Source organism: Hibiscus syriacus, unplaced genomic scaffold, assembly GCF_006381635.1.
Source record: "Hibiscus syriacus cultivar Baekdansim isolate YM2019G1 unplaced genomic scaffold, ASM638163v2 tig00004355_pilon, whole genome shotgun sequence".
In the NCBI taxonomy this organism is placed as follows: Eukaryota; Viridiplantae; Streptophyta; class Magnoliopsida; order Malvales; family Malvaceae; genus Hibiscus; species Hibiscus syriacus.
The window spans coordinates 1,305,849-1,377,937 of NW_024062011.1; the positions used below are offsets into that span (position 1 = coordinate 1,305,849).

The window sequence follows — 72,089 nt, forward strand, 5'->3', positions numbered from 1 at the left end:
CACAAGTTAGAAATGAAAGGATTTTTAAATTAGCTGCACTGTTAATGAGCTCTCCACAATGTAAAATTACTATCCCAATCTAATATGGTGTATTTCTCGAAAAATTACTGGTGATCGGTATATTTATCGATTTAATATCGGTCAGATTATATTTTTCGATCTAACCCCTGTAGCAGTAAAGCGCGCCCCTTAAATCGCGCTATATGCTGATTTGGCGCCACATGGGGTATAACGCGCCCCCTGCACCGCGCTATGCGCTGACATGGATTACACGTGTGTATAGCGCGCCCCCTGATCCGCGCTATACGTCACGTAGGGGTATAGCGCGCATCAGGGGCCGCGCTATACCTGGTTATCTGACATGTGGGGTATAGCACGGTACAGTGGGCGCGCTATACCCTTAATTACCCACCCGTTCACACCCCAATCCTCTCTATAAATACCCTCATCCTCAATCACTTTCATCACACCAAATTCTCTCAATTTCTCTCAAATACTCTCTATGTTTAAGGTATATTTTATAATATTTTTAATATTATGTATTTAATTTATTTAAGTATTTTACTTTATTTAATATTTTACTAATATAATTATTTTGCAGATATATAATGGAAGGCAGTCTACTTCGTTTGGATGGAAATTATATATCTCGACACTTTGCTGATACGGTAATATTTTAACGTTTTAATTTAATTTAAATTATTAGTAATAATTAGTTGATTTATTTAATGCATGATTATTAAATTAAGAATTAATTTTTATAATTATTTATTTTTAGGAGAAGGATCGTGTATTAGATCATTTTATTAGGAATTTTAAGTTAGTGATACCTAGTCGTGTCTTGCCGTATTTAGTAGAGGTTGGATTTGGTTACATAGGTAGATATCAGGGTCACTGTAAGATAGAACCAGACCTTATTTCTGCCTTAGTAGAGCAGTGGAGGCCGGAGACCCACACATTCCATCTTCCGTGCGGAGAGTGCACGATCACGCTTGAGGATGTTGCTATGCACCTGGGGCTTCCGGTGGATGGAGATGTGATCTCAGGGATAGCTTCCGGTTCTTGGACTACTTTGTGTCGGGATAATCTAGGACGTGTCCCGGAAAGTTTTATCGGAGGTAGGATACCGTTAAATTTGTCAGATGCCAATTTTCGGGAGTTGAGCGCATATGCCTCTGAGGATGAGGTTAAGATGTATGCACAGGCATGCATATTGCAGTTGATAGGAGGGTTGCTAATGTCGAACAAATCGCGCAACCTAGTTCACTGCATGTGGTTGCGACATCTTAGATACTTTCGTCTCCCCGAATCATTCAGTTGGGGCACGGCAGTTTTGGCTTTGTTGTACAGAGAGATATGTGGAGCCACTGACTACAGGCGTAATGCTATCGGCGGATATCTCCTACTGCTGTAGTCTCTTGGGCATGGTATCGATTGCCCTTTTTATGTCCCGTTGTGAAGAACACATTGGTATTTCCACTACTTCTGAGGTAATTATAAAACTGATTTTGTATATTAATAATTTTATACAGCGTATAATAATATTTTTTCCTTGAATAGGTGGTCTACTGATAGGAAAAATCATCAGGAGCTACCTGATGATTTAGAAAAAAATAAGGTGTTAATTGATCAGAAGGCTGGCACACAGGTATGAATTTTAATGTTTAAAAATCGATTTTAGATTATAGTTATATAATTAGATTATTATTTTGATAAAAATTATATATTATTTGTTTTAGTTTGAATGGGTGCCATATTCTACTGATGATGTGAGGGCGGTGATCCCACCTGAGTTGAGGGGTTCATCAGATGTTTGGATGGCGATGGTCCCTCTGATCTGTTATGCGACCGTCGAGTGGCATTCCACTGATCGCGTGCTCCGGCAGTTTGGTTGTTTTCAACCAATTCCGGAAGAACCTCGCAATATGGACGAGTTACATAGCTTAGATAGACGCGGCAAGACAGATACAGATTGGCTGGTGAGGCATCATGAGTGGGTCGTGTTGTAGGATGATCGACATCGGCGCCTTCCACGTAGAGAGCCCATTTTTACTGACTTCTTGATGTATGATGAGGATTATTATGAGTGGTTCAACAGTAACGGGAAACCGTTTCTACTTCCCGAAGATGCACGAGGGCAGACCTTTCCACGACGTCGACAGAGACGTTTACCGACACAGCACCATCGTCCCCCGACTGGTGGACGGAGAGCAGGTGCTTCCGGTTCATCCTCAGCTGCACCAGCAGGACATTCACAGCAGCCACCGCAACCATTTATGATGTCGCAGCCACATATGATGCCGCCATTTCCTTTCCATTACCAGATGCCCGCTGTCACTGCCTTCACCTGGTTTTATGACCCCGCCGCCGCCACCGTCACAGATGACTCCTCCTGGAGGCTATTATGGGTCTATGTTTGTAGATCTAACTTAGGGTTCATATACTGGATATTTGGCAGGTTCAGCCTCATCACCCATGGTCGCACCACATACACCTCCTGTATAGTTTTCACACTCAACGATGTCTGGATTTTTCCAGTTTTCCCAGTTTTCACAGGCCGGTGGGATAGTCAGTCATACACCTCCAGGGTCCTTATTCTATGGAGGTGCTTCATCGTCATCAGCTCCTCATCAACCTAATGTACCTGCTCAGGATGACGACGACGAAGACGATGACAGCGAGGAGTCAGAACCAGTGATACGAAGAAATCCTCCTCGAGACCAACAGTCACCGCCCTGCGGAACACATTCGCGACGCAGGCATCGATAGATTTTTTTATTATATTTGTATTTACTTTATTTTGTTTTAATTGTAATTTTTTATTATTTCTCATTTAATACTTACTTTATTTTGTTAAATTTGTTGGACTTTTTTTAATATATTTCAGTTAATTTTGTTTATTACCATTTAATATCAGTAATTGTAATTTGGTTATCATTTACCATTTAATTCTTATTGTAAGTTTGTTGTATTTAAATACCAAATTGTTATTAGTTTGATAAAATTTAATGATTGTGTTCATTTTTTTAATCTTCATCAGCGATTATTGAATGATATTAACTTGAATTAAATGCAAATTAAAAATACAAGAATTATTATTTGATAAACAAATATATCATTCCCTCATCAATTGTTACTTGATGACAACAAAAGTGGACATGTTTTTCTAGTGTGTCCTAGGTTTCTACAATGCCCACATCTTCTGTCTTCTCTAGATTTTTCTCGAATATCCATATCGCAATGAATTCGATTGGATTTTGGACGACCAAGCTCCCTCAATAAACTCATATTTGGTACAATCGAAAGCCAATCTTGAACCTCATCAGGGTCTTTGTCATTACCTATGAGGGGAAACTCAAATTCGTATACCTTAAAAACTTCAGATAATAGGTATACGGGATCCACAAAATGGTTATAGTCTTGACGTGTATGCGAGCAAGCTGCTATCACATGAGAGCATGGATACTTCAGAGCTTGAAAAAACCCGCAATCGCACGTTCTGTCCCTTAGATTTACTCTTAACGACACAGTTTCAATCCCTTGAAGAGGTCGCGACAACTCTGTGACACGAAACATTTCATGCCTTCTAGAGAAGCTTGTTACAGACATTCCATTTGATGCAGCAATTTTTTTCTGTAGATCTGCAACTAATCTAGGGTGATAGACATGACCGCCTTGCATCCAGGTTTGAGCTTGTCCCCCGAGCTTCGCAAAAAGTGCCCCCAAACGAAAATATATAGTTTTTACCAAAGCTACTACAGGTAAGTGACGTGCACCCTTTAAGGTTGAATTGATTGCCTCAGCCAAGTTGGTCATCATGTGTCCATATCGATATCCATCATCATATGCGTTCGTCCACATTTCTTTATCGATGAGGCTGATATAATCGTATCCTTCCTCGCCCGCAAATCTTGAAGCATTGATTCAAACGTTCGAGAAAGTAGTTCGTAACCTGATCAAAAAATGTATAACTTACTAACTTGCTTTCTTTGCAAAATTAAAATGATCAAAAAATGTATAACTTACTAACTTGCGTTCACTTACCCATGCGCACAATTAATTGACGCTCATCATTCTTCTTGTACCTTCCATGATAGTTCGCAACAATGTGTCGAAGACAATACCTATGTTGGACAAAGGGTGATTGCCACATTGGACCCAAAGACTCTATTGCTGCTTTGATCCCAGCTCCGCGATCTGAAATGACACAAATGTTTTCCCTCGTGATAATATGTGCACGTAAATTTCGGAGGAAAAAAGCCCAAGAATCTGTATCTTCTCCTTCGACAAGAGCAAAAGCAATTGGAAGAATGTTGCGATTGCCATCTTGGACAACTGCCAATAATAAAACTTGCTTGTATTTTTCATACAAAAAAGTCTCGTCGATCTGGACCACAGGCTTGCAGTATTTGGCAGCATTAACGCACTGTGGGTAACTCCAAAAAACCCGGTAGAATTGGCTTCGATCGCGAAGAAATCGATCATTATGGTATGCATAGGAGGTTTCGAAGTCCACAATTGTCCCAGGATTCAACGTCCGCACCAACCTAAACCAACCTGGAAGTTCGTTGTAAGATGCATCACATTCGCCATGAAGTTTGACAATGGCATTTTGTTTTGCCAACCAAGCTTTTTTATAGGAGACAGTGCACCCATACTGCGATTGTATAGCTTAAATCAACACTGCAACAGCTATATGAGAGCTTACTTTTACCATGGGCATGATGGTTTGGCATATCATTTCAGAGTCCAAGTTGAGATGATCTTGGTTGACCCCTCCAACACAACATGTGTGAGGACTGTTGTATACTGTTAGTTCCCATATGTTGTTTTTCCTCTTCATTTTCGATACGCGAACCATCCAATTGCATCCGTTTTTGCGTTGGGCACAGTAGCATACATATTTTTCGGTCGTTGATTGATTGATTCTGGACTGAACAGAATTACGAATATTGTAATTTTTGATAGCCATCATCGCTTCTTCTTTGCTTGAAAACTCCATGCCTAAAAATAACTCACCATTATTTATTGATAAGTAATATCCATAGTCACCGAGATGAGGCATATCCGCAAATTCTGGCCCGTACATTGCACCATAATCAGCTTCATACATGTGTGCAGGAGGGTCAATTTGTGTCACATTTCCTGGAACTTCATCTACATCATCATCATCGGAGTCGAATTACGGTGATTCTGGGTGAATGAATAGTCCGGTCTCAGCACCATCCGCACCAGGCTCACGAAGCGGTTCTTCTGGTGGAGATGATGGTTCCTCCATGCGCTCCATATTTAGGTCGAAGAACCTACTACTTGCATGTCTTCCCCTTGAACTAGAAGGTATATCGACATTGAGATCGAAAAAGCTCGCAATCGAATGCCTCCCCCTGGAGCTTGAAGCCATCGTGTCAAATGGAAACTGCACAGATTGTTGCGTCGATGACATCTCCATATTAAGGTCAAAGAAATTTACAGATGAATGTATTCCCCTTGAACTGGACGAGGTGTTACCATACGGATTGTTCGTGGACCCACCTCGGTACATATCGTAAGGAGTTGCGGATGAATGTCTCCCCATTATGGCATTAAAATCATTACACATTACTGTAGTCAGGCTGTCAACTTGATCAACTTGTTCAGCCAGCCCATAGTGGGAGCTTAATGATTGACCCCGAACAGTACGCACTTGAACAAAATATGCATACATCTCAAAAACGACGTCTGAATAATTACTTTGAGCTCCAACCGTCATTTGAACATCATCATTGTTCAAAAGTTCGAATGCTGTATAAGTTAATGACAACAATGATGTTGGAAATCTGTACTGCAATGACGACATTCTTCTACTACTTCCAACATGAATCTTTCTCGAAATCGACGTATGCTCCCGCTTTTTAATTTTACAAACATAAAAATTAATTGAAAATAATTAGTATAATATTTTTCAAATAATGATAATAAACAATAAGTATAATTAAAAAATTATAACAAAATTACCTTATAACGAAAAATCGCACGAACTTCTAAATCAAATATGAGAAGATTGCCAGAATTATTATTCGTTGACGAAATTGTTGTATTAATTTATAAGTTGAGAGGAGAGATGCGAGGAGATGTGAGAAATTTAACCGGCGGAGGAGTGTATTTATAACCATATAAGGCGCGGTACCTGCACCGCGCTATATATAATTATTCAGATAAAAGATATAGCACGGACCAGAGACCGCGTTAAATATAATTCACCCTTACGTGGAGTATAGCGCGGCCCCTGATCCGCACTATACGCGTAGGGGTATAGTGCGGATCAGGGGCGCGCTATACACACGTGTAATCCATGTCAGCGTATAGCACGGTACAGGGCGCGCTATACCCCCACGTGGCGCCAAATTAGCATATAGCGCTGTTCAGGGGCGCATTTTACTGTTACGAGTGTTAGATCGGAAAATATAATCTGACCGGTGTTAAATCAGTAAACATACCGATCACCGGTGATTTTTCGGGAAAAACACCCCATCTAATATTTATGCATCAAATGATGGATTATTAAATATTTTCCTAAATTAAAATTTTAAATGTATATTTATCTAAGCCCATTGATTCAGCCCGCTATTCCTTACAAAGACGACACCTTTGGGCATTCGTTATCTTATGCAGGTAATGAGGTTGCTAAAGCGTAATTTCCTTTTTCCAATCCTTTGTTTTGTCAATTCCGTGTTCGAGTTAAAGCTTTGAATTGCTATTCAGGTAAGGCTCTTTTTCTTTTTGTGGGTTGTTGAAAATCTTTCTTTTCTTTTTCATTCTTTCGTTGATTGGGATGTTATGAAGGTGTAAATGGTGAATGGGTTGAATTACCGGAAATGGGTTATTGAATTTGAAGCTTTTGGATTATTTTCTCTTCTGTGAATATATCTGATGTAAGTTGTTTATGGTTTTCGAATTATGTGAATTGGGTTCTTTGCTTTGCTTTTTTTTTATTTTATTCTTTACTTTTAACAATGTAAACCTTCTGGTTTCTTATGTTCCTTAGCATGTATGCCTTAAATGAAGAATTATAACGCTTTTGGGGAATTTAAAACTTGGAACCTTGAGACTTTTCTTCTTCTTTTTTCATTGCCCTTTCCCCCCAGCAGACTTTGGCTGTTTTAACTTTAGGATAGGGTAGCTTTGGGTTTAGGGTTTTGCATTATCTAATCACGTTTTGCTCATTCTTATTCTTCATAAACGTATCTATGCAAATTCATGGGGTTTTCTTTTTTGGTATAGGAGTCCATGGTTTTGATGTTGCTTGCTTCTACTGTTGCAGCTTTGATGCTTGTTCTAGATTTGACCAGCAGACAAAGTGGGAGGATTTGTTTTGTTTGTGCCGGGAATTGCCTATAGTTGACTTCTTAAGTCATAAGTGCAGGGTTTTTTTTTTGAAGATATAGTCTTTAAATAAGTGATCAGAAAATGGGATACACAATTACCCTTCATAACTCTCCAGTTGAGATTTGCTATTTTCATGGCATGCAGTGGGGTTCAAAACAACATGGATTGGGTTGTAGCTCTCTGAAGTGCTCAATAGTAAAAGTGTCTACTTCTCGTTTAACTTGTTCGAACAAATGTAGTCATAGAATTCACTCTTGCGTGCCATGGAGGGTCGATAATGGTTTGGAAAGAGAGGCAGTATCTTTAGTGTGCAGAGGACTGCAGAGAAGTCCTTGTATTGACACGGATGAATTTGATCGGGATGAATGTCTGAATTCAAAGGATTCGAATGTGAGTGCTAAGAGAAAATCCAAAGAGCAAATAAATTCAAAAAAGCTTCTGAATCCTTTGACATCTGCTTTAGATGGATCTTTTGTTAGAAATGACAAGGAAACGAACAATGATATTCTTCAAAACTTATGCAGCAACGGGAAACTAAATGATGCATCACGGCTGATAGAAATTATGGCACGTCAGAATCAAATTCCCCATTTCCCTTCTTGCATAAACTTGATAAGGGGCTTTGTAAAGGTAAATGAGCTCGATTAAGCCAACAAAGTTCTTCAGATTATGATCATGTCTGGTGGGATCCCTGATAATATTACATATAACATGATGGTTTGTGGGCTTTGTAAGAAAGGACGGATACGATCTGCTTTTGATCTTTTGGAAGACATGAGCTTGAGTGGTTGCCCTCCGGATGTGATTTCTTACAATACAGTAATACGCTGCATGTTCGATAATGGGATTTTTGACCAGGCTGTCGGGTTTTGGAAGGATCAATTGAGAAAGGGATGCCCCCCATATCTAATCACCTATACGATTCTCATTGAACTAGTCTGCAAGCATGGTGGAACTGCTCGGGCAATGGAAGTATTACATGATATGGCGATAGAAGGATGTTATCCTGATATGGTTACCTACAACTCCCTTGTTAATTTAACTTGCAAATAGGGGAAATAAGATGATGCTGCTTTAGTCATTTACAATATTATATCTTATGGCTTGGAGCCAAATGCTGTAACATACAATACCATGATCCATTCTCTCTGTAATCATGGGTGTTGGGATGAAGCCGATGAGATAGTAGCGATCATGAAGGAAACTTCACATCCTCCAACTGTGGTTACTTACAATATGCTGATAAATGGTTTGTGTAAACACGGACTTTTGGACCGTGCCATCAACATCTTTGATCAGATGGTTTCTCAAAACTGTTCCCCGGACATTGTTACTTATAATACACTGCTTGGTGTTCTTTCTAAAGAAGGAATGGCGGAAGAGGCTCTTCAACTACTTCAAATTTTAAGTGGGAGCAGGTGCTCCCCAGGTTTGATTACTTATAATACTGTGATCGATGGATGTACTAGAACCGGTTATATGGAGAAAGCAATGGGATTATACAATCGGATGTTAGAAGAAGGGATCAGTCCTGATGACATAACTCATCGTTGCTTAGTTTGGGGATTTTGCAGGTCGAATCAAGTAGAGGGAGCTAGAGGGATACTAAAGGTCATGGCGGATCGGAAACACAGGGTTGGAACTAGTGGTTATAAAATGGTAGTACTTGAATTGTGTAAAATCGATAAGGTAGATTTGGCGATACAAGTGCTGGAAATGATGGTCTCAAATTGGAGTAAACCGGAGGAGTATTCGACTATAATCAGAGGTGTAATCAATGCCGGAATGAAACAAAAAGCTAACAAATTGCATCAAAAGTTGACGGAATGGGAAGTTTTCATAGAAAGTTTCAATGGATTTTGATGGCCAATACTTTTGGCTAAAGAGTTTTTCCACTGCCCTTTGGGTTTGATCGAGTCTCTTCGTTTAGCTTGTGTTGATCTTTGTTTTCTGTAGATTGCATTTAGTTTTAATCTAGAATCAGAATGAGTTTTTATGTGTCTAACACGGCTACGTTTAATTTTATTTCTCGAATTTTTCCCACATATTTGAACATAGGAAGGGATATGATTTTTTAATTACTTTTAAATATAATATTCGAGAACTTGAAATTGTATTTTAAGAGTAGTATAAATTAAATTATAAAATAATAATATCAATAATTATTTTTAAGGTGTTTTTTTAATCTACAAACAATGTGTTATAAACATTGTTTCTAAATCGTAATTTATTCACCGAATTTTAAGATCTCGTGAACGTTGTACAAGGATTTGGCTTTTTAGTTGTGAAGAAATATTTCGATGTTCTTAGTTTAATTGTCTGTTTAAATATATTTGATACATTTTTTGGGATAATGTGTTGAAAAAGTATTTTTTTAAATAAAATATTATTATGGTATACATTAGAAGACATTTGAAATATACGATGATTTTTAAAAGTCGTATGAATTATACAGCGTCTTTCTTATACTTTATGTATGTACGATAATAAAAATAACTAGTTATGTTGCAAAGGTTATCAAATAATTTAAACGTCCTTAAAAAAATTATATTATTATGATCATACACTTTCAATAATATGATAACAAAACACCTTATTTGAAAAAAAAATTATATCTTATATGCCAATTTTTTTTCATCGTATTGTTATTTATCAAATATATTTTATTCAAAATAGTAAAATCAGTAAATTAACTTTCATAAAGTATAGTCAAATATGTAATAAATGTAAGAGAAAATAACCTCAGTGACCAAAAATCCCATATAATATACGATTTTAACCAACTTTTTCCGGATTTGCCAAAATGACCAACAAAATCGCAATGCGATCGCTAATTCGCAACGCGATCTCCATTATCGCAAATTCGCGTTGCATTTTCGCAATGCGATAGTTGAAAATCACGTTGCGATGGTCTACAGTATCGTTGCGATTTTCCCAATTCGCAATGCGAATAAGTAAATCGCAACGCGAATTGGGAAAATCGCAATGCGAATAAGTAAATCGCAACGCGAATTGGGAAAATCGCAATGCGATACTTACTATCGCAATGCGATAATAAAAAATCGCAACGAGATACTTACTTTCGCAACGCGATACTGACTTTCGCAACGCGATTTACATAGCGCCATTCGTATTAACACGTTTTTTCAAATTCCAAACACGTATTTTTTCTTAATAAATCGGAAAATGAACCGTCCACAGTAATCGCAACTTATAACCTCAAACCCAAAAACACAACACTCAGTCCCATCTCCATCTCTCACTCTCTACGGCGAAATCCGTACCCATCTCCGAAGATTTCCGTCCCCATCGCCGGCGAAATCCCTCACAACCATTCACAGTCAAAAATCCCTCACAATCATTCAGAAATGGAAAATCAACCTCCGATGGTTAGTTTTTTTTTTTATTTTTATTTTGAAATTTTTGCATTATTTTAGGTTTTTCATATTGAGATTGATGATAAGTTTACTGGTAATTTCAATAATAGATTAACCATTTCACTTAGATTTCTTATTAAATTCATTCGATTGCTGCCAATACTGCTAAACTGTTTAGCCTGTGAAGTTAGTATTTGTCTTTGCTTTGTCTTTTGGTTGAAGTAATGCAGAAGAAGAATAGTTTCGAGAATGAAAATCGCAACGCGGAAATAACTATCGCAACGCGAAATAAAAATCGCAACGCGAAACCAAAATCGCATTGCGATTTTCATTTCGCGTTGCGATTTTCATTTCGCGTTGCGATTTTTATTTCGCGGTTGCGATTTTCATTTCGCGTTGCGATTGTCTGGTCGCGATAGTCATTTCGCGTTGCGATTCTCTCGTTGCGATAGTCATTTCCGCGTTGCGATTCTCATTATCTCGTTGCGATTTTCATTTTAACCAAAAGACAAAAACAGTGTTGCAAATTTTAGTTTCAAGAATAAACTACTATTTATGTTTATTGTTTTGTTTTTGGTATATCTTGATAGTGTAATTTTTGGTATATCTAACTTGGTATGTTTATTGTTTTTTTGTAGAAAATTTTTTCGGCTTCATTGACATTAAGGAATAAAGTTAGGCTAGCCACTACAATTGCTTCGAAGCTTTCACCTGCACAAAGAAAATTGTTTGAAGAAACCTGCTTCGGGCCATGGCTGAGAGTACATCATCCGGGTGGAGATGCTAGTTTGACCCATTTGTGGCTTCAGACCATGACTAACGATCTACCCGACAGTATACAACGTGGTGAGGAAGAGATATGGTTTCATTTTCCACCGGCGTATACTTGTTTTGGGCGGAAGGAGTTCTGCTTAATCACTGGTCTACGATTCGGACACGATGATGTAGGCCGGTACACTCGTCATATCACCCGCCCATCATGGTTATCCAGGGTTTTTCCTGATGAGTCAATAGAGAAGCCGAACTTACACGTCGACGACATGAAGAAATTGTTTAATAAGAAAGATGGTTTTACTCAGATGAATGACGTTGATGTTGTCCGAGTATGCCTTCTACTACTTTTGTATGCCGGCTTTCTAGGCAGAGAGGCCAGACAACCTATTCCTCAGGAGCTAATATTATTGGTAGAGGACCTAAATGCATGGAATCTGTTTCCGTGGGGTTCGTATATATGGAAAGCTACCTGGACTAAGTTGTCGTCTGCCTTTGATGACCGCAAAAGTTTGCGGGGCGATGGGTCGAAATACACTTTGTCAGGCTTTGTTTGGGCCTTTAAGGTAAGAATTTCTATATAATGTTTTCAAAATTATAATTAATTATTTAACAATTACTAATGTTTGTTATTATATTGTTTGTAGATTTGGATATTCGAGGCTTTCCCCAGCATGCGGACATATGTATTAAAATCCTCAGATGATATTCCTAGGGCTATTTCCTGGAAGAGGAAACGTATGTTGGATTGGGAAGACTTAATACCATATGCGACAATAAATAATGTAAGTTAACACAAATACTATCATATATAAACAAGTATTAATAGTAGACGTTTAACTTTGTTTAGTTTTTATATTTTTAGGAGGCCAACACTCCATTAATGAGACTGACACCCACGGAGGCTGAGCTTGCCACTGATTGGTGGCAAGCTAGTCAGCGTTTTTTTTGATGGCACGAATGATGAGCAGCCTCCACTTCCTCCACTTCGAGAGCCATCATCTCACCCAGAGCCATCACCTGATCGACCTGACTATACACCTCTACAACGAGAGCCATCACCTATCCCGTCACATCATCGAGTCTCTTCTCCACCATCACCTCATGATAGGCGACCGACAAAGATGCCACGACTTCTATCTCCCTGTTCTCCACCTCCACGGGATGAGTCAAGGGAGTTACGTGATGAGGTCAATGCCTTGCGTGAGGAGATCGGTACTCTACGCGATAACGATGGTGCATGGCGTGTGGAGGTGTCTACTTTACGTGGTGAGGTTGCCGCTCTACGTGAGATGGTAGTATCGTTGCAGAATGAGGTTCATACTCTACGCAACGAGGTAAGTTTAAGATTTTCCATATTTAACTTGATGATAAATTTACTCGTAATTTCACTTAAATTAACCATTTCACTTAGATTACTTAGTAAATTTATTCGGTTGCTGCCAAAACTGCTAAACTTTTTACTTTAACACTGTGAAGTTAGTATTTGTCTTTGTTTTGTCTTTTGGTTGAAAGTTTGAAATATATTTATCTTTGTTTTCACTGTTTAAATATCATGTCTGTTTATTTACTGATATTTGTATTTTTATTTAGCGGACCGATAAGGTGGATGCTTTACGTCGGGTTTTTCTTGCACGACAGAGTTCACGTATCAGACGGCGTGCACGTGCTATTAAGTCTCCGTATACCCCAATAGTGCGAAGACACCGCAAGAAGAAGCCCAACTCGCCTATCATCCCTCAAGAGTCCACTCCTATCGTTGAAGAGGCCCCTATCATTCCTCGAGAGTCCCCTCCCACCGTTCAAGAGGCCACTGTCATCGTTGAAGAGGTCCCTCCCACCATTCAAGAGCCCGATTCACATGGCGTCATATATAGGATTCTTGAGAAACCCTCTGACGTGCCGGACATGATGGATTCAAGTTGGCTCTCGTATGAGTTACCGGCCAGTACCATACCGGTATCTGAAGAGGAGAGGAAACAACTACCGGACACAATTCTGGATAACACCCTTTGGGCTAAGACCGCAGTTGATTTTTATCTACATGAGCGAAGCCAGGGGTGTTTCACTGACATATGCAAGCTCAATGATGATATCTATTTGTTGCTTGATCGGTCTTGGTGGGGCGTATTATTAGGGGTCGAAGACAATGGCTATTTCGATGGAGGGGTAAGTCTTATATTTTTCTTATATTTTCATTTGATTAATTTGTTTAAAAATTAATGTAATTCACTAATATATGTATTTTTTTGTAAAACAGCATATCGATGCGTGGGTGTCACGTCTACTAATAATTAGGAAACTTAAGGAAAATAAAAGAAATACACGGTATACAATAATGCCGACGGCTTTTAACGCAGTTCACTTGAAGAATCAACGAGATGAATCATTTGCGTTGGGCAATGGACAAGCTAAACTTTATCCTGCATGGTGGGAGGTCGATAAGGTTAGTGTTTATTTTAGATTGAGTTTAAAGGTATTCATAAATAAGTGCGCAAATGAATGAATTATTACTTATGATTGCAGTGTTTATCCCTGTTTTGGAACGTAACCATTGGCTTCTCGTCGAGCTTCAGATCCCATCCCTTAAGGCAATAGTATATGACAGCATGATAAATTACATATCATTGGCTGATTTAAGAGATATTATTAAGGGATGGAGCTCTTATTTGGCTAAATACTTGGATGCGATAAATTATTGGACTCGTTCTGGAAACAAGAAGCCAAAGAAGCTCAATATTACAGTTAGCAGAGACGAGACCGCACCACAACAAACGAAAGGACCCAGAGGGGATTGTGGTCCTCTCGTATGCTTGGCGTTGGACCGTTTGATCACAGGAAGTATAAAGTATCTACCTCCCACCGATATAGATAGAGCTGCTGTAGGCTTGTGGTTTCGACATTATATGGCTAGATCGATATATACGAGACGCTGCCTACCTGCATCCGCGTTATAAAAATGTCCATAAACAATTGGTATGTTTATAGGCTTGTGGTTTGAAAATGTTTGGTTAAGTACCTAGAATTCAATAATTTGCTGTTTGTAGGTTTTAGATGTGTAGAAAGTGTTGTTTGAGCAAATGTTTGGTTTATGCAGGTTAATCTCAGAAGTGAGCTGCGTGAAAATGATGTATGGCTGCAAAAGTTGATTCAATAGTATAAGTGTTATTTTCTCTAATAATTATTGCTTATTTTTTTATTGTTTAATTGATTTGTAAAAGGTGATTTGTAAAAGTTGATTTGTTTAATTGATGTTAACATAATTCTTATTTGTGCTTGTTTAATTGATTGAAATGTAATGGTTGATTTTTGTTGATTTCAATCTGCATTATGTTTGAAGGCAAAAAGTACTATCGCAATGCGAAATGAAAATCGCAACGAGAGAATCGCAACGCGAAATTAAATTCGCATTGCGATTTTCATTTCGCGTTGCGATTCCCTCGTTGCGATTTTCATTTCGCATTGCGAAATTAGCGTTGCGATTTTCATTTCGCATTGCGATTCTCTCGTTGCGATTTTCATTTCGCATTGCGATAGTAATTTTCGCGTTGCGATGGACATTAAGATGATTGCCTATTAAGTGATAACAAGGAACATATCATAGCAATTTTCAAACTCAAGTTACTAATACATGCCTAACTGAAAATGTTAAAAGTTCACACATAAAATCTACATAATACAACGTTTACATTTAAAAATCACCTAAGTTAACAGTCTCAAAAGGTGAAGCCAGTTGTGATTGGGATTTTAAAGATGATTGTGATTTTGATTGCCTTTTTCTTGACACCATATGAGCTTTGGATTTTGATGATGATCCATATTTTGGTAGAGGAAAAGATGATTGTGATGGCACTGGTGATCTACATGTCAACCTTGTATGACCACTTTCCTTGCACCGACTACATGTCGATCTCTTCTTCTCTTCACCCTTAGACGGTATACGATCGTGACTTTTTGGTCGGCCAGGTAGCCTTCTGTCCATGGCTGGTGGCAAAACTGTTTGTAAGTCATCTGGTATGTCCCACTCAGAAGGATGTGAAATAGGGTAGACAACGGCATAAGTCTGTCGATATACTTCTGTAGTGTAGCAATCCATAGCGTATGTGCTTGAATCATCTTGGTTTAGATGAAGAGCAACTTTTATAACATGGCCACATGGATAACCAGATGTTTGCCATTTCATACAACTACACGTCCTTGCATTTAGATCGACAAGCCCATTTAAGTTATTATCCAGTACTTCAAACAAAGTGTTTGAACATGGTTCAACTCTCCATGACGTTGACTTCACAACACGTTTCGTTATCTTTTTTCAGTCCATGGTGTAACACGATGTTCCAATGTTCCTGTAAATTTAAATAAATAATACTTAGTAAAATATATGATAAGTTACGAATTCAAAGAAATAATACCTGCATGGTTTCTTTTCTTGTAGTACCACTGTTGAATAGAGGCTCGAAAAAACTCATTAACATAGTAATGGGTAATTTCCGGGAATGACGACTTAGAGCGTTAATTGATTCTGCACTATTAGACGTCATGAAACCATATCTTGCTCCAAGTTGATGTACTCTTGACCATCTTTCAAACCCGACATCTTCTAGTGTTTGAGCACACTGAGGCAAAACACGTCTTAAACAGTTTATATGCTTATTGAAATCCACTTCCCGATAAGCCTTTACAGCCTTCCAGTATGTCCATTTGTGCTTTTTTATACCAGCAGACCTTGATTTTAGATTTCTATACAAATGAACACCACAAAGTCCATGAAAAGCATCTGGGAAACACCTTCTAACAGCGTTGTCAATTGAGTTTGCCCTATCGGATATGATTGTCAGATTGCTAATAGGACCTATGCAATCCCTAAGATGCCCCATAAACCATGTCCATGAATCAGAGGTTTCAGATTTGCCAACCCCGTAAGCTATTGGCAATATCCCATTGTTAGCATCCATGGCTACTGCTAATAAGTTTACTCCAAGGTATCGACCTTTCAAATGTGCTCCGTCAACTATAATAACTGGGCGCATGCAAGTAATAAACGAACGAATCTACAAAATAATATACACAAGAAATAATCATTTAAATGTGAAATGCATGTAACTAACAGAAATGAGTCAACAGAATTATATTGATTTACTAACCGCAGCACCAATGGCGATAAACAGCAACTCAAAGCGTCCATCTCTATCTGTTTTGATATGAGTTACCGACCCAGGATTTTTCAGCTTTAAATTGTGACAATAAGCCGGCAGTTGGGCAAACGATGCTTCTGGAGACCCCCTCAACAATTCCAAGGCATAACATTTGGCTCTCCAAGCTTGAGAATATGATATACTAATCTTGAACCGAGCATTCATGTCAGTCATAATTTCATGTCCCCGATATACCCTGCCATTCAAAAACATTAACTCAGCCAGAAAACCACCCAACACCTTTTTGTTTGCCTGTCTATGGTGAGGAAAAACTTGGGTTCTTGAACATGTATGTTTATCAATAAAAGTCCTAACTTGAAACATTGCGCAATCTTTTATCCTCTTTGCAATCATACGCCACGTACAGTTTTTGTCAATCGTACACCTTGTTTCGAAACGATCTTTGCTTGATTTGTTAACTTTTAGTTGATAGCCATCTTCCACACATTTCGTATACAAAGCTATCTTCAAGTCTTCCTTTGTATCAAAACAATCATCTTTCTTGATACGAATAACTTTTGTGTAACAATCAACTGCTTTCTTGCCAACTCTTCTTCCGGTAACTGAAGTAATTCTGGCATATTCCAGTTATACTCCCGTGGCATTTTCTTTTCTTCGGGGACTTTTTCTTCTTCTTTTTCTTCTTCAGGATTATATGAATTACAGAATGGATGTTCAACATGTTCATTGACAGTCGTAACTTCCTCCTCATTATCATCAACAACATCTTCCTCGACAACGGGTGTTTCATCATCAAAATTCGGGTATTGACCAATATCAAAATCATTACACGCAGGGTCTGTTTCTTCTTCTGAAACATCATCAAAATCCGTGTATTGACCAATATCAAAGTCCGGGTATTGACCAAGATCAAATTTCGAATACTGACTAGTACTCACAATTTTTTCTCTTGGCTCATCATCGTCTAATTGGTCATAAGAAAACCGGAATTTGGTGCTGAAAGTTGATTTGGATTTGGATTAGAGAAAGGCTGTGGGTTTTTTGACCCACTTAGTTGATTACTACCCGCTACTGACCCAACAATACTACTTCTAGGTTCAACAACATACAATGTAACATCATCACTTGAAACATTAATATAAGCAATGAATCGTTCAACATCTTCATTGTCGGTTAACAAATAAACTTTACCATTTCTCTGATAAGATAGCCTAAATCCACTTAGGGGCTCTAAATTCAATTTCTTTGAAACACGTAACATTAGGGTTTCATAAGTTAACTTCTTTAATGACAGTTTTAGTTGAAGATTCATGGGTAAAGGCATATATTGTAAAACACCATGAACATTCTCCCATGACCCTCCAAAACACAAATCTATCCAAACATGATCAACATTAGATGATTTCATGGTTGTAACTAAACAAACGAGATGCGAAACTAAGACCTGTTGCCGGATGGGGAAGGATGTCGTTGGATATTTGAACGAATGTCGCCGGAGAGAGTGATAGATGGAGATGGAATGAGTTGCGATTTAGGGATTTAGGTTATGAGTTGTTGCTGCGTATATATATACACTCAAAATTTGGCTTGCGAAACTAAAACCTGTTGCGAACTTTGAAACTCGCATTGCGATTCTGTATTATCTCGTTGCGAAAGTCAGAATCGCGTAGCGAAAGGCAATCATTTGACCATCGCAATGCGAAATGAAAAAGGCAACGAGGATTAATATGCATAAACTTTTAACAATTATTATTGAATTCTAGGTACTTAACCAAACATTTTCAAACCAAAAGGAGTATATATGTTAACAAAACTTGCATTATGTGTATTTTATGTGTGCACTTTTAACATTTTCAGTTAGGCATGTATTAGTAACTTGAGTTTGAACATTGCTATGATCTGTTCAGTTGTCATCACTTATTAGACATTCATTTGACTATCGCAACGCGAAAATGGCTATCGCAACGCGAAAATGGTTATCGCAACGAGAAAATCGCAATGCGAAATGAAAATCGCATTGCGATTTTCTCGTTGCGATTTTCATTTCGCATTGCGATTTTCATTTCGCATTGCGATTTCCATATCGCGTTGCGATAGTCTGTTTTGCCTTCAACATAAAGCAGATTGAAAATCAACAAATCAACTATTACATTTCAACACAAATTATGTACACATCAATTAAACAAATCAAGATTTACAAATCATCTTTTACAAATCAATTAAACAATCAAAAAAATAATAATTATTCTTATTTCTTCATCAATTATTGAATCAATGAATCAACAACTTTGTGACCCCGTACATCCATTTCACGCAGCTCACTTAAGGATTAACCTGCAGAAACCAAACATTTGCTCAAACAAGACTTCCTACACATCTAAAACCTACAAACAGCAAATTATTGAATTCTAGGTACTTAACCAAACATTTTCAAACCAAAAGGAGTATATATGTTAACAAAACTTGCATTTGACTTACCAATTAACAATGGACACTTTCATAACGCGGATGCAGGTAGGCAGCGTCTCGAATATATTGCTCTAGCCATATAATGCCGAAACCACAAGCCTACTGCAGCTTTATCTCTATCGGTGGGAGGTAAAAACTCTGTGCTTCCCGTCGTCAAACGCGCCAAGCAAAGGCATACGAGAGGACCACAATCCCCTCTGGCTCCCGGCGATTGCTGTGGCGCGGTCTCGTCTCTGACAACTGTGACATTGAACTTCTTTGGCTTCTTGTGTCCAGAATGACTCCAATACTTAATCCCATCCAAGAATTTAGCAAAATGAGAGCTCCATCCCTTGAAAATATCTCTCAAATCAGACAGTGATATGTAATTGATCATGCTGTCATACACTATTATCTTTAGGGATGGGAGCTGAAGTTGGACGAGAAGCCAGTGACGACGTTCCAAAACAGGGATAAACACCTGCGATCATAAGTAATAATTCATTTATTTGCGCACTTATTTATTAACACCTTTAAAAAATTTAAAAAATAAACACTAACCTTATCGACCTCCCACCATGCAGGATAAAGTTTAGCTTGTCCATTGCCCAACAAAAATGATTCATCTCGTTGATTCTTCAAGTGAACTGCGTGAAAAGCCGTCGGCATTATTGTATATAGCGAATTTTTTTATTTTTCCTAAGCTTCCTTATTATTAGTAGACGTGACACCCACGCATCGATATGCTGTTTTACAAAAAAATACATATATTAGTGAATTACATTAATTTTTAAACAAATTAATCAAAATCATATATAGACAAATATAGTCTTACCTCCCCATCCAAATAGCCACTGTCTTCAACCCCTAATAGCACACCCCACCAAGACCGATCAAGCAACAAAAACATTTCATCATTGAGTTTGCTGATGTCAGTGTAACACCCTTGGCTCCGCTCATGTAGATAAAAATCAACTGCGGTCTTAGCCCAAAGGGTATTATCCACAATTGTTTCCGGTAGTTGTCTCCTCTCCACTTCAGATACCGGAAGGGTACTAGCCGGTAACTCATACGAGAGCCAACTCTCATCCATCATGTCCGGAACCGGTGGGGGTTTCTCAATACTTCGATATATTACCCCATGTGAATCGGGCTCTGGAATGGTGGGAGGGACCTCTTCAACGATGACAGTGGCCTCTTGAACGGTGGGGGGGAATCTTGAGTGAGAATAGGGGCCTCTTGAACGATTGGAGGGGACTCTTGAGGGATGACCGGTGAGTCGGGCTTCTTCTTGCGGAGTCTTCGCACCATTGGGGTGAACGGAGACGTAATAGCACATCCACGCCGTCTGATGCGTGAACTCCGTCATGCAAGGAAAACCCGACGTAAAGCATCCACCTTATCGGGCCGCTAAAAAAATTAATACATAAATCAGTAAATAAACAGACATGATATTAAACAAAGACAAATATGTTTCAAACTAGCATTGTATTCACCCAAATCATTATTCTATCACAGTTCACAAAATGCTCAGATAACATTCCAGAAGTAAGCACTTATATAAACATTTAAAAGGACAACATATATAAACATTCCAGAAGAAGAATAGTTTACTTTCGCAACACGAAACTTAAAATCGCAACGCGAAATGACTATCGCAACGCGGAAATGGCTATCGCAATGCGAAATGAAAATCGCAACGACAAAATCGCAACGCGAAATGAAATCGCAACGACAAAATCGCAACGCGAAACACAAATCGCATTGTGATTTTCATTTCGCGTTGCGATTTTGTCGTTGCGATTTTCATTTCGCATTGCGATAGCCATTTCCGCGTTGCGATAGTCATTTCGTGTTGCGAAAGTAAACTATTCTTCTTCTGCAAATTGAAACTTGAATGGATTGCATTACTTCAACCAAAAGACAAAAACAAAACCAAAAACAAATACTAACAAAAACAGATTGGCAGCAACCGAATGAATTACAAGTATGAAAAATATTAAACTTACCTCGTTGCGTAGAGTATGAACCTCATTCTGCAACGATGCTACCATCTCACGTAGAGCGGCTACCTCACCGCGTAATGTAGACACCTCAACACGCCATGCACCATCGTCTTTGCGTAAAGTACCGACCTCCTCACGCAAGGAATTGACCTCATCACGTAACTCCCCTAACTCATCCCATTGAGGTGGAGGTGGAGAACATGGAGATAAACGTCGTGGCATCTTTTCCGGTCGCCTATCTTGTGGTGATGGTGGAGAAGAGGCTCGATGATGTGACAGAATAGGTGATGGCTGTCGTTGTGGAGGTGTATAGCCGGGTCGATCAGATGATGGCTCTGGGTGGGGTGATAGCTCTGGGCGAGGTGATGGCTCCCGAAGTGGAGGCTGCTCATCAACCGTTCCATCAAAAAAACGCTTACTAGCTTGCCACCAATCAGTGGCAAGCTCAGCTTCCGTGGGTGTCAGCCTCTGTAGAGGAGTGTTGGCCTCCTAACAATATAAAAGCTCAAACAAAGTTAAATGTGTACTAGTAATAACTTGTTTATAAACATATGGTAGTATTTATGTTAACTTACATTATTTATTGTCGTATACCGTAGTAAATCTTCCCATTGCAAGGTTCGTTTCCTCTTCCAGGAAATAGCCATGGGAATATTATTTGAAGTTTTTATTGCATATGTCTTCATGGCGGGAAAGGCCTCAAATATCCAAATATACAAACAATATAATAACAAACATTAGTAATTGTTAAATAATTACTTATAATTTTGGAAACATTATATAAAAATTCTTACCTTAAAGGCCCAAATAAAGCCTGTCAAAGTGTATTTGGAACCATCGCCATGCAAACTTTTTCGATCATCCAAGGCAGACGATAACTTATTCCATGTAGCTTTCCATAAATACGAGCCCCACGGAAACAGGTTCCACGCATTTAGGTCTTCTACCAATTTGATTAGATCATTTGGAATAGGTTGTCTGGCCTCTCTGCCTAAAAAGCCGGCATGCAAAAGAATTAGAAGGCATACTCGGACAACGTCGACGTCATCCATCCGAATAAAACCATCTTTATTATTCAAAAATCTTGTCAGGTCTTCTACGTGTAGACTCGGCCTCTCCAGCTCAGGAAAAACCCGGGATAGCCATGATGGGCGGGTATGTGTCTAGTGTACCGACCTACATCATCGTGTCCGAAGCGTAGACCGTGATTAAGCAAAACTCCTCCCGCCCAAACACGTATACGCCGGTGGAAAATCAAACCATATCTCTTCATCACGACGTTGTATAGTCTCTGGTAGATCTCTAGTCATGGTTTGAAGAAACAGGTGTCAACATCGCATCTCCACCGGGATGTTGTACTTTCAGCCATGGCCCGAAGCATGTATCCTCAAACATTTTTCTTTGTGCAGGTGAAAGCTTCGACGCAATTGTTTTGGCCAGGCTGACTTTATTTCTCAAGGTCAATTGAGCCGAATAAAAGTTCTACAAAAACAATAAACATACTAAATTAGATATACCAAAAACTACACTGTGAAGATATACCAAAAACAATAATAAACATAAATAGTAGTAGTTTATTCTTCAAACTTAAATATGCAACACTGTGAATTTCGTATTTGTCTTTGTTTTTTGGTTGAAGTAATGCAATTCATTCAAGTTTCAATTTGCAGAAGAAGAATAGTTTCTGAAAATGAAAATCGCAACACGAAAATGACTATCGCAACGAGAGAATCGCAACGCGAAACTAAAATCGCGTTGCGATTTGCATTTCGCGTTGCGATTCTTGGTTGATTTAATAAGCAATCTAAGTGAAATGGTTAATCTATTATTGAAATTACCAGTAAACTTATCATCAATTTCAATATGAAAAACCTAATAATAATGCAAAAATTTCAAAAAGAAATAATTAAAAAACTAACCCTCGTTGGTTGATTTGGTTGATTTTCCATTTCTGATTGTGAGGGTGACTCTGAGAGATTTAGATAGACGGATTTCGCCGGAGATGGGGACAGATTTCGTCGGAGATGGGTGAGAGAGTGAGAGATGGAGATGGGACTGAGTTGTGATTTTAGGTTTTAGGTTATGAGTTGCGATTACGGGATATACTGTGGACAGTTCAGTGTTCCAATATATTAATATTCATGTTTGGAATTTAAAAATAAAATACTTGGCCAAGATACTAATGGCGCTTTGAAAATCTCATTACGATTATGTAAATCGCGTTGCGAAAGTCAGTATCGCGTTGCGAAAGTAAGTATCTCGTTGCGATTTTGTATTATCGCATTGCGATAGTAAGTATCGCATTGCGATTTTCCCAATTCGCATTGCGATTTACTTATTCGCATTGCGATTTTCCCAATTCGCGTTGCGATTTACTTATTCGCATTGCGAATTGGGAAAATCGCAACGATATTGTAGACCATCGCAACGCGATTTTCAACTATCGCATTGCGAAAATACAACGCGAATTTACGATAATGGAGATCGCGTTGCGAATTAGCGATCGCATTGCGATTTTGTTGGTCATTTTGGCAAATCCGAAAAAAGTTGGTTAAAATCGTATATTATATGAGATTTTTTGGTCACTGAGGTTATTTTCTCTAAATGTAATCTCGACGCGTGACGAAGGAGAAATTGTAATTTCTTTTTTCTTAATTTATTCAGGAAAAAACATTTTATATTCTTTATTAATAATTTACTAAATGCTATTCAAATCTCTGCAATTTCTTAGCTAATATCCTTCTTGAATCGCATCGATTTTTCATCTCTCAAAATAATTTTTTTTGTTTGAAAACAAAATTGGAGCTCCGTTCCGCAATGAAGATCTAGGATGTTCTACGTTTTTTAGTTCTAAATCGAAGTTTCTCTATTCATATTTTTTATTAATTTATTAAAACTATTTTACTAAGCTTACATCAGCTGTCTTAATAGGGGATTAATTTTTGGAAACTGATTGTCATTTGATCTGTGCGGAAAGTTTTGGTTGAGCTGTGTTTTGGTTATGCAAAGAAAAGAAAATGGAGGCTGTTATTGTTGGAGATTTAGCGTGTTTGGATGTGGAGCTATTGCATCTTGTTGACGAAAACGGGTAAAGAAAACGAAAGAACACGAGAATTTTACGAGGTTCGGCAATGTGCTTACGTCCTCGGTGCCTAGGCGGCGCTAGAAGTTTTATTCAATGATATGTTAGGTCTAGGTTACATCTCTATTTATAATAGAAAACCCTGGTACATAATTACAAAATCAACCCTGTACCGTACCGCGGGGGCTGCGCCCCCACACCCCCAACCCACATAATTCGTAACCCCACAACGAGACTTTTTATGAGCCATACATAACAAATCTCCACCTTGGCGAATATCCTGCCCCTTGGAAACTTCAATGTGGGTTGGGTTACCTTGCTTCTTTAACAACTCGAAACATTCAACAAGTCCAAGCAATGCTTGAACTTGTCTGTCGTAACTGGCTTGGTGAACATATCAGCGGCATTCTCATCAGTATGTACCTTCTGAAACAAAACCTCTCCAGATGCAACCAACTCTCTGATCTTGTGGAACCTTACATCAATATGTTTAGTTCTAGCACGATACACCTGATTCTTAGCCAAGTGAATAGCACTTTGATTATCACAAAGCAACTGAACTCCACCTTGTTGAACACCCAACTCCTTCACTAAACCAGTAAGCCATAAAGCTTCTTTTGCAGCTTCAGCCGCTGCCATGTATTCAGCTTCAGTTGTAGATAGTGCCACGACAGATTGAACAGTAGACTTCCAGCAAATAGGCCCTCCACCAAGAGTAAACACATACCCTGTCGTAGATCTTCTATTATCCAAGTCACCTGCATAATCTGAATCCACATATCCTACAACCAAAGGATTATCCCGCTGACTCCTAAAAACAATTCCATGTCCCACAGTACCCTTTAAGTACCGAAAGATCCACTTGACTGCATCCCAATGTTGCTTACCAGGTTTAGACATGTACTTACAAACTTGACTAACAGCATGAGCTAAATCAGGACGAGTACATACCATCGCATACATCAAGCAGCCAACAGCATTAGAATACGGAACCTTTGCCATATTTTCAGCTTCCTTATCTGTCTTAGGGCACTGTTCTGATGAGAGCTTAAAGTGATTCGCCAATGGAGTGCCAACTGGTTTCGCGCTGCTCATCGCAAACCTTTCTAGCATTTTCTCAACATAACCCCGTTGAGATAGCCGCAGTTTCCTTGAGTCTCTGTCCCTGCAAATTTCCATTCCAAGAATTTTCTTTGCAGCACCTAAATCTTTCATATCAAATTCCTGACTCAATAAAGTTTTCAAACCGATAACATCATCCATGTTCTTCGCAGCAATCAACATATCATCAACATACAATAATAGAAAAATAAAAGAACCATCATCAAGGCTCTTAACATAGACACAACAATCATACTCACATCGGTTGTAGCCAATCTTGATCATATAGGAGTCAAACCGTTTATACCACTGTCTCGGAGACTGTTTTAACCCGTACAAAGATTTCTTCAATCTGCAAACTAAATGCTCGTTTCCAGGTTGAGTGAAACCTTCAGGTTGCCGTATGTAGATCTGCTCCTCTAAATCACCATGCAAAAAGCAGTTTTAACATCCATCTGCTCTAAATGCAAATCCCAACTAGCCACCAATGCAAGTACTGCTCGGATTGAAGTGTGCCTGACCACAGGAGAAAAGATTTCATCATAATCAACTCCTTTCTGCTGTGAAAAACCCTTCGCTACCAAACGAGCCTTGAACTTCTCCCCCTCTTTTTCTGTTACTGCTGGTTTCTTCTCTTATACACCCATTTGCAACCAATCGGCTTCTTACCCTCAGGAAGGGGAACTAACTCCCATGTGCGATTGTGATTCAAAGACTCCATCTCCTCAACCATGGCTGCCATCCACTTGTCGTTTTCCTGACTAGTAACGGCATCATGAAAAGTAACTGGATCATCATTGCTAACAGTAAGTGCAAAAGATACCAAGTCTTCAAAACCCAATCTGTTCGGAGGCTTTATATTCGTCCGTCTCACCCTGTCTCTGGCGAGACTATAATCCTGCAAATCATCCGTAGTGGAACCACCAGAAGTCGGTTGAGAAGTTTCTGGTTTCTCAACTGGAAACTGCTCGAAATCTACCACTGTCGTGTCTTGCTTCTGCTGCAACATAGACTGTTCATCAAAAATGACATCTCTACTAATCACAACTTTCTTCGCAACTGGATCCCAGAACTTGAATCCTTTGACACCTTTCTTGTAACCCAGAAAAATGCACTCCTTCGATTTTGCATCAAGTTTAGATCTCTCATCAGCAGGTACATGCACATAAGCAGGACAACCAAAAACCCGTAAGTTATCAAAACTAACATCATGACCAGTCCATACCTCTTCTGCAACTTTCCCAGCCAGCGATGCCCTTGGCGATCTGTTGATAAGGTAACACGCCATGTTAACAGCCTCAGCCCAGAAGTGTTTGGGAAGCCCCGCATTCAACCGCAAACATCTGGCTCTTTCATTCAACGACCTGTTCATTCGTTCCGCAACACCATTCTGTTGTGGTGTCTTGCGCACTGTAAAATGCCTCTGAATCCCATGCTCCTTACAGAATTGTAGGAACTGTGAATCTGTGTACTCCGTACCATTATCAGACCGCAAACACTTGATTTTTCGTCCTGTTTGGTTTTCTACCTCAGCTTTCCACAGCTTGAACTTCTCAAAAACTTCAGATTTCTGTTTCAAAAAATACACCCAAACTTTCCGTGAAAAATCATCAATAAAAGTAACATAGTACCTAGATCCACCCAAAGACGATGTCGTGGAAGGCCCCCATACATCAGAATGCACATAATCAAGAATCCCTGAGTTGTGTGCTTCGCAGTCTTGAAACGGACTTTAGTCTGTTTACCAAGAACACAATACTTGCAAAAATCGAGCTTACAGCTTTTGACACCATGCAACAAGTTTCTCTTGTGTAATTCTGCCATACCACGTTCACTAAGATGAGCAAGGCGCATATGCCACAATTTTGTCGTATCATCACAGGACTCAACAGAGTGAACTCCACCTGCAACGGTACTCCCTAACAATCTGTAGATATTCCCTGCAGTCATCTTGCCTTTCATCACAGTCAATGCTCCTTTAACAATCCGAATGGTTTCCCTATCCTCGTCAGCCTTAGGGATAAAACCATTCTTGTGCAAAGTGCCCAAGGAAATCAAATTCTTCTTCAAGTCTGGGATATGTCGAACACCACTCAACGTCCGAACGGAGCCATCGTGCATCTTAATTCTGACATCACCAATACCAACAATATTGCAACATCGATCATCACCCAAATAAACCGAACCAGAATTAACCGGCCTGTATGTCGAAAACCATTCCCTATTTGGCGTGATGTGATAAGAACATCCAGAATCAAGAATCCAAGCATCCGTCAATTGTGTCGTTGAAATAGAAAGCATATCACCCTCACTGCAATCAGAAGTATCATCCTCGACCACGTTCACAGACTTGGATGAGCCATCACGCTTCTCATCGGTCTGCTTTTTCAACTTCGGACAGTCTCGCTTCATATGTCCCGCCTCCTTGCACTTGTAACAGTGAATCGTCTTCTTATCCCTGGATTTGGATCTGGAATTCCGCTTCCCGGACCCTGCCTTCTCTGGCTTCCGTCCACGATCTCGATTACCCTTGACATATAAGCTATCGGCTTGAGAGCTTTCCCCTGCATTCTGCTTCCGCTGGTTGTGAGCCAACAAGGCTGCAGTAATCTCCTCAACGTTGATAGTCTCTTTCCCATATGTAAGAGTAGTCACCATGTGTTCGTAAGAGGAAGGCAACGAACACAACAGAATCATCGCTCTGTCTTCATCCTCAATTTTCACATCAAGCCGAGCCAGATCAGAAACGATTTGATTGAAGACATTCACGTTTTGCGCCAAATCGTGATCGTCCTGCATCTTCAGCCCATACAGCCGCTGCTTCAGATACAGTTTTGTCGTTAAGGATTTGGACATAAACTGACTTTCCAACTTCCTCCAAATTTTGTCTGGAGACGATAGATGCATGACGTGATACATGACCTCGTCTGCCAAGCATAATCGTATGGTTTCTGCCGCTCGCTGCTGCAATTCTTCCCAATCTTCCTCATCCATCGACGCCGGCTTTGTAGGTCGCAAAGCCTTCAAGATCCCTTGCTGCGCCAATAGATCCTTCACCCTCGTTTTCCATAATCCGAAGTTACCCTGGCCATCGAATTTCGCGACTTCGAATTTTGCTCCTGACCTCTGATACCAATTGTTGACGAAAACGGGTAAAGAAAACGAAAGAACACGAGAATTTTACGAGGTTCGGCAATGTGCTTACGTCCTCGGTGCCTAGGCGGCGCTAGAAGTTTTATTCAATGATATTTTAGGTCTAGGTTACATCTCTAGTTATAATAGAAAACCCTGGTACATAATTACAAAATCAACCCTGTACCGTACCGCGGGGGCTGCGCCCCCACACCCCCAACCCACATAATTCGTAACCCCACAACGAGACTTTTTATGAGCCATACATAACACATCTCCAGGAGATGTCTCCTTTAACTCTCAAATCCTATCCTGAATTCACTCAAAAGCTTTTCGATCAGTGGCTTTCGCTTCCCGACGCTATCAAGTTGGTATACTCTTCGGTTTCTAATTCCGGATCTTCGTTATGTTTGATTTGAATTTTGATACTTGAATTGAAAATGATCTATTGTTGTTGCCTTAACATTGTACAAGTTAGATCATTGCTAGGTAATTTGATGGTAAATTTTATTTATTTTTATATTTAAAAGAGTATTTCTTATGATTATTTTAAGCATTATTTTGCGCCTGTTACATGCTTTAATTAGTTCATTATGCGTATATTTATCTGAATTCCGCATTACTTAGATATATAATGGATTAAATCAATGCAAACAGAATATGGTAACATCTTGTTGTTAATTTTCCAGCTGGCTTTGTTAAGGACTCTTATCTTACATTGGTTGCGTTTAGTTTTCTCTGCAAATCGATTTTAAGTTATGTATCCAGTAATTGCTGTTGTCTAATCTTGAATGATTAAGCTATGTTTTGCTTTTAAATATGGTGTTTTGCTTTTAAATATGGTGTTTTGAATTTTCACTCATTAGCATCTTTTGAAGCAGAGAATATGGAATTCATGTAATTTATTACATTTAATTCTTGTTGCTTTGCTAGGTAACATCATTGGTTAATGATGCAAAGGCAGGTAATCCCTTGAACGTTCCTGGAAATGCTTCCAGTGGAGGGTCTCCCTCAAGCCATTCTTTACCTTCCATGTTTCCTGCCGGCAGTGCTCCTCCTCTTTCACCAAGAAGTACATCTGATTCCCCTCGTATAACAACAAAACAAAGGCCCGGTCCTTCAAACTTGGGTTCTCCACTGAAAGTAGTTAGCGAACCCGTGAAAGAGTTTATACCTCAGGTTTGGATCTTTTTTTAATTGATATGATATTTTTCTTTTGCCATTGTTGTCCTTGCTTGTGTTTTATGTGCTATATTTTCATTTCTATCCCGAAGTTGTGATAACTTATTATGTTGGTACTTGAAACTGCATCCAGTTTTACTTTAAAAATGGTCGTCCACCTCCAAATGATCTAAAAGAACAATGCATGTCTCAAATCAGTCAGTTCTTTGCTGGCCACCCTGATGGACTACAGCTGCCACGTAAGAAACATGTGTGCTTCGCTTTGACTGATATTTCTGGTACTCATTTGATATTCATGTTTTACTTTCTAAAATTTTCAGATTTCAAACTTGTCACCAAGGAAGTCTGCAAGCTGCCTTCATTTTTCTCCACGCCACTTTTCAAAAAAATTGATGTTAATGGCACTGGTTTGGTTACAAGGTGGGCTTTCTTGTTCATGGAAGTGAATTTTATATCTTTATCTTAGTTCCATCATATTCTTTGAAACTGTTAGGAAATTTCTTAGAAAAAAAATGAGAGTTTTATCATTTTATGTTTGGATTCCTTTTCTGTGGTGAGGTGCTCAATCATGCTGGGCCTTGTTGGAGAATGATGTGTTATAACTTTAAATTGCTAGTTTAGAATCTGGCTCCTAATCTCATACTGTTTCTCCTGGTAGTTGCTTTTCAGCTGTGATCTAATACATTTCATTCTAGAATAGATAGTGTAAGTAGTGTTTAAGTTAAACTCTGAATCCTAACTTATCTAAAAAACTATCTCCTAATTTGTAGAAAAGATGACTCCTATCTTATCTAGGTCTCTAATTCATATATATAAAAATCCTATGTATCCTCTTGTGTAATATACAATTGTTCTTTGAATAAAATAATTTCAGAATCAAAAAACCATGTTTACCAGAACCGAAAAAACTCTATTTCTACATGGTATTAGTCGTCGGCGTCGATCCCAGCCTTGCTACCGTTGCCGTTCGACATCCTTCTGACCATCGGTGTGCTTTCTGTGCACTGCCTTTCTTCCAATTGTGAAATCCTTTCAACACACCACCCATCACAGAGTTGTTCTTCTCCCATCGTCGAACCCTTTGCAGCACCGTCCTTATTGCAACCCTGTTCTCCTCGCATCGCAGCACCACCCTCTTCGCATCACCTCTCCTTCACAGCTTCGTCTTCCTTGCTGTGCAACCACAACAGTGCCGCTTCTGTCGCAACACTGCTCTCCTCGCCGTACTGCACTTGTCGCGCTACCGGTCCAGCGCTGCCCTCATCACAGCGACATCCCTTCCCATTTCGTTGTTTTGTACCTGTTCCGCCGCTGTTGGTAACTATTCGGCCAACACTGTCTCCTCGTCGCACAGCCCATTCGACACTCATCCTAGCGCCGATCTCCTCAAATCTCCGATTGTCACTTATAGCAGTATTCCCTGCTAGTTCACGGCGTATCCCGAGCTCTCAATTCCTTGCCAGTCATGGCTTATCCTTCTTCGTCTGACTTGCCATCCCGAGGCTGAAACTTACATTGTTCAGTCGTCTCTTTCCGACTCGGTTTCCCCATCCATTACTTGTCATCGTCTAAATGGTGAGAATTACATTGTCTGGTCTCAATCCGTGCGTCTGTTCATCACCAGTCGCCGGAAACAACAATATCTTTTTTGACAATATGCTCGTCCCCGATCCCTCTGACACCCAATACGACACTTGGCTCACCGAGAACACCACGATTATGTCCTGGCTCCTCAACTCTATGCTGCCTGACATTAGCGTGAACTTCATGCTCTACACCATGCCTCAGAAATCTGGAACGCTACCAAGAAGATGTACTCCAATCAGGAAAACTCGTCCGCTCTGTTTGCCATTGAATGTCGAACAAATGACTTGAAGCAGGGCGATCTTACTGTTACCCAATATTTCACTAAGTTGTCTCACTTATGGCAGCAAATTGATCTATTTGAGTCTCCCGATTGGCAAACTGCTGCAGATGCCAAACTCTACAAAGGGCTACTTGAAAAACGACGTATTTTTCAATTCCTATCGGGACTGTCCGTCTCTCTTGATGATGTTCGTGGTCGGATTCTGGGCATCAAGCCTCTTCTGTCTCTTCGCGAGGTATTCTTTGAAGTTCGCTGCTAAGAAAGCTGCCTCTCTTTGATGCTTCCTCCACCCGTTGAAAGTTCTGCCTTAAATACCCATTCATCCAGTGACACCCGTATCAAGAAAGGTCGTCCCTGGTGCGATCACTGTCAGAAACCTGGTCATGTTCGTGATAAGTGTTTGAAGCTCCATGGCCGTCCAACCAACTGAACTCCATCAAAATCCTACTCGTGTCCATCTCATGGTAACTCTGTTGTAATGACATTGGAGGGTGGTTTCTTTTCTCGTTAACAACTGGACGATCTACGACATATGTTTGGTCATTTACGGATTCCTCCTGCTACCGAGTCCAAGTCTGTCTTCACTGTTAGTGAAGGTAGTTCTCCTTTTACCTTCTTATCCCTTTCACCAAGGTGTCTCTTGGATTGTTGATTCTGGAGCAAGTGATAATATGATAGGCAACTTTAGTTTACTTTCCACATTTCATAAAAATGGTATCTCATGCAGTGTTCGTACTGCTGATGGCTCCCTATCACCGGTTAAGGGTAGTGGCTCAGTTTGCATTAATAGCTACATTACTCTGTCTAATGTTCTTTTTGTTCTAGTTTGACTTGCAACCTTCTTTCAATTAGCAAATTATCTACCGATTTAGGTTGTACTTCTCATTTTACTCGTGTTTATTGTGAATTTCAGGATTTGACCTTGGGGATGGTGATTGTCAATGCTAGGTGTCGTGGTGGACTCTACATCCTTGACGTTCCTCCTTATACTCTCATTCCCAACCACTCACCTGCACCATTTATCTCTTCTTTTGTTTTAGTTTCTCCAACAGATGCGACTGCCAACATTGTGTTATGGCATTTTAGGTTCGGTCACCTAATTTTTTCTTATCTTGCAAAATTGTTTCCCAAATGATTTATTAATAAAAATCTCGTATCATTTTCTTGTGACATTTGCTCTTTTGCAAAATACATTTGGAGTTATTATCCTCCTTCCTCATCTCGCTTGCCTAAACCTTTTTCCTTAATTCATAGTGACATTTGGGGACCTTCACGGACAAGTTTACATGGAATTCGTTGGTTTATTACTTTTATTGACGACCACTCTCGTACCACTTGGACTTTTCTGAAGGACGAATCTGAGTCTTGTACCATCTTCAAACGATTTCACAAAATGGTTGAAATACAATTCCAAAGTTCCATTGGCATCCTTAAATCTGATAATGGTGGGGAATACCTCTCTCAGTCATTGGGATCCTTCTTCCAGGAAAACGGAATAGTCCACCTCACTTCCTGTGTTGACACTCCACAACAAAATGGGGTCGTCGAACGTAAAATTCATCATCTTCTTTAGGTAACCCGAGCACTTATTTTTTCTTCTAATGTTCCGAAATACCTTTGGGGTGAGGCTCTCTTAACAACTACTTTTCTAATCAATCGTTTGCCTAGTAATATTCTCGCCTTTAAGTGTCCACAGGATATCCTTTCCACTAAATTCTCTCACTTCAAATCTTTTACCTCTTCTGTCCCTCTTTGTGTCCTTGGTTATATTGCATTTGTTCATGACCACAATCCTTATAAATCTAAACTTGATCCTTGAGCAATTTGGTGTGTCTTTGTTTGTTATTCATCCCATCAGAAAGGTTATCGTTGTTACTCTCCTACAAAATAGTTCTTCACATCTATGGATGTCACTTTTCAAGAAAATAAACCGTTCTTGTCAAAAATCGAAATCCAGGGGGAGAGTGAGTCTGAATTTCAATTTTTATCGATTATTACTAAGTTACCCATCAGTCCATCTTCTACTAAAAAACCTACCACTCCACAACCTCCTAACACCACCACATCTGATAATGAAAACCAATCCATTAATCCCATCGACTCTCATGAAACACCTATACCATGTACCGATATTCTCATCCACAAAAGACGACCCAAACAAGCCCTACCTTTCACACCGCAGCCAATGCATTGTCAAGAGCCAGAACCGGGTTTAAACCTATCGACATACAAAGGAGATAGTGACCAAAGTAAGTTAAATGTGGTAATTGATACAACGAGTTACCAATTGCTCAAAGAAAAGGAGTTAGACGATGTACAACTCATCCTATTAGTAAATTTGTTGCTTATGGGAAACTAATGTTTGGTTTTAAGACTTTCACAGGTTAATCATATTCACATTCCAGAGACCATAGAGGAGGCATTAAAAAGTCCTGAGTGAAAGAAGGCAGTTGAAGAAGAAATTTTAGCTCTAGAAAATAACAAAACCTGAGTCATTGTTGATCTACCTAAAGACAAGAAACCAGTCGGCTGTAAATGGGTCTTTACTGTGAAATTCAAGGCAGATGGAAAAATTGAGAGATATAAGGCTAGACTTATGGAAAAAGTGTTCACTCAGACTTATGGAGTTAACTATCAGGAGACCTTTGATCTAGTTGCAAAACTCAACACTGTTCGAGTTTTATTATCCTTGGCAGTGAACAAAGATTGAATACTTTACCAACTAGACGTAAAAAATGCATTTCTCAATGGTAATCTTGAAGAAGAAGTTTATATGCAAGTTCCACCAGAAATTCATTATGGAAATAACTGGGTATGTAAATTACTGAAATCCTTATATGGTCTAAAACAATCACCTCGAGCTTGGTTTGATAGATTCACGAAGGTAATGTTACAAGACAACTACAAACAGTGTCAATCCGATCACACTCTGTTTGTAAAAACTGCTCCTGATAAGAAGAAGTCAATCTTGATTGTCTACGTTGATGATATCATCATCACAGGTGATGACTTGGTAGAAATCGAGAAGTTGAAGACATTACTAGCAAAAGAGTTTGAAACCAAAGATTTGGGAACTCTGAGATATTTCTTAGGCATTGAGGTAGCGAGATCACGAGAAGGAATTGTCATAAATCAAAGAAAGTATATTATAGACTTACTTTCTAAAACTAGAATGACTAATTGTAAGCCCTCGGAAACTCCTATGGAAGTTAACTTGAAATTGAGTAAAGATAAAAACCCGGTAAATAAGGAACATTATTAGAGGCTAGTTGGTAAACTCATTTATCTATCTCTAACTAGACTTGACATTACTTTTCCTGTTAGCATTGTTAGTTAATACATGAATGATCCAAGAGAATAACATCTGGAGGCAGTTAATCGAATCTTAAGATATATAAAGATGACACCAGGGCATTGGTTGATTTCCAGAAAACATGAAGACAAAATAGTTAAAATCTTCTCAGATTCAAGCTGGGCTGGAGAATTAACAGATAGAAGGTCAACAACGGGATACTGCTCATTTGTGTGGAGAAACCTACTGACATGGAGAAGCAAGAAACAATTAGTAGTCTCGAGAAGCGGTGCAGAAATAGAATATAGAGCAATAGCACTCGAAATGTGTGAAGGAATTTGGCTAAAAGACTTTTAACTGAACTAGAGATGTGCGACAACAACAATTTTGAACTTCAGAGTGACAGCAAATCTGCGATAAACATTGCAAAGAATCCGGTGCACCACGACAGAACAAAACATGTGGAGATCGACATACACTTTATTGCATAAAAAGTAAATGGCGGAACTGTGAAACTAAACTACGTCCCTTCACAAAACCAGCTAGCAGATGTATTGACCAATGCACTTCCAAGGATTACCTTTGATCAAATTACATCCAAGCTTTTTTTTATAAGGAATTCAGGCCTCGTTAAAAACCCCCTTCATGATTAATGGAGCTTGTATTGAAGCTCCTTCATCAGCAGAAGGAGGAAAAGAGCGCCTTAGGATTTTATTCAACAAAAGAAGTTACAAAAGGTACATCTAGAAAACCTCAAACAGAACACTAGGAGCAGAAAATAAACCTAAACAATCAAAAACAACAACATAAATTCAGCCTATTCCTTCTTTAGCTAAGGCATCCGTCTCTAGATTGGCTGTCCTATTAACCCATCTAATAACACCTTCAAATACATTAAGTCTATGAACAATGTCTTTAATAATATAAGCATAAACATCAGGACATAATTCAACCTCCCTAACCCAATCCACTGCTACCTTGCTGTCACTTTCAATAATCAAACGCTCCTTGATCCGCTCTCGAAAAGAAGTGTAGAATAACGAACCCCTTTGAATAGATTTTAGCTCCATAAATGTCGGAGGCCCCGGACCAGCAGAATCCTTGAAAGAGCCTAAAATAAATCCAGGAGAATCCTTCAAAACTCCTCCTAACCCACTTTTCTTCCAATCTCTTGTAGTAGCAGCATCAACATTAAGTTTAACAAACCCCAATGGAGGAGGAGACCAAGGAAAAGTAGAAACAATCTGATTAGAATGGAAAGAACAAGTGTCCCCTATAGAAGGATCTGAAATAAGAGAGTTCTTATAAATAGAAACCTCATTATTCTTAACTAGGAACCAAGACGCAAGCCTACATCTTGCTAAGAAAAAGAATTCTATCATATCTAACTTCCCCCCTTCAAAAACAATTAAATTCCTGATTTTCCAAGTAGTCCAAATAACGGCCCATGGAATAAAAGACCATATTAGAGAATTAGACTTCAAAGCATCCCAAGCTAGGAGAAAACTTTTAGCATTGCCATGAAAGGCAGTTTAATCTTCCAAAAATTCATAAATCTGTTCCAAATAGCCCACACCACCGAACAAGAGAAAAACAAATACGAGGGAGTCTCATCCTCCATCTTGCAAAGAGGACATAACACATCTTCGATTCCTTGAATACCTCTTTTAATAAGTTGTGTCTTAACAACCAGTTTCCCTAGAACAACCTGCCACATAAAGGACTCCACTCTAGGAGGTAATTGACTCCTCCAAATGATCTTCTTCCAAAAAAAGACCTCCTCCGATCCCAAAGATTCTGATGAACACAGATTAACACTTGATTTAGCCGTGTACACTCCATCCCCATTACCTTTCCAAATCATCCCATCAGAAGTTTCCCTAGAAAGGGAGAAAGTCGAAATAACAGCCATCAAATTCGACCACTGCTCTAATTCCCAGTCGTTTAAGTTCCTTTTAAACTGCACATCCCAAATCCAGCCGGCTGAACTATAATCCCCAAATTCAGATAACTTACCCATCTTGTTTGTTGACATAGCAAACAGTCTAGGAAAAATGATCAAAAGGGGATAATCCATTGCCCAAATGTCATGCCAGAACCGAATAAAAATGCCATCACCAACTAGGAAAGTATACATGCTTCTAAACTTTGAGCCTACATTGTCATCTTTGAAATGATTCAATACCACCGATCTCCAAATCCAAGAAACTTTCTGTGGTATCTTATTGTCAAACATTAACAAAGAAGAATCCAGCTTATATTTAGAACAAATAAATTCCCTCCAAACAACCTCTCTTTCATTGGCAAACCTCCATGACCATTTCTCTAAAAGTGCTCTATTCATCAAATTAAGATTCAAAACACCTAGGCCCCCCTCAAACTTTGATTTGCACACATTATGCCAACTAACCCAATGAATCTTACTTCTTTCATTACCCATCCCCATAAGAAATTTGACATTATAGAGTTGAGGTTTTTGAGAACCGAAGAAGGAAGCTTAAACAATTATAGGTAATATGTTGGAAGCGAACACATAACCGACTTGATCAAAACCAATCCTGCTAATGAAGAGAAGAAGCTTTCCACTCAGATAATTTGTTGAAATTATTAACCACTGGATTCCAAAGAGCTGTAGAATTTCTAGTAGCCCCCAAAGGAAGCCCTAAATAATCAGAAGGAAATCTGCCTATTGAACAGCCGAATGTGTTTGCCCAAACCTGAACTTCTTCTTCATTCACATTAACACCAAATAGTTTGCTTTTCTTCATGTTAAGCTATAAACCCGAAATCACTTGAAACACTCTAAGCACCCTCTTCACATTAAGAATCTTTTTTTTGAAGCCCCACAAAAGATAATGAGATCATCCGCAAACTGTAGATGAGATAAATTAAAGGTCCCCTCTACCCTACCCATAACCAAACCAGAAAACAGCCCCTTTGCAACAGCCTTTCGAATCAATAAGTTGAGAAGTTCACCTATACAATTAAACAACAAAGGGGATAAGGAACATCCCTGTCTTAATCCCTTCGCCATTGGGAATTCTTTCGAAGGCACTCCATTAACTAAAACAGAAACAGAAGCTGTGGTAATACATTTTTTTATCCAACCTCTCCATTTGGAACCAAATCCCATTTTCTCCTTAACTAGTAATAAAGTATCTCAATCAACCGAATCATATGCTTTCCTGAAATCAGCCTTGAAAATACATCCCTTAAGTCCATTTTTCCTCCAAAAATCAACACCTTCATTAGCAACTACAGAACAATCCAAAATTTCTCGGCCTGGAATAAAGGCAAACTGTGAAGGACTAATAATATCAGAAATACAACTCCGTAACCTCCTCGAGAGACACTTAGAAATGATCTTATATAATCCACCAACTAAGCTAATAGGCCTATAATCATCAAGGTCACCAATGTTTGAGCTTTTTGGAATGAGAGTAATAAATGTGTGGTTAATGCCATGTTCCCAATCTTTCCCCAAGTAGAAATTTTTAAAAAACTTCATAATGTCTCCCTTAAGGACATGCCAAAATCTTTTGAAGAAGCCCAAATTTAAACCATCTGGTCCCGAAGCTTTATTGCTATTACAAGAATTTAAAGATTCCCAAACCTCATCCTCTGTGAATTCTTTCTCCAAACACAAATTCTGTTCTAATGAGATACTGGAAAAATCCAGCTCAATATCTTCCACTTCTAAGGTTGTCTGTTCATTAAAAGCCTTAAAAAAGTATTCTTTGACAGTGGCCTTAATAACATTTGGGTCATGAATAACATTTCCCTTAATATACAGAGCATTTAAAGCATTTCTCTTCCTCCTAACTGAAGCGCAAGTATGAAAGAATCTGGTATTTCTGTCCCCATCTTCAACCCACTTCGATCTTGATTTCTGGAACCAAATCTGCTCCTCTAACTTATATTGCCTCCATAATTCTGTCCTTAACACCTTCAACTCAGTTGTTTTCTCACCATTGGACCCAGCTTGCCCCTGTTGAACAACCAATTCTAACTTCTGAATCTTCATTTCTATTTCTAAAATTATAGCTATTGGAAATTTATCTCTTTTCCCTGCCTAATCTTTGATGGCAGATTTGGTTTTTTTCATAATACTAAAAATTCCAGCATTCCTCTGATTCTCCTTACCTTCTTGAATTGAAGAGCTGACCAAATCTACGAATTCGACTTCATCCATCAAGTAATTGAACAGTTTAAAAGGTTTAATTCCCCAATTAACACCGCCATTTTCAATTATAACTGCATTATGGTCTGACACTGACCTTGGCAGTAATAACTGAACTAAATCTGGAAAAGCAGCCATGAATTGACAATCAACCAAAAATCTGTCTAGTCTTACATAAGTCGGAGAGTCTTGATTGTTACACCAAGTAAACCTTCCATCATTCAAGGGCAAATCAATTAGACCAATATGTCGAAGAAATTTACTGAAGATCCTCATTGAATTCCTTTTTTCAGCTCTACCAATCTTCTCTTCCTCATGAAGGAAAACATTAAAATCCCCTCCTATACAAATAGGTTCATTGTGACCACCTATGAACATACATAACTCTTCAAAACAACTTTCTTTCTCCTCCTCAACCGAAGGGCTGTACACATTAATAAATCTACATCTGAAATTATTAGCACGGAACCTACCTGATATAGCTATAAATCTTCTGTTTAAGTACTGATTTTCCAGCTCAAAATAGTTATCATTCTAGCAACTCAGAAGTCCCCCTGATGAACCAATCGAAGGAGACTCAATAATCCCTTGTAAATAATTTAACCCTTTTCTTCTAAGAAAAGATCTAGGAATCTTCTCCAATTTTGTTTCCTGCAACCAAAGAAAATGAGGATAGTATTTAGAAACTAACCTCTGAACAACCCTATGCTTCTCTTTTCTACCCAAACCTCTAACATTCCATGTAACTATGGATAGTTTCAACTTCATCATAAAAAAATCATCCATCTAAACCCCCATCGAATCTCAAATCCTCCTCCAAACTAATAATCTTATTCAAAAAGGTTTGTTGACCTTGCTTAAAAGAAATCCCCAACAGCTTACTTATCTCCCAGGTAACAAGTGCTTCCTCCAATAAATCTGAAAAGGCTGCAGAGGAAGCTGTTGAAATGCTCACTCTTTCTAGAGCTTCCCTTAACAAAAGTCTTCTAGCTCTTCTATTAGAAATTCCAGAATTAGAGCTTGGACTTCCTCCCACGTAATGCACTCCTTCTACCTCCCTTTGCATACTTCTAACACCCAAACTTCTTCCAGCAGAAGGATCGTTAAAGCCATGTTACTCTAAATCTGGTGACAAGCTACCCTGTTGAATTACAGTCGAATTAAAATAATTCCCATCCCTGACAGATACAACATCGTTTGAATAATCTGAAGCATCACTCTCTTGATCCGGAGTAACTCTGACCTTACCTCTCATCACCCTTCTATAAACTCTATCGTGAAAAGTAATAGAAACCTCACCCCCCGAGCACACGCTGCCAGAACGCCTTGGAGCAACCCTTAATCTCCTGTGATTGTCAAAACTTCTTGAGCGAGACAGCAAATGAACAGAATTTTTAGAACTGATGACCTTTTTTCCTTCTGTTTTTTGTTTTATGCTGCTGGCATTAAGTTCCAACTGATAATCATCCTCTACCACCTTCATCTTCTTTGAACCAGCCCTATGTTCATCATTAGCTTTCCCCCTCTCTTGGATTTCAGAATATTTAGTATTGAAAACTTGTACCCCTTCACCACCTGTCGACCCTACTGTCTGCTCCAAATTCGTTTCAACCTCCATTTCACTTTGAATTACAACATTCTGCCCCCTGTAGTATCTTTCGAACAACTTGCAACACCCACTTCAGCTGCTTCCACTGGAATAGTTGAACTGTTATTGGGCTGAGGTATAAAACTTTTCCCCACAACCCACTTTGGATTATATTTTGGCCCAGTAAGAACTAATTTCTTAATTGGTGACAGAACAACTCCATTGTCAACAGATTGTGCTTTATCATCCGTGCAAATTGTTTTCCTCAATCCCAGACCCACGTGATTCCCACTCTGATTTTCATTTTTTTCCAAAGAAAACTGACAGCCCACAATTAGATGTTTTTGAAGTAGAATTGATCGAGGGAACTTGTCCCCCACTAACTCCATTAACACCAATATTCTGTCCATTATTCAACCAAGATATGACTTTAAACCTGGACTCCTCTGATAAATCATGGTTGACAGTTGTTGCCAGAATAGGAACCCGTCTATCCTCCATCGACCGGGAAAAACTACTGTTCTTTTTTTTTTGAAAAATTCTCACCCATCTTCCAAGCCGGTTCTTCTGGTTTTTTCAAGATTGACCCCAACGCTGTTTTAACTTTAAACGATCTGCCATAGGAACCTATTGTAACTACTTCAGGGACATCAAAAGGGCTTTCCACCCTGAGCAGTATTTTTGCCGACGAAAGATCAGAACTTCTCTTTGAATCCTCATCAAAATAAACGAAACTACCCCACTTCCTCGTAAGTTTCTTAATGAAATTCTCATTCCAGCACAATAGAGGCATTCCAAGCATCTCTACTTGGCAAAGGGCCATCGGAACTCCTTTATCATTCAGCATAGGAGCTAACCAATCGAAGCATAATAACAACTCATTTTTTTATTCATCCATACATATGAGAACTCATCCACCGTATTGAATGTAATAATGCAGGCATTCCATGTTAGCCCCATCTGGATATTTGAACTCCCACACCCTGTATCTCCAAAGCTTCCTTTAATGAATCCTGCTCGAAGGATGACTTCAATATCCCTGTTAATGAACGCTTGACCCACTCGTAATTGTCCAACGGTATATGCATCTCCCATACATTTCTCACACCTGAGGGGGAGTGTAAGAGTGTTTAAGTTAAACTTTGAATCCTATCTTAACTTATCTCTAAATCTATCTCCTAATTTGTAGAAAATATGACTCCTATCTTATCTAGGACTCTAATTCATATATTTAAAAATCTCATGTATCCTCTTGTGTAATATACAATTGTTCTTTGAATAAAATAATTTCAGAATCGAAAAACCCTATTTACCAGAACCGGAAAACTCTATTTCTACTAGTAGCCTTTTTTCTTATTTTTACTTAATCTTCAGGGATGCATTTGTGGATTATTGGGTCAATGGAAACATGCTGACAAAAGATATAGCAACCCTAGTTTATACCATACTAAAGAAACCAGATCTCAAATACCTTGCTCAGGTTCTTATACATTTTTGACATTGCTTAAATCAACTGCAATATTGGTTGATATTTGTGTGTCCTTGTTCAAGCTTATCTTCTTTTGTACTTTTCAATCTGTCAGGAGGACTTCAAACCTTTACTCCAAGAACTATTGGCAACTCATCCAGGGTTGGAATTCTTACAGAGTACACCTGAGTTTCAGGACAGATATGGTTTGTTTTTCATATGTTTGATTTCTTTTGACTGTTTTCTCACTGAAATTGGATATTTTTGGATGCTATGATTTTTTTTTACTCTTCATAACCCCCTCCTTTTACGATATCCAAGGCATTTTATAATATCGTTTTTTTAGTTTAATGTAAAATAATCTTATGTTCATATGATCATATTAGAATGACTGATTGTTGACAAATTGGTGACTGTACGAGTCGAAATAGTAAATTGTGTATAATTGTGCAATTGAAAAGGAAATTAAAATATCTTACACCTATTGATGCATTACAGCATATTGATACTGTCTTACCATGTTAGGGCCTCATTCTATATGTTGTTTACTAATGCTTAAACATTAACATAAACCTCTATCTCTGTGTTTTTCAATTGTTTTATAGTCCAGATTGCCACAGTGCTTCCAAATATTAATACAACTGTTGTTGCACATGGCCAGCTGAAACTGTCATATACAGAATATACTACTACATAAATAGATCTGGAAATGGTCAACTCACTCTTAGAGAGTTGAAACGTGGGAACTTGATTGAAGCCATGCTACATGCTGATGAGGAAGAGGACATTAATAAAGTTTTGAGGCAAGTATTTGACGGAATCTCCTGGAATATATAGAGTATGACACTGACTTTCATTTTTCTTTCAAATTCCCCAAGCTTACATGCATGTTTATATAATTGCTTTTTGGTACACATCTTTTCATCATCTTTCGAAATGATTATCATCATATGCGCAGTTACTTTTCGTACGAGCATTTTTATGTAATATACTGCAAGTTTTGGGAGCTGGATACAGATCATGATTTCTTGATTGACAAGGAGAACCTTATCAGATATGGTAACCATGCGCTTACCTACCGAATTGTCGATAGAATATTTTCTCAGGTTTGTCCGAGTCTGTTGATATTTTTGTTCCTTGGTCCAGACCACATTCTACCTGGTCAAAGAAGTTTTTTATTTGATTGAACATTTATGTTCCACCATTCCCTTTTTATATGTTTTCTGTTTCATTCATTTGTCTATTTATTTATTAATTTTGAACTTTCACTCTTTTAATGCTTCCATGTCATCTTAGGTTCCCAGAAAGTTTACCGGTAAGGTTGAAGGAAAGATGGGGTATGAAGATTTTGTTTACTTCATCCTTGCAGAGGAGGATAAGTCATCCGAGCCTAGTCTTGAGTATTGGTATTTTTTGTGCGCTTTCTTTATTGACTTAAGGGTATCATAATGGATTTTATGATCAGAGTATCATTTTGATAGCTCACATGCTTAATGTCGAAGTAATTACACCTATATTTCATATGAACTCACTTGTTCGAAAAAATCCCCCTAAAAATTTGGCAATAACTTTTTTGTTTTTTGCATTTCTCAGTATCTTAGATATATTTGCCTTAATGCTTTCTGCCCCTGCTATCGAAGGGTTAGAAATAGCATTGTGTTTTGAGGTGGTGGAGGCTCTTAATGATCACGTTAAGATTGAATATCTGAGCAACTCTATTTTTTTCTAGTTTTTCCTGATATTGTATATTCTAAATCACATTTTCATGCTATTACTAGCCAGTGATTGAGACATTTAAACTTGTAGGTTCAAGTGCATAGATTTGGATGGCAATGAAGTTATAACTCGTAATGAAATGCAATTCTTTTATGAGGAGCAGTTACACCGAATGGAATGCATGGCACAGGGGCCTGTTCTCTTTGAGGACATCTTATGTCAGATGATTGACATGATTAAACCGGAGGTTTGCCATTTTATCATTGCTCCCTTTTCATCTCCTTGGCTGCTTAATATGTTGCAAAATGGCTGGAATGAATAATAATCCTCATACTTAAGTTCCCCTTGTAATATAAAAAAGATTTGTGTGATAGTAATGACATAGGGATCCATATGTAAACATAGTATCTATTTAGATACACTCAAATGACCCCTTCTCAAAATGAGAATGTATGTAGCCATGTTTCGGTCTGATCAAATTGTTGGGAGATCAGTTTGTCTCTTAAATTTCCTCTGAAGCAGGCTATTCATGGCTGCTTTATAACTATATCATTTTGCGTCATTTAAGGCTCTGAGAATTATACCATGAACAACTTTTTACCATATGCTGGATTGGGTTTTAGGAGCCAAGTTTCCATTGAATGCTCTTTTATTATACACGTAATGATGGCGGACCACTTTACATTTCTAACCATTTTTTATAAGAATAGAGGCCTCGTTAAAAACCACCTTCATGATTAATGGAGCTCGTAAAAAGCTCCTTAATCAGCGGAAGGAGGAAAAGAGTGCCTTTAAATTTCATTAAAATCAAGAATAGTACATAGAAAGTACAACATCCTTAAACTCCCTATATGGGAAAAGAAACCTAAAAAAAACATCCCAAAACAACATCACATACATCAACCTATTCCATCCTTTTCTAATGCATCTGCCTCTAGGTTAGCAGTCCTATTAACCCATCTAATAACACCTTCAAAAACTTTAAGCCTATGAACAATATCTTTAACAATAAAAGCATAAACATCTGGACATAATTCAACTTTTTTAATCCAATCTGCTGCCACCTTGCTGTCACTCTCAATTATCAAACGATCCTTGATCCGCTCTCGAAAAGAGACAAAGAATAATAACCCCTTTTGAATAGCTCTTAATTCCATCAAGGTCGGAGGCCTTGGACCAATAGACTCCTTGAAAAAGCCTAAGATCAATCCTGAGAAATCTTTTAGAATTCCTCCTAACCCACTTTTCTGCCAATCACTTGTAGTAGCAGCATCAACGTTCAATTTGACAAAACCCTTAGGAGGAGGAGACCAAGGAAACATAGATACAATCGGATTAGAATAGGTAGAACAAGAGTCCCCTAAGGAAGGATTAGATATAAGAGAATCCTTAGGAATATAAGCCTCTTTATGCTTTGCTAAGAACCAAGAAGCAAGCCTAAACCTTGCTAAGAAGAAGTATTCAGCCTGATCTAACTTCCCCCTTCAAACACAATAAAATTCCTAATTTTCCAAGTGGTCCAAAGAACAACCCTTGGAATAAGTGACCATATATTGAGTTAGTCTTCAAAGCATCCCAAACTAGGAGAAAACTTTTAGCATTAGCATGAAAAACATAATTGATCTTCAAAAAATTCATAAATTTGTTCCATAACGACCACACAACCGAACAAGAGAAAAATAAATGGGAGGAAGACTCTTCCACCATCTTGCAAAGAGGACATAAGAGATCTTCAATGACCTAACTCCTCTTTTGACTAATTCTGTCTTAACAACCAGCTTCTCAAGGACAACTTGCCTAAGAAATGTCTCCACTCTTGGAGGTAACAAGCCCCTCCAAATTATCTTCTTCCAGAAATAGACCTCCTCCGATCCTAAAGAACCCGATGAACCGAGATTAACACAAGATCTTGCAGTATACACCCCATCCCTAGTGCCTTTCCAAATCAACCCATCAGAAATTTCAATAGATAGGGTAAAATTCGAAATGACAGCCATCAAGTTAGATCACTGTTCAAACTCCCAATCATTCAAATTCCTTCTAAACGTCACATCCCAAATCCATCCCAAAGGGTTATAATCACCAAATTCAAATAATTTGTCATTCTTGTTTGAGGAAATAGAAAACAGCCTGGGGAAAATGACCAGAAGAGGATGATCCATAGCCCAAATATCTTGCCAAAACCGAATAATTTTACCATCACCAACTTGAGAACTGCACATGCTTCTAAACTTAGAGTCAAAAGAGTCTTCTTTGAAATGATTATTAAGCACTGATCTCCAAATCCAGGAAACTTTTGGTGGAGTCTTACTGTCAAACAGTAATAAAGAAGAATACAGTTTATATTTAGCACAAATAACTTCCCTCCAAATAGAATCCCTATCATTGGCTAACCTCCACGACCATTTCCCTAAAAGCGCTCTATTCATCAAGTTGAGATTCAGAACTCCTAAACCCCCTTCATTCTTTGATTTGCATACATTAGACCAACTAACCCAGTGAATCTTGTTATTGCCATTTCTGACCATTGAAATTTTCTTATTTGCAGAATGAGAGTTTTATCATGCTGCGTGACTTGAAAGGTTCTAAACTTTCTGGAAGTGTTTTCAATATCCTTTTCAATCTTAACAAATTCATGGCCTATGAAACTCGTGATCCATTCCTCATTCGTCAGGTAAGTGTCTCAAGACACTTTCAGCACTTTTTTTTTTACTTTTAATTGCAACTTTTGATAACATCCTCATTTATGTTGGAACGAACCAGGAGCGTGAAAATCCTACGTTGACAGAATGGGGCCGTTTTGCACATCGAGAATATATTAGGCTTTCAATGGAAGATGATGTTGAAGATGCCTCTAATGGAAGTGCTGAAGTTTGGGATGAATCACTTGAGGCTCCCTTCTGAGTTGAATAGGGTAAGCCAAGCAAAACATTTATAATCTAGCAACCCTAAACTTCATGCAAATTCGGAATAAATGTCTATTAACTTCTTATATCAATGCTTATATTCCATGATCTAATCGTCTATACAGGTGCTCAGAGGAGCTCAACAAACTTCTTCTATACTGGGCACCAGAAAGAGAAATGTTGCCTCGAATCAACGAGGAAGCTTATATCGGTCTCATTGGAGGAATTTAGGATGTACTCCCAACCACCGGTGATGGATTTTCAGGCCTTTGTACATGCACGGTTCAATCAAACATGATGAATATCGCAAGTGGAGCTCTACTTTATCTAACCCCCTTCCCGCATTGATGAGTTTTTGCTGGGAGGTACTGATCAACATCCAGTTTTAAAACAGATCTGAACGATATTTATTATCCTACCCACTCTCAATTTCAAAGATACAACGGAAGTCCGTCTAGTCCTCCGTCATGTCCCGGTTCATTCGTTTCATGCTTTTAATGTTATTGTTGAGCATAGGAATTTTGGTTTGGATCAGGTCATGGTCTAGTTATTCAGTTTTAGTTGTGCTGTTGTGAACATAGGTTAAGCAATTGGTTTAATTATCTGTGAAATTCAAAATTTTTGTTTGTTATCGAATAAAAAGGTGGGAGTAAAACATGCCGTTGCCATTTCTGAAGTTATTGAATTAAGCAATAACTCATTTTACAAAAGAGACGAATGATAAGTAAAAATATTCAATTCAATGTCGACGAAATTTGATAGATTCTAAATATATATTTAAGGGGGGCTGCATGGCAGCTTTCATGAAGCGTATACATGCAATCAGAACAACTATAAGGGGGACCAACTAGTATCCTGCAAAAATCATATGATATATATAAAATGGACCCTCCACCGGAGAAGCTTAGCTTGTGATCTCTTTTATGGTTTAAACACTTGTTTCTGTAACATGTATGATATTCCGTATCAATTAATTGGAGTTAGTTTTCATGAATTGGGCCTAAAACCATCCGGTTCTTTCAAACTATTATTATTCTCCAAATTGAGGCTGCTTCTATATTAACTTTAAGGTAAAGTATAGTAATTGTCACCGAATTTTTCTAAAGCTTTCATTTAGGTCCCTCAACTTTTAAAACTTGCAATACAGTTTTCCATCATTTAGTCCGTTTGCAATATGGTCCCCGACTTAACCGACCGTTTGACACCGTTACACTGCCGTTAGTACGTTTGCAATATGGTCACTGAACTTTTCGGGAGCTTGCATTTAGGTCCCCCAACTTTTAAAACTTGCAACACAGTCTTCAATTTCATTCTAAACCTCAAATTCCTTTTCGATCTCGAATTTCATTTGTCGCTTCTCTCTTCTCAATTCTAGCGTAACTTTTCAGTCGATGATGCATGGGAAATTCTAATCTAACTTTGAATTATGTGGAGGTGTTGACTTGAATAAGGGTCCACTGAGAGAAGACCCGACCAAGGGACTATCAGGACCATCACCGATTCAAGGTGTAATGTTAGATATAAGTCATCTCAGGTGAAGCATAGATGTTCGATGAAATGCTTGTGAGAAAAAAATAGGGTTAGAAATGCAGAGTTGACAAATACTACTAAGATGAACTAAGTATCATTGTTGAAAGTCACCAACAAAGCTGGAATTATTTTGTATAAATGGCATATAATATTTCTTCGTTTAACCTTGTGGTAAAAGATTTTCCAACAGATGATCAAATATAATGAAATCCCAAATAGCGCATTCACTTCTCAGTCTCTTTGGCTCATATGCACTCTCGTTTGGTTTTTGTTCTTCAATTTTATGCCATGTAAAATTGTAAACTCAAGCAGTGCTCTGTCTTTCAGTTTTTTATTTACAAAGAAAAAATAGAGGAAGAATTGCTGGAACGCAACACCGATTGTGTTTATTTTGTAGCCTCTCCCCTCACTTGCAAGAAGGTATTTTATTTTCTCTTTTGGGCTATCCGGAAGTAAGTTTTTTCTCTTTCGCACTTTCCCATTTTCAGCTCGCATTGTGTGTTTTTTGTTGAAATTTTTATGTTTCCGGAACTGCATGTCAATGATCTGGATATTCAGTGTTAGTTTTGAACAAAAACCATCTAATTTTATTTCTTTATTCCTAATCAAGACTTTTAGTACTCCTTAGGAAATATATTCAATCCATCAGAATAGAAGTGAAATATGGTCATCGGCTAATTTTTTTTATATTCTTGTTTGGTTTTTCTTTAAACTAGGGAATTTGTTGTGAGTATCAACATAGTGAAATCACCAGGCTCAATCCGAGAGACTGTTGGTACTAGTTTATTGGGAATTGTATTGATCCGACCTGTGGTTTTCGGTATCCTATGAGCTCGTATTCTTATTAATAAGTTCATGTTGATTATAGGACTGATATATCGTGAATGAATTGGATTTTTTTATCTCTGTTTTGGAAATTTTACAATTGAATTGTATTGAATTATAACTTTAAAAGACAATTCTTCTTGCACGCAACTCGAAAGGCATCAAGACAAGGTAGTAAATTTGGAGCAGCTACTTGACCCTGTCATGATGCCTTTCGTGTAATACCCCAAATATCAGATTTATGACCTAATTGAAAAGATTTAAAAATTTGAAGGCTTATTTGAATAATGATAAAAAGATAATAATGATTGGAATATTATTTCAGACCAATTTGTAATCATGGATAAATATAGAGGGTATTTTGGTCCTTTAAGGACAAATGAATTTCAAATTCATTCCCTATTAGGGGTTTAAGAAAGAAAAAAGGGAAACTAAAGCCAATATGTTATCTCATTTATTCTTCTTTCCTGTTTAAGGACAAGCCTCCATAGCCAAGGTAAGGCTTAATTTAACTAGCTCTTCCTCTTGATTTTTGGGTTGTTCTTGAAACATTGAGTATTGTAGAAACTTAAGGAAGGGTTAAATAAGATTAAAACTAGGAGATGTATGAAATATTTGAGATTGAAGAAAATGAGTTTTTGAACAATATGTTAGAATATGAGTTTTTATTGATGTTTTACTAGTATATTTGACTTGTCAATGAAAACATGTTAGAAACAGTGGTATGATTTTTAGAATGAAATGTTCTTGGGAGTTTTTAGATGTTTTAAGAAGCTAAATGAAGGAAATTTAGTAGGGATATGTAGAGAAGAGTTTAATAGTATTATTGGGGGTAAACATAAGGAAATTTGACCAAATTTGGGTAAGATTCGAGATGAAAAATGGAAAATCTGGGTAAGGGTATCGATACTGATAGAACAGTAGTAATAATATAGGCTTAAAATTGGAAAGAATCAGTTGAGTAGTATCGATATTGATGCAATCAGTATCGATATTGAGAGAAAGGTATCGATACTATGAGGAAGGTATCGATACCATTGATCACAGAATGCAAAAATGGTATCGGTACCGTAATAGAGTATCAGTACCATAGTATAGTAGTATCGATACCATGGTATGGGTATCGATACTAATGAGCCAGAAATGTGAAGATAGGTTAAGATTGTTATAGAAAGTATAATAATAATACTCTTGAGTATTGTTTAAGTATAATGGTTCAGAAATATACTAACAATTGATATTGTACATGTCTTTATTGTGTGATTGAGTAATTCAAAAACTAGTTCCCGAGTCCAGAAAAACGAAGGGCAAGGTACCTGAGTAATCAGCTTTGCATTTTAGATACGATAGTGAGGCAAGCCAGATAAGTGCATTTATTATGCACCTATATGTTATGTAGTCATAGATGTATGATTGCTTAAATTATGTATGGTGATTACCAAATAGGCATTGTATGTGCAAAACTAAGAAATTCATAATAAGTTTATGAATTTCCGTACAGGCACTAAGTGTGCAACCCACTGAATTCATCATATGTTGATAACATATGAACAATCATTTCACCACCAAGTGTGCAACCCATGAAATTCATCATATGTTGATGAACAACCGTTTCAGCACTAAGTGTGCAACCCACGGAATTAATCATATGTTGATGAATAACCGTTTCAACACTAAGTGTGCAACCCACGAAATTCATCATATGTTGATGAACAACCGTTTCGACACTAAGTGTGCAACCCACGAAATTCATCATATGTTAATGAACAACCGTACAAGCACTATGTGTGCAACTCATGGAATTCATTATAGGTTGATGAACTACCGTATAGGAACTACGTGTGCATCTTAATAAAATGATAATGACTAGAAAGTTGGTAATTTACCGCATAGGCACTACGTGTGAAAACTATAGAGTTATAATGAATTGAATGATTTAATTGAAATTATGAATAATTATTAGAGTAGAAACTATTCTAAAGTAAAAGATTAATGGCCTAGTTGTGCATTTGGTAGGAAGGTATCAATCATGCAAGTTAGATAAAAGGCTAAATGCCTTTGGGTAAAAGACTAAATGCTTAACAGTGCAATTTGACATAAATGGTTTCATTCATTTATTTGACATAAAAGGCATGAAAAGATGCCATAAATGAAAATGCATAATGGTGCATTAAAGACATGAAATGATGCCATAAATGAAATGCATAATGGTGCATAACAGAGATGAAGGGCAACCATAAATGTGAAATTGATGAATAATTACTAAAGAATAATGGGAAAATGTATAGAAAGAAAGGTATATTGAACATACTAAGAATGTTTACGATGATGGTATGAAAGAAATTTGGTTTAAATAATAGGGAATTATATAATCCTTATGGATGATGTGGAATAGTTCGAAACCAAATAAACATGATATAATTATGTATATATAGAAATGTTTTTTAATATTATGTCTCACTAAGTATACACTTAACGTGTGTTGATTTCATGCGTAGGTAAAAGTAAAGACTGGTCGGGTACTCAGAGCAGGAGCAATTATCATCAATCTAAGGTTGATTTTCATTAGTAACAATATGACAATCATGTTATTTTGAAAAATTATTGGCATGTAATCAAAATTAAGAAAAATTGCTCTAGAATGTATTTAAAGTGATAACTCTGATAATATGTTTCAACGACTGTTTTATGGTTATATTAAAATGTTTTTGGTTTTAAATTTCAAACAAAATTTTATGGGTTTTACAAATGGGTGAATGTTTTTAAAAGTCATGTTACACCTATGACTTTTGTACGAAAACATATACGAGAAATTAATGTTACATTTATTGGTATCAGAGCTACAGGTTTAGTCGATTCTCAAACCAAGTTTAATTGAATTGAGAAAAAGGATTATATGACATTAAAATTGTCAAAGTTACTGATATGGTGTCAATTAGAGTGTGATTGATGTCACTCCTTATTAACTTGAGTGTTATTATTATATGTCCTAATAGATGTCAGAAACTAAGGACATAGGTAAGAAAGTAGATGATATTGAAAAGAAGGTCGAGATCAAAAATTGACCCAAGACAAGTTGAATCGGATGAGGATCTAGATAATATTTATGAATCTAGAAACGATTCCGAGGTTTCTTCATATAGGTTTAAATAATTGAGGAATACTTAAGTGAAACATTAAATTGTTTAAAGTGTTGTTAATTGGAGTAAGAGGAAATGAGTAAGCGGTACATACATTGACTGCTAAAAGTGTAACACCCATAACCCGTATAATTATACCTATACAGATTATAGATATCACCGTATTTCTAAAACCATTTTCATTTCAAAAATTGATTTAAAATTTATTTCCTTAAAATGATAACTGATATTATAAAAATATCATATCATATAATTTATATTACGTTATAAACAAATTTAATTCAAAATATTTTTTTATGAATAATGAACAGTACCCGTGAACAATGAACATGAGGGAATCGGTTCCTGTAGGGGAAATCAGTACCCCAAAATCATTCTGGAAATTTTGCTTAAAACGTGGTTACTGTTCATGCTACAATACTATTACAGTAACTTCCGAAAATACATATAAATTCATAAAAATTAACCTTTCATCACTATAAAAAAATTCCAAAATTTATTCAACAAATAAATTGAACATTTTCAAATTACATGCCACTATCTAAAATCAAATTCCATCGTAGGATGTCTTACTGATATTGAAATATACCTCTCGATGCTTGATATCACTTTGAACTCTTTATTCCATTACTGGCTTTTTACCTATGCGTGAAAATCATCACACGCTAAGTATATACTTAGTTAGGCAATTAAAACATTTAACAGTGCAATACAACTAATGCATGACTTTCAATATCAAAAAGCAATTTCCATAAAATCATTTTACTAACATATCCAATATTTTAGCATGATCAAAATAATATAAAATCTCTTACCATTTATCCCGTAAGCTCGTAAGCTTATTTTACCAAAATACTTACCATTTAAATTTCATAAGCTCGTAAGCTTATTTTATCAATATACTTGCCATTATTCATAAGCTCGTAAGCTTATTTGCATACTTACCATTTATTAACCATTAAACCATAACTCATAACCCATAGTATAACTGTATGAGGAACCCGATATAGGAGTCAAATATTGCATCGAAGAGCTGAGGTCGAGTTTTGCTCACCTAATAATGCACCGTAGTGCTTGTACCATGTCTTCGCTAGAGACTTTGAGGCATGCACTATGTGTCTTCTCTAGACACTCTAGTACTACCTAATATTGCAGTTGCTAGACTCTATGGCATGCCATTAATACCACTGATCCTCAATAACATACTTGGGCATATAGTCAATTTTATTTGATCCATCCATGGCAAAGTATATTATCATAATTTAACAATGGGGCAGTTCATACCCAAAAACATTCATGGTAAAATATCACATTTTCCATAATCAATGCATTATAATTTCATACAGTGACATCTCAATGTCATGTCAATTTATAAAAATGACATAATATCATACTGATATAAACAAGGTCGACTTATCGCAAGTCTTCCTTATGATATATAAAACATCCATGTATAATTTCATGCATGTATTGCACTCACCTTGACACTTTATAATTTTCCAAAATATGAGCCTCACTATTGTTTCACAATAAACCCTCTTGATTTGCTTCAATCGCAAATCAATCATAATCTGTATAATTCACAAATTCATAATATACATATGTTACTAACATAAACATATCCCAAATAACTCCATAATATTTTTGATACTCATTATCTATCAAAATACTTAACTCTTAATAATTCCTTTTAACATTGTAATCAACTTTTCCAATTTACCCAAAATGGACCTTCACCATTTTACCACTTAGATTCTTAATACCAATAATTCTAGTATTGAAAGTATTATTAACCAAGTACCCATACGAAGGCATAATTATAATAAACACTCCCAACAATTCGAAATTTGTGTTACAATCACCAAACTTTCTAAAATTTCCATATTCTGACAACTTGTGATGCCTTTAAAGAATCAATATTATGTATTGATATACACACTGGAATTTAATTCCGTTTCTTCCATTGAAAACTACACTTGAATATGAATATATCCATATAAATAAATCCTTCTAATTCATTCTGTACCATTTATGGTGAATTTTCAAATTTGACCAACATAATCTGTTTTGCAGAATCTGCTGCCAAATTTTCTGACCTTTCCTTGGTTAAAAATTCATATCTTGTTGTATACACCTTGAAATTGATCCCCGTTTGTTTTAAACAAAACTATATCGATATATGAACACAATATATAAAAATAACCTCGAAATTATTTTTATCTAATTTCTGGTGAATTTTCGAACCTACTTATATATTCAAAATCCAAATTGTTTTCTTTAACTTCATTCTTAGGTTCTTCATCAATTCTTACAATCAATTCTTACAATTAATTCTTTAAAATCACTTAATTCTTCAAAACCCATAAAACACAAGAATAAAAATCCCTTCATCAACTCAAGATGAACTTGAACATGAAACCTTAGTAATATTCATGTCAAAATGTAGAGAATTAAACGTAGAACATTTTTCCTAATCACACCCAAGTCTAATTCTCAACAAGATTGCTTCAAAATTCAAAACAAGAATAACTACCCTGCAAGCTTGGGGTGTTGGTCATGGATGAAGAATAAGATGAAGTTGCTCTTCCATGATTGATATTTTATGATAATTTAATCTATCACATGGCAATATATATTATGATAACATTTTATTTATTCAATCCTATAGGAATTTTCATGTTTCCATTAATGAATTTCCATAGTCACCATAAAACCAAGAAATCTGATCATTGTCATATTACAAAGTCAAACATGAATTATTTTGACTTTTATTTCCGAAATTCACCTTGAATTTTCAAATCTTGCGTTTTAGTCACTAAATTCCACTGTTTCGATTACATTTGAAAAATTGAAAAATCCCAAACCAAATTTCTCTGATCCAAAATATTAAAATAATATTTCCAACCATTTCATAACATCCTTCAAATTTTTGTAAAATTCCAATTCGATCTGAAATACCGATTTCCTTACCGACTTTAACTCTTTCTAGTTTTTCTTTACTAAAATTCCAAATCCAAAAATATGATTTCTATAAAAACTCTACTCTCAAGAGTAAACCATCTATTTATGAAATAAAATTCTCTTTAGGAAATTTATCACTTAATTCCTTAACTTTTTCCCAATTTTCTACTTTGACCATCAAACTATCAAAATTTTCATTTTGGCCATTGTCTAAATTTTTGGGGTATTACAATTCTCCCTTCTTTAAGAAAATTAGTCCTCGAATTTTAAAACTTTCCATGAAAACTATAACTCCTCTTTTATAAGGATTATACTTTCTATTGTAAATTTGTAACCCTAATTTAGGGTTATACGAACTGGTAAAACTACTTTCGCCTTATGCGAAAACCTCTTCTGCCAACTTCTTGAATTTCGATCTTTCTTCTTTACTTTGGGAATTTTGTAAAGATAATGTAAATCATTAGATTTTGAACCTGTATAACCCAAAACTTCTACATGATATGAAGATGTGTAGATATTAATTTTTAATATTATCCTCTCTTTCCCAAGCAACGACCTCAACATTATGATTTTGCTAAATCACTTTGACTAGGGAAATCATCATGTTATGTAGTTGTTTAATTTCTCGAACTAATATCCGAACTGGTTCTTCTTCATAAATCAAATCTGGTCGGATCTTAATTTCCTCTGATGCAATGACATGTGAATGATCCAATCGATATTTTCTAAGCTTCGACACATGAAAAACATTGTATACTTTTTCCAACTCTGGATCTCAATTACTCCCAAAGTTAATGTTCACTGATAATCCATTAGTCTAACTCTTTTTAATATCTCATAAAGTCCAATGAATCTTGGATTTAATTTTTCCTTTGCGTTTTGGGCGCAAAATATTTTTCCAAAGAAATACTTTAAGAGAACTTTATCACCTTCATAAAATTCAATCTCTTTTCACTTCAAGTCTGCATAAGACTTTTGTCGATCAAATATCATCTTGAGATTATCTTTAATTTATCTTCAACCTATTTCAATAAATCTGGGCCAACAAAATTTCGATCTTTTACCTCGAAGCAATTCAATGGTGTTCAACATTTTTTTCATATAAAGCTTCATACGGATCCATCTTGTTACTCAATTAATAAATGCTATTGTAGGAAAATTCTACTAAAATCCAATACTTTTTATTTTTCCATGATTCCTTGGAATCAATCACACCTGCACTCATCATATCTTCAAATATATGAATAATACTTCCTGACTTACCATCCATCTGTGGATGAAAGTCGTACTGAAATTCAATCAAGTACCCAAAACTTTATGCAAATACTTTCAAAAACTTTAAGTAATCCTTGGATCTCTGTCCGATATAATGGATACTGATACTTCTTGAAATCGAACTATCTCATTGATATACAACTCTTTATTTTTATACAATGTATAGTTCATTCACATCGAAATGAAATGTGCCAATTTAGTTAACCGATCACTATCATCCAAATGGAATCCTTTTTATTTGATATCAAAGATAATCCTGTAACAATACCCACAGTGACTCTTTTACCACTTCCACTTTGGAATAGAAATCAGTTGTAACAATTTCGAAAGAACTTTATGCTCAGCTTTTACTTGGTGACATGTCAAACATGTAGCAACAAACTTAATAATGTTTCTTTCCATACTGGCCACCAAAATGACTCTTTACATCCTGATACATTTTATTCCCACTTGTATGCATAGTCAGTAGACTATAATGTGCCTTAGAAATAATATCTTTCTTTAATTAATCATTATGTGTAATACAAATTCTTCCTCGATAATACAACCATCCATATGACTTGATTTCAAAATCTTTAGTCTCACCTTTTCCATTAGTGAAATTCTTTTCAAGTATATACCATCTTTCCTTTGTAGCTGTACTATCCGATCTAAAAGAATTAGCTTTATTTTTAATTCATCCATTAGTGCGTCATTTCTTTCAACAATAGTCGCATCTATGGCTCGCAACGCTGAAATTTTTTTCCAACTAAGTGCATCTTTCATCATACAAATAATGACGCCAAATCTTTAGAGCAAAAACTATCACTGCTAACTCAAGATCATGAGTAGGATAATTCCTCTTGTGCGTCTTTAGTTGTCGAGAAGCATAGGCTACCACCTTACCTTCTTCCATAAGTACATAACCCAAATCGTTATGAGATGTATCAACATACACCACATGCTCTTTGTCCGATTCCGGTTGTACCAACACTGGTACTTCCGTTAAAATATTCTTTAAAGCTTTGAAACTCTCTTGACATTTCTCAGTCCAAGCAAATGAAACATCCTTTCTCAAGAGCTTGGTCAAAGGAGAAGCAACCATCAAAAAGTTTTTTTCACAAACCTTCGATAATAACCAACAAGTCCCAAAAACTTCGGACCTCTGAACATTCTTTGGAGGTTTCCACTCCAATATTGTTTGATTTTTTTAAACCTTCTGTCGAGACAACATAACCAAGAAAAACAACTTTTGATAGCCAAAACTCACACTTTGACAATTTAGCATATAACTTTTTATCCTTAAATATCTTGAGTACAGTACAAGATAAGCATCATGCTCTATCTTTATCTTCGAGTATACCAGAATGACATCAATATATATCACAACAAATTAATCCAAGAAAAATTGAAATAGTCGATTCATCAAGTCTATGAATATTGCCATAGCATTTTTCAAACCAAATAACATTACTATGAACTCGTAATGTCTATACCGTATTCTGAAAACTATCTTTGGAACATCTTCCTCTTTAAAATTTAACTCGTAATATCCCATTCGAATATCAATTTTAGAAAACATTGATGTTCTTTTAAGCTGATAAAATAAATCATCAATCCTCAAAATAGGATATTTGTTCTTGATAGTTACTCTATTTAACTATCGATAATTTATGCATAATCACACATATCCATTTTTTATATATAAATAACACCGGTTCACTGCAATGTGAACTATTCATTCTAAAGCATCCTTAATCTATCAATTCTTGCAATTGGTTCTTAATTCTCTTAACTCAATCGTAACCATTCGATATGAACTCATAGATACAAGATCAATGCCTTGATAACCATTAATATTGAATTCCACCCCTCAATCTGGAGGTAACCCGAATAATTAATTCTAAAAATACATAAGAAAATTCCCAAGTTATGGAAATATCATATGATCTTACTTAGATACTTTAGTATTTATCAACTTAGCTAGAAAAGCTATTCATCCTTTTTACATCATCTTAATCGCAACCATTGCTGATATCACGTTAGTGATGATTTCACTTTTTCATCAATCATTAAAATTCTTAACTTCTCCGCATTTTTCTAAATAATCGCTTCTTGCGACCATTAACCCAACCTTAATACAGAGAAAACAAATTCATTATTAAAATGATCTTAAACTCGTTACTGATAATCCCGTAGGATTCATGCTCCTGAATCTTTATCGAACATTTACTATTTGTCCGACTAACACTTGTATCATGACCGTGACCTATGGGTCTTCCGCTATAATATCACTCGATATCAAGTAGAATTGAATATTTCTACTTTGGAATTCCTTATTTCATTCTTAAGGAAATCTATATAATTTTTCTAATTCCAAAGAAAATATTCTCGAGCAGTTGAAACATTTTCCATTACAAATGATAGTCAAAATATCCACATCATTCAATAAGAAAATTTGGCACTTTGTAGCAATAACTTCATAGTAGTTAATGCTAAAATCACACTAGTAAACAAATTTACTCCTTTTTCTTATCATTACTAACTTGACACTTTTCAAGTTCTTGAGAATCAATCTCAATCTAAACAATAATTCATTATAGTATGGAAAGTTAGACAATCCATTTTCTCATATTTACCTTCGGAAGGTAACTCTATCCAATTTTATGGACTTGATATCTATTATCAATCCAACTCTTAATCATTTGTTTCACCAATAACTCAATTTCGTTTAAACTTTTAGCGGACAACTTATTACCACTTATCCATTTCCTCTTACTCAATCAAAAATGATTTAAACAATTTAATGCTTAGCTTAAATATTTCTCACTTATTTAAGCTTATCTGGAGAAACCTCAGAATCATTGCTAGATTTAAAAATCTCCTCTGGATCCTCATCCAATTCAACTTTTCTTATTAGTCGTTCAAACTTTTTAATCGATTCTTCCATTTAAAAACTTCGTTGAAAGCTATGACATATCTTCCACAAAATGGAGAAAAATCCTTTATAACATTCACCATTCTATGGTGTTTTACATAGTTCATGTCGGGTCCCTTTTTGGTCGATTTCAATCTCAACCTTCTTTTCAACTTTTTTGATTTTCTACCTTTGTCTTTAATTCCAACATCTGAACATAGTCAGAATCATCATACATTAGTAAAGAGTAACTTTACTCCCTATAAACATCATCACAGTATATATACAAATATCAGTAACTTTTGACATCCTAGTGGCATGTATATACTTTTTAACTCAAAATAACCTCGATTTAGTCCTAGAATCGGCTAAACATGTAGCTCTGATACCAATAAATGTAACACCCATAACCCGTATAATTATACCTATACAGATTATAGATATCACTGTATTTCTAAAACCATTTTCATTTAAAAAATCGATTTAAAATTTATTTCCTTAAAATGGTAACTGATATTATAAAAATATCATATTATATAATTTATATTACGTTATAAAAAAATTTAATTCAAAAGATTTTTTTATGAATAGTGAATAGTACCCGTGAACGTGAACAGTGAGGGAATCAGTTTCCTGTAGGGGGAATCGATACCCAAAATAATTATGGAAATTTTGCTTAAAACGTGGTTATTGTTCATGCTACAGTAACTGCTACAGTACTGTTACAGTAACTTCCAAAAATACATATAAATTCATAAAAATTAACCTTTCATCACTGTAAAAAAATTCCAAAATTTATTCAACAAATAAATTGAACATTTTCAAATTACATGCCACTATCTAAAATCAAATTCCATCGTAGGATGTCTTACTGATATTGAAATATACCTCTCGATGCTTGATATCACTTTGAACTCTTTATTCAATTACTGACTTTTTACCTACGCGTGAAAATCATCACACGCTAAGTATATATTTAGTGAGGCAATTAAAACATTTAACAGTGCAATACAACTAATGCATGATTTTCAATATCAAAAATCAATTTCCATAAAATCATTATACTAACATATCCAATATTTTACCATGATCAAAATAATATAAAATCTCTTACCATTTATCCCGTAAGCTCGTAAGCTTATTTTACCAAAATACTTACCATTTAAATTCCATAAGCTCGTAAGCTTATTTGTATACTTATCATTTATTAACCATTAAACCATAACTCATAGCCCATAGTATAACTGTATGAGGAACCCGATATAGGAGTCAAATATTGCACCGAAGTGCTAAGGTCGAGTTTTGCTCACCTAATAACGCACCGTAGTGCTTGTACCATGTCTTCGCTAGACACTTTGTGTAACACCCCTAACCCGTACCGACCCGGATACGAGTCTGAGGTGTCACATTGACTTTTCAAACTTTGACTCTTGACAAAATTCAAAGAAAATTTAAAACTTTCATTAAAGTAAAAGCGGTTTAGTTACATAAATTGACCACAATAACCAGAATCAATCAGAGCATATTTAACTCAACCAATTAGTACATGCCAACTATATTCAAAATAACCAAAGTCATTTAAATCCTCTATTTTCTAATCTGAAATTATTTTTGTAAGGGAGATGGTGACATGTCTTGCTCCTCTTAACCTTTCTTCTAGCTTTCCGAAACCTACGTGTGAAACATTCACACGCTAAGTCGATGACTTAGTGAGGCATAAATAAACTGATTATAGTATATCATAACTAATTCCTATTATATACAATTTATGTACTCATGATAAACTATAAAATGCTTCCAAACATAAACACATATATATATACATATTGTTTCACAAGAAACACACACACATATCTTCATAGAATTCTGATAATATATTTCCTAACACACAAAGCATATAAAGCGTATGTAATACATTTATCATTATCTCTTAATAGTTTTATTTTCGTTCTTTATCTTTTAGTCTGATGTCCTTGTACCTATTCTTCTTAATCAGGCTATATACACATCAATATCATATCGCATATATCATTTCTCAACATAAAGGTTACAACAAAGCACCTAATATCATACAAGATTCTTTTATATCATATTCTTTATTAGCCCATGTACACATGTGAGAACTATAGATATGTGAGTCTATAGAGGTTGTGCACTAATGCTGTCACCACAGCTCATATAAATGCACCGAAGTGCCACGTAGAATTGCACCTAAGTACCGCGTAGAAATGCACTGAAGTGCCATATAAGATGTCCCTAAGGACCACGTAGAAAATTCCTTTAGATCCATATACATATTCCAAGGACCAAGTATGTGTCTCAAAAGACCTCATAGATGTTCCAAAGGATACATATATGCCCCGAAGGACCGCGTAGACCCTCAACTCTTGGCATACCAACTATACCCCTAGCTCTCATGACACATAACATGGGCATTATCGTTTATGTCATTTCACATGTTCACATATTCATATTACCTAGGCACGTAGTCTCATAGTTTTTGCACGTAGTCTCATAGTTTTTGCACATAGCTCATTATCACATTTTCATATAATCACATAGTTATGTAATTCACTTACACATAGATCATTTCCATATAATTCACATGTCACATATCTCATGTTCTTGTATTCAGATAACATATAATATTTCAAATAACATTACTCAAATTTATCATTTATTCACATAAATCAATTACTCATAGCATTTCCTATAGAATTATTCACATAGAACATATACTTATAGTATTTCACATAGAATATACATTTTCATAGCACTGAAATCAAAATAGTGCATTTAAAATACTATTTAGCTAAAACCAAAACATAATACAAACCATTTGATTCAAAAACATTTATTCATGTATAGTATTTCATCTAAACCGTATAGTAATGTCATATTCTCATATTACCGAATAAATTTAAATGAATAATATCTTATGTTCATTTCAATGCTTAAATCATATAACACATAAGTGTTCCTTATGCCATTTATGTTACTTATTCATATAATCTTATTTTATCTCATAGGTAAATGCTACCTAACTTATCTCATTTTCCATTTGTACCAGTTTAATATATTTGTTTAGTTAAATTTTACATAACTCCTATACCATAATTCTCTTTAAGTATACTTCTTCTCTATAACACTTATCTTATAGTTTGACATCATCATTTATATTTAATTCCCTTCACTAATATATTATTCTATAATCTAATCTTATTTAACTCATCACCCTTCTCATGTAGTCATATAAATCTATTATATTGATTCTTATTATTGATCACATTTACTAGGTAACATGTATGGTCACTTATCATATAACCTATTTCACATTCCCATGTAATCATATAGATCAATCGTATTAATTCCTATAACTTATCACACTACATGTATTCACACAAATCATTTAATACATACTATAATATATATCACATATACCCAAATCAAACATATGCATATGATCATACATTCATGCCTTCTAATATAGGAAGTAGACTTGTCGCAAATCTTATTTCCATTAAACATCATAAACTAACTTGTATGCACTCACCTGGCCTCACTAGTCAATTCCAATCTTTTATCTTTCCCTTGATCGATCATACTTTTCAATGATTCCGGAACTTGATTAGGCTCTGAATCTACATAATTATACATTTTAAGACAATTATTAGATACCTACACCTTGTAATTTGATACTAGCAACTTAAACGAACTTAATAAACCCATATTCACATTTTTTCCTTAGGGGTGCATCGATGCACTATAGATGCATCGATACACAAAATAGCTTCGAATTCTCATGCATCGATGCATCCCCTTAATGCATCGATGCACCTTCAAAATTTGTCTTGGTGCATCAGTGCACACTCAAACTACATCGATGCATTCTGGGCATTCGGTGTTCTTCTTTTAAGAGTGCATCAGTACATATTGAATGTGTACCGATGCATCATGCCCAGAAATTATATTCAAGCCTGAAAATCATCAACTCTTCACTCAATTCTTCTATTTTAAGCCCCTAACATGTCATTAAACTCAACTACCACTTTATAAACCAACTTATATCCATATAAGCTATCTTTATCTTTCATATCTCTTCATGATTCATAAAATTAAGAATCATTCCCAATTTTTCATGTTATCCAAACTTTGATTTAACACTTATAACTTCTTATTCACACATATGACAAGTCAAATTCCATCTCCACATTCATTTATTAACTCTTTTTCAGAAATTCACTTTGGAACTCATTTTCTTTAATCTTTCGTAACTCCTTTATGTTTTGATTTTTAAGATAACTTAATCTTCCTTAAGCTTAGTTATTATCTAATGATCAAAACCCAACCTTTAATTCCACAAATAATCAAGAATTCATAAAACTCATATTTTCTCTTGAAGCTCACGGCTGGAGAAGAAAAAGAAAGAAAGAAAGCTCAGGAGAATTATCTCCTTTCCCACGTGCTTATTACCCTTTATAAAGGGAAATAAAATATTTCCTGAGAAATGACCATAATACCCTAATTACTTCCAAACTTTGTTATTAAATCCAACACCAACATTTTTCATTAAAATCCCTAAACTTTTAATCTTTCTGAGATTGGTCACTAAATTACCAAAAATTCCATTTTGGTCATTGACCCGACTTTTGGGATGTTACACTTTGAGGCCTGCACTATGTGTCTTCTCTAGACACTCTAGTACTACCTAATATTGCAGCTGCTAGACTCTATGGCATGCCATTAATACCACTGATCCTTAATAACATACTTGGATATATAGTCAATTTTATTTGATCCATCCATGGCAAAGTATATTATCATAATTTAACAATGGGGCAGTTCATACCCAAAAACATTCATGGTAAAATATCACATTTTCCATAATCAATGCATTATAATTTCATACAGTGACATCTCAATATCATGTCAATTTATAAAAATGACATAATATCATGCTCATATAAACAAGGTCGACTTATCGCAAGTCTTCCTTATGATGTATAAAATACATCCATGTATAATTTCATGCATGTATTGCACTCACCTTGACACTTTATAATTTTCCAAAATATGAGCCTCACTATTGTTCTACAATAAACCCTCTTGATTTGCTTCAATCGCAAATCAATCATAATCTGTATAATTCACAAATTCATAATAATACATATGTTAGTATTGTACTAACATAAACATATCCCAAATAACTCCATAATATTTTTGATACTCATTATCTATCAAAATACTTAGCTCTTAATAATTCTTTTAACCTTGTAATCAACTTTTCCAATTTACCCAAAATGGTCCTTCACCATTTTACCACTTAGATTCTTAATACCAATAATTCCAGTATTGAAAGTATTATTAACCAAGTACCCATACGAAGGCATAATTACAATAAACACTCCCAACAATTTGAAATTTGTATTACAATCACCAAACTTTCTAAAATTTCCATATTCCGACAACTTGCGCTGCCTTTAAAGAATCAATATTCTGTATTGATATACACACTGGAATTTAATTCCGTTTATTCCATTGAAAACTAGACTTCAATACGAATCTATCCATAAAAATAAATCCTTCTAATTCATTTTGTACTATTTATGGTGAATTTTCAAATTTGACCAACATAATCTGTTTTGCAGAATCTGCTGTCCGAATTTTCTGACCTTTCTTGGTTAAAAATTCATATATTTTTGTATACACCTTGAAATTGATCCCCGTTTATTTAAAAAAAACTAGATCAATATATGAACACAATATATAAAAATAACCTCGAAATTATTTTTATATAATTTCTGGTGAATTTTCGAACCTACTGCCAGATTCAAAATCCAAACTGTTTTCTTTAACTTCATTCTTAGATTCTTCATCAATTCTTACAATCAATTCTTTAAAATCACTTAACTATTCAAAACCCATAAAACACAAGAATCAAAATCCTCTTCATCAACTCAAGATGAACTTGAACATGAAACCCTAGTAATATTCATGTCAAAATGTAGAGAATTTAACGTAGAACATTTTTCCTAATCACACCCAAGTCTAATTCTCAACAAGATTGCTTCAAAATTCAAAACAAGAATACATACCTTGCAAGTTTGGGGGTGTCAGTCATGATGAAGAAGAAGATGAAGTTTCTCTTCCATGATTGATATTTTATGATAATTTAATCCATCACATGGCAATATATATTATGATATCATTTTTTTATTCAATCCTATAGGAATTTCCATGTTTTCCATTAATGAATTTCCATATTCACCATAAAACCAAGAAATTTGATCATGATCATATTAAAAATTCAAACATGAATTATTTTGACTTTTATTTCCGAAATTCACCTTGAATTTTCAAATCTTGCGTTTTAGTCACTAAATTCACTGTTTCGGTTAAATCTGAAAAATTGCATAATTCCAAACCAAATTTCTCTGATCCAAAATATTAAAATAATATTTCCAACCATTTTATAGCATCCTTCAAATTTTTTTAAAATTCCAATTCGATCTGAAATACCGATTTCTTATCGACTTTAACCCTTTCTAGTTTTTCTTTACTAAAATTCCAAATCCAAAAATATGATTTCTATAAAAACTCCACTCTCAAGAGTAAATCATCTATTTATGGAATAAAATTCTCTTTAGGAAATTTATCACTTAATTCCTTAACTTTTTCCTAATTTTCTACTTTGACCATCAACTATCAAAATTTTCATTTTGGTCATTGTCTAAATTTTTGGGGTATTACAAAAAGCTTATAGAAAGAGGAGTTATTAGTGGATCAACTGATTATAAGTTTGTTAAGAATAAATGTTAAGTTTTATGGACCTAATGGAGCTATTGGTAGAAGGTAATTTATGAAAATGATTTTCTACCCATGTAACACTACAATAAAATTATTATTTAAAATCGAGATTAATTCTCGAAAACTTGGAAAATTGTCAAGTTCGTAATGATAGGAAAAATATTAAATTTCTTTACTATCTCGAGTGAGGTGATAGTGGTAAACCCTAGTGGGTCATAATGCAAGTGTGAGTTGGAAAGATAGTAAAAATTTGATAAAGATTCCAGAGGTTATGTTCCTGGTGAAGCTGGTGGAATTATCATTTGATGAGTTAAGATCATATTGGGTATAGGTTGTTTGTCTCCAAAGATGATTAATTCAGAAAAATACAGAGGGTATAGAAGTTATAGTTTTTGGTGAGAAAGTAAAATCATCGCTCAAGGTGATATCGATAATGATTGTGAAGAAATGATGTCAGAAATATATATATATATATATATATATATATATATATATATATATATATATATATATATCTTTTATGGCTAATGGGATAAATACTCAATTAATTAAAGTAGAATTGTCAGATAATTTCACCAAATTGGGAATTTATAGATGTATTTTTAGATAAATTCATGGGGTTACCTCCAGATCGAGAGGTGGAATTCAAAGTTGATGGTTATTAAGGTATTGAACATGTTTCTCTGATTTTGTATTAAATGACTTAAGTAAGCCAAGAAAAGTAGAGGCTCAATTATAAGAGTTGATTGATCAAAATTTTATCAATCTGAGTATTTCATCGATAAACTTATGCTGTTATGCATAGATTTTTTTTACAGTTAAATAAGACTATTCGAGAGAAGAACTTGTATGCCAGATTATACCAATGTGAAATTTTAGTTAGCAGAGATGGCTTTCTTTGGCCAGATTGCTTTAGCATATAGTATAAGAAGATATCTTAAGAAAAACTCATGTTGTAGTAATTGGAAACTCCCAAAGAATGATCTTAAAGTTTGGATTTCTTGGAGGGCTTGTTGGTTACTATCGAAGGCTAGTAAAAAAAACTTTTCGACATTATCTTTGATGCTAACCAAGTTTTAAAGAAAGATATGTCTTTTGTAGAACGAAAAAGGGTCAAGAGAGCTTTGAAATTAAAGAGGATTATGTGTTTTTTACTGATGCATCTATCAACGGTTTAGGAAGTGTGCTTATGCACAAAAGGTAAGGTTGTGGCATATGCCTCAATAAAGTTAAAGACTCACAAGAGGAATTATTTACGCATGATCTAGAGTCGCAGTAGTCGAGTTTTCTTAAAGGATTTGACGTCATTATCTGTATAGTGAGTGGTGATATAGTTATGCTAATTATAAAAGCCTAAATACTAGTGGAATTGAAGAGAGTGAACCTGAAACAAAAAAGATGTACAAAACCTTTAAAGGTGTACGAAGTGATCATTGATTATCTTCCAAGAAAGGCCAATGTTGTTGTGGAGGTACTTGCTCAGAACCTTTTTGCAGTTTTGTGAACTATGCATGTGCAATTAGCGTTGAATGAAAATGACACTGTGGAATAAATTAAAGATGACACCAATGCTTTTATTAGAGCTAATAATAGAATTACAAAGGAAAGACGAAAATTTCTTGATAAGAATTTTATAAGTAGAAAATAAAGAGATTAAGGACTTTTGAGGTCAGGTTCAACGGATGTTCGTATTATCGTGGGAGATTGTGTATTCCCGACGATTAAGAATTTAGAAAGATATTCTTGTTGAGTCCGTTGACTATGTATTCAGGTGGAAACAAGAGGTACCAAGATTTAAAGATTCGGTTGGGTGGCCTGAGTTGAAAAGAGCCATCACCAAAATTTTAGTAAAATGTCTGACGTAATATTAGAGGAAAAACTAAACATCAAGATGGTTGTATACGAAGCTTTATATTGGAGAAATGGTTAAACACCATTAAATTAGTTTGAGTTAAAAGATCGAAATCTAGTTGGCCCTGATTTAATAAAAGAAATGGATTATAAAATGAAAGTTACCCAAGATAAATTTTAAGATCGCTTCCAATTGAAAAAAGTTTTTTGTTGATCTAAAGAGAAAAGTGATTGAATGGAAAGAAGGTGATAAAGTTTTTCTGAAAGTATTGCTTTGGAAGGAAGTATTGAGGTTTGGACTAAGTCCGAGAATTATTGAACCATAGGAGATTTTATCAGTTAGCTTTTGTCTCCCGAAATGGACAAGACCTATAATATTTTCATGTGTCATTGCTTATTAATTAAAGATTAGATTCATTGCATGTTCTTACTTTGGGGGAAATAGAGATTCAATTAAAATTGAATTATGAAAAAAGAGCCAATACAGATCTGGACTCGAGAAATCCAGAAACTGCGTAATAAAACAATTCATCTAGTTGAAGTGTTGTGGTAAATACATAAAGTCTTCAAATTCGAGGACGAATTTTCTTAAGGGGAGAGAATTGTAATACCCCAAATATCAGATTTATGACCTTATTGAAAAGATTTAAAAATTTGTAGGCTTATTTGAATAATGATAAAAATATAAATGATTGGAATAGTATTTCAGACCAATTTGTAATCATGAATAAATATAGAGGGTATTTTGGTCCCTTAAGGAGAAATGAATTTAAAATTTATTCCTTATTAGGGGTTTAAGAAAGAAAAAGGGGAAAATAAAGCCAATATGTTATCTCTTTTGTTCTTCGTCCCCGTTTAAGGACAAACCACCATAACCAAGGTAAGGCTTAATTTAACTAGCCCTTCATCTTTTTTTTTGGGTTGTTCTTGGAACATTGAGTATTGTAGAAACTTAAGGAAGGGTTAAATAAGATTAAAACTAGGAGATGGATGATTTGAGATTGGAGAAAATGGGTTTTTGAATTATATGTTAGAATATGAGTTTTTATTGATGTTTACTAGTATATTTGACTTGTCAATGAAGTAAATAAGAGATTAGAAGCATTGAGGGGATTAAAACATGTTAGAAAAAGTGGTATGATTTTTAGAATGAAATATTGTTGGTAGTTTTTAGATGTTTTAAGAAGCTGAATGAAGGAAATTTAGTAGGGATAAGTAGAGAAGAGTTTAATAGTATTGTTGGGGGTAAACATAAGGAAATTTGACCAAATTTGGGTAAGATTCGAGCTAAGAAATAGAAAATATAGGTAAGGGTATTGGTACTGATAGAACAGTACCGATACTATAGGCTTAAAATTGGAAGGAATCGGTTGAGTTGTATCGATACTATGAGGAAGGTATCGATACCATTGATCAAGAATGCAAAAATAGTTTTGGTACCGTAATAGAGTATCGATACCATTGTATAGTAGTATCGATACCTTGGTATGGGTATCTATACTAATGAGCTAGAAATGTGAAAATAGGAGATTGTTATAGAAAGTATAATAATAGTACTCTTGAGTTTTGTTTAAGTATAATGGTTTGGAAATATACCAATAATTGATATTGTATATGTCTTTAATAGGTGATTGAGTAGATCGAAAACAAGTTCCCGAGTCCAGCAAAACGAAGGGCAAGGGCAAAGTACCTAAGTAATCAGATTTGTATTTTGGATACGATAGTGAGGCAAGCCAAGTGAGTGCATTTATTATGTACATATATGTTATGATAATCATAGATGTATGATTGCTTAAATTATGTATGGTGATTACCAAATAGGCACTGTGTATGTAAAACTAAGAAATTCATAATAAGTTTATGAATTTTTGTACAGACACTAAGGGTGCAACCCACAGAATTCATCATATGTTAATGAACAACCGTTTCGGCACTAAGTATTCAACCCACAGAATTCATCATATGTTGATGAACAACCGTTTTGGCACTAAGTTTGCAACCCACGAAATTCATCATATGTTGATGAATAGCAGTTTCGACACTAAGTGCGCAACCCACAGAATTCATCATATGTTGATGAACAACCGTTTCGGCACTAAGTGTGCAACCCACGCAATTCATTATATGTTGATGAACAACATTTCGACATTAAGTGTGCAACCCACGAAATTCATCATATATTGATGAACAATCGTTTCGACATTAAGTGTGCAACTCACGGAATTCATCATATGTTGATGAACAACCGTACAAGCACTATGTGTGCAACTCATGAAATTCATCATAGGTTGATGAACGACCGTATAGGCACTACGTGTGCATCTTAATAAAATGATAACGACTAAAAAGTTGGTAATTTGCCGTATTGGCACTACGTGTGCAAACTATAGAGTTATAATGAATTGAAAGAGTTAATTGAAATTATGAATAATTATTAGAGTAGAAATTATTCTAAAGTAAAAGATTAATGGCATAGCTGTGCATTTGGCAGGAAGGTGTCAATTATGCAAGTTAGATGAAAGGCTAAATGCCTTTGGGTAAAGACTAAATGCTTAACAGTGCAATTTGACATAAATGGTTTCATTCATTTATTTGACATAAAAGGCATGAAAGGATGCCATAAATGAAAATGCATAACGGTGCATTAAAGACATGAACAAATGTCATAAATGAAAATACATAACGGTGCATTAAAGGCATGAAAGGATGCCATAAATGAAATGCATAATGGTGCATAACAGGCATGAAGGGATGCCATAAATGTGAAATTGATGAATAATTACTAAAAATATGTATAGAAAGAAAGGTATGTTGGACATACTAAGAATGTTTATGATGATGGTATGAAGGAAATTTGGTTTAAATAATAGGGACTTATATAATCCTTATGGATGATGCGGAATAGTTCAAAACCAAATAAACATGATATACTTATGTATATATAGAAATGCTTTTTTAATATTATGTCTCAATAAGTATATACTTAACGTGTGTTGATTGCACGCGTAGGTAAAAGCAAAGACTAGTCGGGTACTAGGAGCAGGAGCAGCTATCATCAATCTAAGGTTGACTCTCATCAGTAACAGTAGGACAATCATGTTATTTTGAAAAATTATTGGCATGTAATCAAAATTAAGAAAAATTGCTCTAGAATGTATTTAAAGTGATAACTCTGATAATAGTTTTCAACGACTGTTTTATGGTTGTATTAAAATGTTTTTGGTTTTAAATTTCAAACAAAATTTATGGGTTTTGCAAATGGGTGAATGTTTTTAAAAGTCATGTGACACCTATGACTTGTGTACGGAAACGTATACGGGAAATGGGTGTTACATTTCGAGTTGCGAAAGAGACTAAGAGGTGAATGCGTTGTTTGGGATTTCATTATATTTGATCATCTATTGGAAAATCTTTAACCACAAGGATTAAACGAAGAAATTATTATATGTCATTTATACAAAATAATTACAGCTTTGTTGGTGGCTTTCAACAATGATACTTATTTCATCTTAGTTGTATTAGTCAACTCTATATTTCTAACCCCATTTTTTTCACAAGCATTTCATCGAACATCTATGCTTCACCTGAGATGACATGTATCTAACATTACACCTTGAATCGTTGATGGTCCCGATAGTCCCTTGGTTGGGTCTTCTCTCAATGGACCCTTATTCAAGTCAATACTTCCACATAATTCAAAATTAGATTAGAATTTCCCTTGCATCCCCAACTGAAAAGTTACACTGGAAATGAAAAGAAAGAAGCGAAAAAGGAAATTTGAGATCGAAAAGGAATTTAGGGTTTAGAATAAAATTGAGGATTATTGCAAGTTTTTAAAAGTTGGGGGACCTAAATGCAAGCTCCTGAAAAGTTTAATGACCATATTGCAAACGTAGTAACGATATCAAATAGCCAGTTACTTCGGGGATCATTGCAAACAACCGATTACGTCGGAGACCATATTGCAAACGGATTAAATGTTGAGGGACTGTATTACAAGTTTTAAAAGTTGGGAGACTTAAATAAAAGTTTTAGAAAAATTCAATGACCATTACTATACTTTACCCTTAACTTTATGTTGAATTTGTTTAAGAGGCGTTTATTTCTAATGAGGCGGTTATTTCTATATATTTTGAGCCAACCCCTCAACACAATAATAATAATAAT

At 36.0% G+C, this 72,089-nt stretch overlaps 1 protein-coding gene and 1 pseudogene across 1 annotated transcript; both read left to right on the forward strand.

Moving 5' to 3' along the window:
• Nucleotides 1-6,653: 6,653 nt before the first annotated feature.
• On the forward strand, nucleotides 6,654-9,228 carry LOC120193405 (annotated as a pseudogene).
• A 14,810-nt stretch (nucleotides 9,229-24,038) lies between these two features.
• LOC120193923 (probable serine/threonine protein phosphatase 2A regulatory subunit B''gamma) lies at nucleotides 24,039-47,268 on the forward strand. Its single transcript, XM_039196346.1, has 13 exons — nucleotides 24,039-24,192; nucleotides 28,712-28,809; nucleotides 29,372-29,617; nucleotides 29,754-30,040; nucleotides 41,922-42,027; nucleotides 42,131-42,221; nucleotides 42,677-42,818; nucleotides 42,974-43,121; nucleotides 43,312-43,421; nucleotides 43,822-43,978; nucleotides 46,280-46,405; nucleotides 46,495-46,645; nucleotides 46,807-47,268. The coding sequence occupies exons 1-12, from the start codon at nucleotides 24,141-24,143 to the stop codon at nucleotides 46,633-46,635; spliced, it is 1,704 nt and encodes a 567-aa protein (XP_039052277.1). The 5' UTR covers nucleotides 24,039-24,140; the 3' UTR covers nucleotides 46,636-46,645; nucleotides 46,807-47,268.
• Nucleotides 47,269-72,089: the final 24,821 nt, after the last annotated feature.

What these genes read in the sequence shown, in the direction of transcription:
- LOC120193923 (XM_039196346.1), top strand. Translation starts at nt 24,141, where the DNA reads ATGGAGGCTGTTATTGTTGGAGATTTAGCGTGTTTGGATGTGGAGCTA. An exon ending in TTTGGATGTGGAGCTATTGC is followed by an intron (nt 24,193 to 28,711) that starts ATCTTGTTGACG and finishes CATACATAACAC; the next exon opens with ATCTCCAGGAGATGTCTCCT. An exon ending in TTGACATGATTAAACCGGAG is followed by an intron (nt 43,979 to 46,279) that starts GTTTGCCATTTT and finishes TCTTATTTGCAG; the next exon opens with AATGAGAGTTTTATCATGCT.